General features: G+C 37.9%; 5 protein-coding genes and 2 long non-coding RNA genes across 16 annotated transcripts; all 7 read left to right on the forward strand.

The window, feature by feature from the left end:
- Window positions 1–4,752: 4,752 nt before the first annotated feature.
- Window positions 4,753–6,433, forward strand: LOC120293345. Its single transcript, XR_005551099.1, has 3 exons — window positions 4,753–4,990; window positions 5,078–5,959; window positions 6,047–6,433. It is a non-coding gene; the product is annotated as an uncharacterized LOC120293345 (long non-coding RNA).
- Window positions 6,434–12,716: 6,283 nt separating this feature from the next.
- LOC120293756 (disease resistance protein RUN1-like) lies at window positions 12,717–15,462 on the forward strand. The gene is made up of 2 exons (XM_039313490.1): window positions 12,717–13,353; window positions 14,495–15,462. The coding sequence occupies exons 1-2, from the start codon at window positions 12,717–12,719 to the stop codon at window positions 15,460–15,462; spliced, it is 1,605 nt and encodes a 534-aa protein (XP_039169424.1).
- Window positions 15,463–15,961: 499 nt separating this feature from the next.
- On the forward strand, window positions 15,962–17,649 carry LOC104444555. Its single transcript, XR_005550744.1, has 4 exons — window positions 15,962–16,204; window positions 16,618–16,732; window positions 16,854–16,959; window positions 17,158–17,649. It is a non-coding gene; the product is annotated as an uncharacterized LOC104444555 (long non-coding RNA).
- A 6,402-nt stretch (window positions 17,650–24,051) lies between these two features.
- LOC104444589 (pentatricopeptide repeat-containing protein At4g19890) lies at window positions 24,052–29,387 on the forward strand. Its single transcript, XM_039312314.1, is given in 5 exon segments — window positions 24,052–24,697; window positions 24,700–25,714; window positions 25,716–27,092; window positions 27,184–27,415; window positions 29,083–29,387. Coding segments are annotated over 3 exon segments (2,139 nt in total). The 5' UTR covers window positions 24,052–24,108; the 3' UTR covers window positions 26,251–27,092; window positions 27,184–27,415; window positions 29,083–29,387.
- A 4,306-nt stretch (window positions 29,388–33,693) lies between these two features.
- Window positions 33,694–47,863, forward strand: LOC120285967 (la-related protein 6B-like). Of its 10 annotated transcripts, XM_039311831.1 has the most exons (15): window positions 33,694–33,899; window positions 35,367–35,614; window positions 36,008–36,119; window positions 36,221–36,312; window positions 36,429–36,907; window positions 36,996–38,109; window positions 38,332–38,733; window positions 38,819–40,137; window positions 41,307–41,472; window positions 43,334–43,413; window positions 43,518–43,617; window positions 44,202–44,249; window positions 44,334–44,401; window positions 45,057–45,203; window positions 47,413–47,863. In XM_039311831.1, the coding sequence occupies exons 6-9, from the start codon at window positions 37,798–37,800 to the stop codon at window positions 41,341–41,343; spliced, it is 2,070 nt and encodes a 689-aa protein (XP_039167765.1). In that variant the 5' UTR covers window positions 33,694–33,899; window positions 35,367–35,614; window positions 36,008–36,119; window positions 36,221–36,312; window positions 36,429–36,907; window positions 36,996–37,797; the 3' UTR covers window positions 41,344–41,472; window positions 43,334–43,413; window positions 43,518–43,617; window positions 44,202–44,249; window positions 44,334–44,401; window positions 45,057–45,203; window positions 47,413–47,863. The 10 variants fall into 10 exon arrangements, with proteins under 10 accessions (XP_039167765.1, XP_039167766.1, XP_039167767.1 ...); XM_039311832.1 differs by having other exon boundaries at window positions 36,008–36,312; XM_039311833.1 differs by lacking the exons at window positions 36,008–36,119; window positions 36,221–36,312 and having other exon boundaries at window positions 45,021–45,203.
- LOC104444590 (disease resistance protein RUN1) lies at window positions 36,432–37,740 on the forward strand. Its single transcript, XM_039313491.1, has 2 exons — window positions 36,432–36,907; window positions 36,996–37,740. The coding sequence occupies exons 1-2, from the start codon at window positions 36,432–36,434 to the stop codon at window positions 37,738–37,740; spliced, it is 1,221 nt and encodes a 406-aa protein (XP_039169425.1).
- A 1,832-nt stretch (window positions 47,864–49,695) lies between the features above and the next one.
- Window positions 49,696–55,435, forward strand: LOC104444591 (disease resistance protein RPV1-like). The gene is made up of 5 exons (XM_039312150.1): window positions 49,696–49,777; window positions 51,523–52,034; window positions 52,123–53,209; window positions 53,443–53,817; window positions 53,906–55,435. The coding sequence occupies exons 2-5, from the start codon at window positions 51,559–51,561 to the stop codon at window positions 55,277–55,279; spliced, it is 3,312 nt and encodes a 1,103-aa protein (XP_039168084.1). The 5' UTR covers window positions 49,696–49,777; window positions 51,523–51,558; the 3' UTR covers window positions 55,280–55,435.
- Window positions 55,436–70,787: the final 15,352 nt, after the last annotated feature.

Below are 70,787 nucleotides of genomic sequence, written 5' to 3' on the forward strand. Positions count from 1 at the left end.
CTTTTTTTGGATTTTCTCTTATTTAATGAAGCTTAGTTTATGTGGAATGCAAAGCAATGACACACCAAAATACCTAACTAAAATGACATGTAACATGTAACTTAATATGCAAACTATATGCCACACATTATAATTATTTGACATGACCTAATGACAAGAAAATATTAAATGCAACTATCCTAATATGTCACGCATTCAAATGATCTTAAATGTCCAATGACTAAATGACGTGCAAGGAGTGACCTAATATATGTGTCACACACATGACATTTCTTATGTTTTCTTTTCCTTTTTATAAAATTCTAAATTAAAATTGCCCAACAATTAAACATGCATTTTAAATTAATGAAAAGAAAATCTTACATCCTAAATTAATATTTTTGGTATTTTTATTTCAAAAGTTTGAAATAAATAAATTTCCTAATCTAAACAAGCAAAAAATCCCAAAACAAGTAATATTCTAACGTGAACCTAATCCAACTAAAATATATTTATTATTTTTCGGTTTTCTTTTACGAAAGAAAAATCAATTCAAGTAAAGGCATAAAAAAAGGCAGCAAATCAGGTACGATATCATCTCTCTCTCCTACTAAATATGTCATTTTCTGGTTAATCATCTTGGCCTAGTCAAAACTGTGGTTCTTGAATGTTGCAATGAGCTGATTTGCTGCTTAAGATTTAGTCCTTTAAAGTGTTGACTAAGGTCATGCTACTTTAACTACTTGGTATTGGGAGTTCGTACTCTTTGCGTTGAGAGAGGTGAGAACAAGTCTGCAATGCGCTCCTTTGCTCATTTTCCTCTCCCCCTCCCAAAAAAAAAAAAAAAAATTGCGCAATATAATTATGATGAACATTTTTACATGTATTTATGATGATTTCAGAGTGATCATCCCTTTCTTTTCCAAATTAGGTTTCTCTTCCTTCCTGTGTTGTAGTATGAATATTATTTAGGGATAAGTGCATCAAAAGTCCTAAAACTTATCATGAAAATGCAATTGAGTCCTAAAACTTTCAAAAAAGTGCAATTAAGTCCTAAAACTTGTTACGAAAGTTCAATATGTCCTAAAACTTTCAAAATGTTCAATAAAGTCCTAAAACTTGTCTCAAAAGTACAATCGAGTCCTAAAACTTTTAGAAAATGCAATCAATGGAAGGACTTAGATTAAACCACTTTGATAAGTTTTATGACTTGATTGCACTTTTTGAAAGTTTTAGGACGTAATTGCACTTTTTGAAAGTTTTAGGACTTAATTGCACTTTTTAAAAGTTTTAGGACTTAATTGCATTTTCATGACAAATTTTAAGACTTCCAATGCACTTATCCCTATTATTTATATAAGACTTGGGACATTTATACTTTCTCATTGGGATACAATTCTTTTGTGCTTACATTGATCTTTTCCTTCTTTTTTTTTTATCAAATTTGAGTAAGAGCGCATTTGGTAACAATTTTGTTACCAGAAATAATTTTTTATCGAAATGATTTTTTCTGTTCTCGGAAACAATTTTTGAGCAAAAGAACGCGCTTAGTAACTATTCAAAATTTATATTCCTAGGATAGAAATGCGTTTGGTAGGATTCTTAAATTTTTTTTTATTTTTTAAATTTTTTTTTAATACTTTTATTATTTTTTTCTTGTTTTTCTTTTTTCTTTTTCTTTTTCTCTTATTCTTCCTCCTTCTTTGTAGCCGATCACTGGAGCCTCGCATCGCTAAGGCGAGCCTCAACCTCGCTAGATTTGGGCGAGGCCATGCGAGGTCGGCCTCGCCCTGGCCCTGCGAGGCCGAGCCTCGCGTCGGCGGTGAGACTAAGCCTCGCCATGGCTCGGCGTCACCGGGCCGGCGACCGGTCAAAAGGAAGAAGAAGAAAGGGAAAGAGAAAAAGAGAAAAGAGAAGAAAAGTTGAGAAAAGAAAAAAAGGAATAAGTGCAATAGAAGTCCTAAAACTTGTCACGAAAATGCAATTAAGTCTAAAACTTGCAAAAAGTGCAATCAAATCCTAAAACTTGTGAAATTGTTTCAATCGAGTCATAAAGTTAACACCGTCAACCTTTTAATGTAAAATGCTGACGTGGCACCGACGTGGCATTTAAAATAAATTTTTATTTTCCATATGGCTTTTTTAATTATTTTGTATTCAATTTAAAAAAATTGGATTTAAAAACTAAAAAAGAAAAGCTAAATTTTATTTATTTAAAAAAAAAGAGGCAAAACGCATGCTCCTCCCCCACCACCGCCGCCGCCCATTGCCGGAGGGCCCGCCATGGTTGCCGGCCCCTCCGGCAATGGGCAGCGGCGAAGGAAGTGTCGGCTATTTTTTTTTTTTTAACTGTTTTTTAAAATAAATTTAACTTTTCCTTTTTATTTTTTAAATTTAATTTAAATAAAAAAATTAAAAAGCCACATGGAAAATAAAAATTAATTTTAAATGCCACGTCAGCATTTTCCATTAAAAAAATTGACGGTGTTAACTTTAGGACTCAATTGAAACAATTTGACAAGTTTTAGGATTTGATTGCACTTTTGCAAGTTTTATGACTCAATTGCATTTTTGTGACAAGTTTTAAGACTTCTATTATACTTATCCCAAAACGAAAAAAGGAACTGATTCTAAGAATTATTCTCAAGAACAAGAAGTAACTTTTTTCTAATTCTTAATTATGTTCCAAATCTACTCAAAAACAAAAAAAAAAAAAAAATAATTGTTCTTGAGAACAAAAAAAAAAAACAGATTTTTGTTCTTGAGAACAAAAAAAAACAGATTTTGTTCTTGAGAACAAAAATTTTACCAAACGGATTTCTGTTCTTTTTTTGTTCCAAGAAACAAAATAATAGAAATAGTTGGACCCCCGAAAGTTATCAAACAGGGCCTAAATTGCTAGTGACTTGAATGATTTTCACCTCATTTCTTGGAAGAAATAGGGCATGAATGGTCATGGTCAGACCATTGTCACACTTTGTTAAACACTTTTGAATCCTCTGCTTCAGACGAACTTGTTCTGTTCTGAAAATAATTCACTGGACTTAAAATGATGTTATAGCTCTTATGAGCTATCTGCCACATCTAATGAGGAGAACATGCTATATATTCATTTTTTTTTTTTTTTGAAGTTGTGAATTATGTAATATATTCGTAATAGATTTTATCCGGGTAGTCCTTAGTACCGCAAAAGTATGTGATGTAATTGGCCTACTGCTAGGTGTGAGGACCTACTTCTTATTCGATCTGCTTCATGTGGATTGCAATAATATTTTGAGCAGTATCATAGTATTGTTTGGATACCTTCTCCTACCGGAAAATTTACTATTTATATGTGGGGGTAAAGTTCTATCTTCACCTGCCAAAGTGCCCAGGCATAAGCTGGTCCGGTTTACTTCAAACGTATGAAAACACAGTTTAGTATTTTGAGTGTGCTGCCAACTCAAGATAGATTGAAGAAGTGGAATCCTTCTTCGAATTATGTTTGCCTTCTCTAGACTTCTTGAGTTGGTACGCTGGAACAGCAAGCCCATAACTGTAGAATAGCCGCGACAGAGTACTTTTGCACGTGAGACAAGCATCTCTATGCGAAAGACAATTGACCTAATCATTAAATGGGAATTGAGAACTCTGCATAGATGTGATCAACCCTCATTATATCCCCCGAAAATTTCCACATGAATCTATCAAGGCAAAAACGCAGAAAAAGCAATTCATGAACTGCGACTTATACTTGAGCATTCTTTTCAATTTCCTTCCAATAGATTTTAGACGGATCTAACTTTCCCTACTACATAGTCTAAAAAGTGGCCATCAAAGAGAATGTGTTTGTGAACAGGCTAATTTCCATTAGTGAGTCACTTGAATCATATAAGATAAAAAGATAGCACCTATTCGAGGGAATAGCATTATGGATCTTTTGCTAAAACCAAGACATTTTTCTATGTCCAGGTGAGCCTTGCTTCAACTACAACTCAAGGCACTTCGTGAAGGGGGAAAAGACAAGATTTTTCCTTGTACCTGCTAAAACAATTTGAGGTTAAGGTTTCCGAGTAGATTTGGCGTAGTCCTCGAAGCTTTCTGAATTCTCCACGATCGATTTCCATAGGGGATGGGTTGCTTCTTCTCTTGCTTCCGCGTGTAGGAGGACGACGATCGCTCAGCTCCCTCGCTTCATTCCCTACCAGAAACCCCGTAAGCTCTAAGTGCATTCTATAGTCAATGTTCTGTTTTGAAGTGGATGAGTGGAAGTGAGAACTCCACCTCCTCCTCTACATGTTTAGTTTTCTTAAAATAAGTCGGGCGATTCAAGTTGCTCCTCATTTTACATTTCTTTGATGTTTATTGGTACTTTTTAATTAGAAGCTGGATGAAACTAGCTGTATCGTTAGACGATTTAACATATTTTTCCCGTGAGGTAAAAAATATTAGTTATCTATTCTATGCACGAAGGAGATAATCTACTTTCTGTCTGTTTGAAATTTGTTATATATATATAAAATATATATATATATATATATATATTTTTTTTTTTTTTGGTCTGAATTTAGCGCATTTCATTACGTAATATAAGATGAAGCGCCCATTAAAGGGGCGTCATTACACAAAATGTCCCATAAGGTTTGTGGAGGTGATAAAACCCAATTCAGAAATAAGTAGTTGTTCCTATGGGCTTTGGCTACCCAATCTGCAGCACAATTGGCCTCTCTAGAGCAATGGGCTATTTGAACATGTGAAAAGGCCTGCATTTTTTCCTTGCATTTGCTGATAATAGGTTGAACTTCCCAACTGAACTGCTCTGAACTGGTCATGGCTTGAACAAGTTGTGAACTGTCAGACTCAAAGTGAAGTGCTTCGTGTCTTTTAGGATAGGAAAAAGTAAGGGCTTCCAAAAGTGCTAGGGTTTCGGCCATCAAAGGGGAAGATGCTCTGATCTTCTTTGCCTCTCCGCCCACCATCCTCCCCTCCGAATCACGGCAGATGCAAGCTACAGAACTTTGCAGCGAACCAGGTAAGAAAGCTCCGTCTATGTTGATCTTCAAAACTCCTTCTGGCGGTGGAGTCCATGTCTGAGAGGGTTTTGTTGGGCGAGTTGCAGATCTGTCAATTTGAAGGGTTTTCTGGTGAGCTACGTGTGCTCTGCCCCCTGCACCAGCATTTCCCTCCAATTCCGGCGCTTGATGGGTGCGTTGCGTCTCATCATTTAGCCTAGTGCTCCGCTCTCCATCCATCGCACGTACGTTCCTTCCAGATCTGCTATTCCTCTCGACGTTCGCTGATCTGGTTCGGGTTTGCTGGCCTCCGTTTCTCCCACTGGTCAGTCCGTTATCTACCTCACTCTCTGCGTTACTGATTATTCTACAAAATTCATTGCTGAGTTGGGAGAGTTCTGTTTCTCGAGTTGCAGATCCACCCTCTCGTGGGTCCTCCAGCATGCTGCTCGCCAAGTCCCAGATCTGTGAAGGAACCGGTCGTGCTCTTCAGCTCCTCTGTGCTCGCCATTCTGCCTACTAATGCTTACTTCCTCTGTTTCACTCTCGGTTGCACTACTCAGTTGTGCATTAGAGGCACTTGGCCACGGTTGCTTCTCTTTTCCCCGTGTTCTACTATCTTCCCCTCCTGTACTCAACACCTCTCTCCTACATGAACTCATCTCTCCGCCCAATCTTGGTCTCATGTTATCTCTCAACTCATGTACCCTGATTCGCAGTCCAGCATTTACTTGCTGTTCCTGCATTTGAGTCTTCCCCTGTCTCATCGCTGCATTATTCTCTTTTATGGCTGTGCTTGGTCCTCCATGTGCAAATTCGGTTCCATCTCTATCTCGGGATTCACCTTTCCTTTGATTCCACCTTTGATAACTTTTGAGGAGCGCTTGTGCTGAGTCAATAATAGCCGACACTTCTGGTTTTCTACCTCGAAAAACTGCCTGATTTCTGGCCTTCCACATATTCCACAATGTTACAGCTACCATATTCAGGTTTGGAGGGTTCATTGTCTTCTGTTTGAGTTGACAAAACCATTCTTCTATCCTCGTCAAACCCTGACGTGAAATTTTAATGTGCAGCTCTTTGTGCCAAATCTGTGTTGTCCATGGACACAACAAAAATAGATGTTCAACCGTTTCCCTCTCAAGATTACATAATGGGTAGATGGGGTCAGGTAATATTTTCCTTCCAAACAGATTATCTTTTGTGGGGAGAGCATTGTTACATAAATTCCACATAAATATTTTTATCTTGGGCGGGGTGTGCAAATTCCATATGTCTTTCCAAAGTGAGGGGGGAGGTTGGAAAGAAGTTGTTGGCTGATTCTCCTGAACTTGTGCTTTAGCCTCCTTGATGTAGTTATATGCACTCTTCACTGTATATTTACCTGCCTGCGTGCCAGTCCATACAATTTGATTCGTTTCTGTTTGTGGCTTGATGGGGATAGTCAAAATTTCTTCAGCTAATTTTTCATCAAAGTGTGCTGCTATTTTTAGTTCATCCCATCTCCCTTGCGCTTTGTTTATAATTTCAGACACTAGAGACGGTTCATTAACATGCACTGGACCCTCAATAACACCTCTATGCAGCCATTTATCCTCCCTGATCTTAATTTTTGTTCCATCTCCCACTTTCCACATGATTTTGGGAGCTATAGAATCCCTCCCTAGGACCAGGCTTCTCCATCCCCATGAAGGCCTTATTCCCCTTGTTGCATGCCATAAATCCGTGTAGGGATAGTATAACCCCTTGAATAGACTGCCCCAAAGAGAAGATGGTTGTTGTGCCAATCTCCATGCCTGCTTTCCTAACATTGCTCTGTTAAAAGAGAGAAGATCTCTGAAACCCATACCACCTCGATCTTTCCTGATTTTCAATATATCCCATCTCATCCAATGCATACCTTCTTTCTTTTCATTAGTTTTCCACCAAAAAGAGGCAATTTTCTGTTCAATGGCCTTACAAATTGATACTGGGAGCTTAAATACTGACATAGCATATTGAGGAAGTGCTTGGATCACTGTTTTCAGCAACACTTCTTTCCCTGCTTTAGATAGCAGCTTCTCCTTCCAACTTTCTAATTTTTTACTAATTCTCCCGAGGATCCATGCAAACATCTGTTTTTTCGACTCTCCCCAGTCCGAGGGAATTCCCAGATATTTACCGGTTTTATCAATAATAGGAACCCTCAGTTCTCTGGCCATATTATCTTTCAATGATTGGGGACAGCCCTTGCTGAAAAATATACCCAATTTGTTCAAATTAATCTCTTGTCCAGCAGCTAGACAATACTGGTTTAGAATCATAGCCAGGTTCTGACATTCTAGTATGGTACCATGTAGAAAGAAGATTGAATCATCAGCAAACATTAAATGAGACAGTGTAGGACAATTTCGATTGAGCTTTATTCCTTTAATAGTACCATTCTCTTCAGCTTGCTTCATCAAGGAGGATAAAACATTTGCTACAATAATGAAAAGATATGGAGATAAGGGATCCCCTTGCCCGAGTCCTCTTGAAGGTTGAAAATATGGTAGTTGTTCGCCATTAAATTTGACACTATATGTGATCGTAGTAACACATTGCATCACCAATTTCACCCATTTCTCATCAAAGCCAGTTTTTAGAAGGCACGCCTCCAAAAAGTCCCACTCCACGCGATCATATGCCTTCTTCATGTCTAATTTCAGGACTGCTTGAAACTTCTTCTTTCTGTTTCTAATTCTGATTTGATGCAATACTTCCTGGACAATGAAGATATTATCTTGAATTTGCCTCCCACCCACAAAGGCACTCGTTCTGGTGCTATAAGTTCTGTTAGAAGGGGTTTGAGTCGATTTGTCAACACTTTGGAGATAATTTTATATCCAAAATTGCATAAACTAATTGGACGATATTGGTCCAATCTCTCCGGGTGCGGGACTTTCGGAATAAGGGAGATATTTGTTTTGTTTAGTGCTGGTGATAGAGATGCAGTGGCCAAAAAGTCCTCCACCTCCTTGAATATGTCCCATTTAATTTCTTCCCAATGATTATGATAAAATAGACCATTAAAACCATCTGGGCCGGGGGCTTTTGTGGCTCCCAGCTGAAATGCAGCTTCTGTGACCTCAACCATAGTAACTGCAGCAAGTAGTTGTCTGTTCATGGCTTCGGTTACTCTTGCTGGTATTTGGTCAATCACTGGCGCAAAAATTCCGGGGTCCGTTGGACTGATATAACTCCCTGAAGAATTGTACAGTATGTTCTCTCAACTGATCTTGCTCAACCAGCCATGTATTTTCTGTGGTTTGTAACATAGAAATTCTGTTTTTCTGTCTTCTTTGTATGGTTGTTGCATGAAAGTATTTAGTATTCTGGTCTCCCCATTTCAGCCAATTAATACGCGATCTTAACCCCCAATACATCTCCTCTTGCCTTCCAAGCTCGTCTATTTCACTCTGTAACTGTTTGAAGAGTGGTTTATTGAAAGCATCAGAAACATGATTCGTTAGGCCTTCTAGTTCCTGTTTTAATTGACTGATTTTCTTCTTGGCATTCCCAAATTTCTGTTTGCTCCACTTAGTTAGTGCTTTTTGTACCTCCTGAAGTTTACCTTCTAATTTTGACTGGTGTTGATTTGTACATTCCCATGACTTTAGCACCACTTCCTTGCATTCAGCATTATTAAGCCAAAAAGCCTCAAACCTGAATATTCTGTTTCTTCTAGGTTGAGGTGACTGGAGAGACAGGATAATAGGGCTGTGGTCTGATCCTACTGCTGGAAGAGCACAAGCTTCAGCTTCAGGGTACATCAATCTCCATTCAATGGTACTCACTACCCGATCTAGTCGCTCTTTCACATATTCTTCCCCTTCCCTGTTATTAGCCCAAGTAAAGGCACATCCCTTACAATCAATGTCCATTAGAGAGCATGCATCCAAGCAATCCCGAAACGCAGTCATTCTATAATTTTCAGCCAACCTCTTCCCCACTTTTTCCCAATAAAAACGAACTTCATTAAAGTCTCCCATGCACACCCATGGCAGCGTGTTAGTGTAGCTTATATATCGCAATCTGTCCCAAAGTTGTAACCTCTTGGAGTATGTATAGGGCGCATGAACGAAGGCGATTCTCATTTTTTTTCCCATGACCTCCTCTTCACATTTCAGGTTGATAAAATTTTCCGTCATCGAGTCAATCTCCACTAAGAGCCTATCATTCCACATAAGAGCTAAACCACCTGCCGTACCCACTGGATCAACTACTACACAGTTCTGAAATTAAAGTCTTCTTCTTACTCTTTGCACTACATCAGTCTTGTTTTTTGTTTCCATGAGAAAAACCATCGAGGGCCTAAATTGAGCCGTAATGGCTCTCAATTCTCGAACTGTCAAAGGTGTGCCCAACCCTTGACAGTTCCAACTTAATATAGTCATTTTTCATTTGGTGGCTTATTAGGGCTAGCCACCAAAGCCCATGATACCACTTCTTCAGTCATCTGAATAGGAGTTTCCATCATTTGAGTCTCATCCAGCACTCGTTGAACCAGAGTAGTTGTCATCTGCGTGCTACTTTTTCTTTGTTTCTTGAATGAGTGGGTTTTGTGTTGGGAGAGGTTTTTCTTTCTGTTGCTGTCAGTGGCTGTTACTGGCTGATTTTCTGTGTTATGTACATTCTCTGGACCGGTAAGCATAAGTATTATTTTCCCTGAGGTGTACGTAGTCACCTCGTTTGTGATGTTGTGATGAGATCCTCCCTGCTGCAGATTCTGATGTATAATTGGAGTAATAGGCTGACCAACTTCCATACCTTCTGCTTGTCTCTGTTGTTCAGGAGTTTCAGGAACAACCTCTTCTACATTTGATGCATAGGACACTTCATGGTAGAACACCTTCCAGAATGGGCTATGCTCAGACACTTCTGCTTTCAGCCAGCCTCCAAAACATCTTCCCAGCTCCGTAGTGAATTTTTCCTCCTCATAAGGTATGTCTGGACAATAGTTAGCATAATGTCCTATTTTGCCACACGAGAAACAGAAAAATGGCAATCGTTCATACTTAAAATCCAGCCAGATTTTCTTATCCCCATGACTCATCAATTGTCCCACCCTTAATTCAGCCTCAACATCCATCTCCACTCTTGCTTTCCCAATTCTCTGAAAGATAGGGCCTCTAGCATCTGTTTTTACCTCCAGCACTTTCCCCAATGAACTTGCAATTTTCTTAATCATACATTCCGAATTCCATTCCAAAGGTAGGCCGAAGATTCTAATCCAAAATACACAGGTTTTAAATTCATAGCAATGTAGCGGGGTATCCGGCTCCCAAGTTCTCAAAAGCAGTAAATGATTAGAGAAAGACCAAGGACCTCCCTCAAGAACTCGGTTTTTGTCCCCTTCATTTCGAAAGGTAAAGCTGATTTTCCCATTTTCTAACGGTTTAACTTCCACATTGTCAATTCTCCAGGCCTTTTTCATTGCTGTTGTAAATGCTTGGAAGTTTACATTAGGGTTCTTGTACAATTGCCCCACAAGTGAGAACCTGCATTCTTGTATTTTTCTTCTGAAATTTCCTCATCTAGGACTGTCATATCATTCTCATACATCAACTTACCCAATTTATTGCAGAGATTGGCCAGCCGTTCCACTGCTTCTTCTTTTCCTGCCATGTTGGGTACAGCTACAAGGGTTTGCTCTATCCTTTCGAGCGGGGAGAGATTCAGCAGGGATGCAAGATGTAGGGCGCTCAGTCGGAGATTCTTCAAGAAGGACACGTATCCACAAGCAGTCTGCGAGATGTAGGACTCACCATCGAAGATTTCTCTGGATGAACCCACTTCCGCACTCTCATACCCAAGCGATCAATGATGGGTTGCTGGGAAAGCAGAACCCCACTTCCGCACACTCATCCTTAAGCGATTACCGCTGCGTTTATGGGAAATAGAGGGAACAGTGGAGATTCGTTGAGGAGTATTCTGGGTTAAATGGCTGAATAATGGAGAGATCGTTGCTGGGTTTATGGAAAATGGATGGAACAGTGGATATTTGTTGAGAAGTGTGCTGGGTCAAATGACTGAGTAGTGGAGAGATCGTGGCTGGGTATATGGAAAATAGATGGAACAGTGAAGATTCATGGAGGAATATTCTGGGAATGAAGACTAAATTATGGTGGGTGGTTAGGGTTTGAAAAGGGGAGAAAGGGAGTTGCCATAGCTACACAGACGGTAGAGGAGAGCTCCAAACGGAGAGAGTATGTTCGATGTTTGAAATTTGTTATATTTACTTTCCGCATTTTGGCAGCAACAGAAGATTTTGTTTAACCATTAGGTAGTGATTGCATTAAGTAAATTATTCATTTTCTAGTAATTTCTATCAGTAAGTGTTGTTTATGAATTAATTACTAGCATCATTGTTAGTTCAACATGGAGATGCTGCATTATTGAAGGTGGGCTTGGCTGGACATGGAAAAATTTCTTGACTTGAGCAAAAGACCCAAAATACTATTTCCTTGATAGGTGCTTTATTTATTTTATTTTAGCAACAAGTTTTTGATGAAATTAGCCTCACAATATGTTGTTACAATGGCTTCAAACTTATCTCCATATTTAATTCTAGTAGAAGCTAGCCTCATCAACCTACACGTGGTCATTATTTTCGGGCAGCATCTCAAATCATTGTTGCACTGAGAATTTGCACCAACCTTTGTGGTTGAACTTCGCTTTGACAGCAATTGCCACTATTTTGTCTTTTGTAATAAGTGAAACCTTATAAGGCTAGAGTGTACGAAGAACAAATAAATATGTGGAACACATCTTCTGATAATCAGGAAATGGAGAAATAATTAGGATATGATTACGAAGTATTTTTGAGCTTTAGAGGACTAGATACTCATTTGGACTTGTTGATTACCTTTATGTCAGCATGATTGATGCTGGAATTCAGGCATATAGGGACGATGAAGAGCTTCGTACCAGGGAAGAGATCGATGGCCAGCTTCTCCAAGCTATTCAACACTCAAAGATCTCAATACCAATCTTTTCTAAAGGATATGCTAATAGTCCATGGTGCCTTAGGGAGTTGGTCAAGATGGTGGAGAGCAAGAACACAGGGGACAAAAGATCATGCCCATTTTCTATAATGTCATGCCATCCAAGGTCAAATACCAGAATGAGCACTACGGCAACACCATTATTTCTCATTTAAACAAGGAGCGATTCGATGATGAGACTATCAACACCTAGAAGGCTGCTCTTATAGAGGTTGGAGAACTAAAGGGATGGGATCTCCGTGAGCATGCTAAACAGGTATTTAATTATATAGAATACAAACTATTTGTTCCAGATGCATTATTTTGCTCAGCTAAACCTCATGTCTTGACGATGTTTCCTCCAATACTATCAGAGGCAAAGGTGAATTTGTCAAAGAAGTTATCAATGATGTTTTGACTGAGTTGAAAACTGCTTACTTGGAAGTATTTGATTGCTTTGTCGAAGTAGACAATCACGTGGATGAAATCATGAGGATGATAGGTGCACACAGCTGTGAAACAAAGATTGCTGGATTCCATGGTATGGGTGGCGTGGGAAAGACAACTCTTGCCAAAATAGTGTACAATCAACTTTCTAATGATTTTGTTAATTATTGCTTCATTTGTGACATTTGAAAAACAGAGATTACACGCTTGCAGAATTAGCTCTTATCAGACATCCTTAAAAAGAAATGGTCTATTATCAACAATGTCATGGAAGGGAAAAATGAGATAAAAAGAAATGTTACGTTCTAAGAAAGTGCTTCTTCTACTTGATGATACTGATGATGCAAGTCAACTTGATGCGCTCATGCAGAAGCATGAGTGGTTTGGCAAGGGAAGCAAGATTGTCATTACAACTAAAGATCGAGGAATTCTCAATGTTGATGAGACTTACAAACTTACTAGCATGGATTTCGATCATTCTCTTACACTTTTTAGCAAGCATGCATTTAGAAGAGATTATCCCTTAGGGCAATTCATATCTCACTCTGAAAGGGTAGTAGATATGTGTAACGGTCTTCCTTTAGCTCTTGAGGTAATAGGTTCTCTTTTATCTGGAAAAAGCGAAGAGGAGTGGGATGCCACATTAAAGGAGCTAGAAGAATCTCCTCAAGAGAATGTTAGAAAGAAGTTAATGATCAACATTGAGGCCTTAAATGAAAACCAAAGAAAAATATTTCTTGATGTTGCTTGTTTTTCCATTGGGTATGGTAAAAGAATTGTGATTCACTTGTGGGAAAGTTGTAAGTTTCTTCCTCATCAATCTCTTGGAATCCTCCAGCAAAGATCTTTGATAAAGATCAGAGACGATAACCAACTGTGGATGCATGATTGGTTAAGAGATATTGGAAGAACTTTTATAGAAGAAGGAAGTGGTAAGAAACCAGAGAACTAGCAATGGGTGTGGACTCATGAACAAGCATTGGATGTGTTAGAAAAAGTGCAGGTAAATCATATAGCTTCATTCCTTTAAAAGAAGATTGGTCATCAACATATTCTATTTGGTTTTTGTTCCTATAGCGTTGATTTATTATTCCATAACACTTACCAATGTGGTTTTTCAATCGTTTTCAATGTTAGGAGAAGATTTAATTGTTTTCCCTTGAATGATATCACCACAGTAAATCATGGTTTTTTCTAACTTCCGTTTTATGTTTTTATTTTGGCAGAGTGGAGGTGGTTTCCAAGGAATTGGAAGCATTGAAGCATTATGTCTTTGAGTTTTTTGAACTATCTAGATACTCCTTGATGAAAGAATTCTTAGAAAGTCTTTCGAATCTAAGGTTCCTTCGAATGGACTCTAAGTTCGGAGGTCCAATCTCACTATGGTCTACGGATGGTCGTATAAAAAATATTTGGAGGTCAAATTTTCTTGAAGACGTAGAATTTTATCGTAACCTAGGCCCACTTATCCTTCCATAGTTGAGATTTATCCTTCCGGAATTGAGATGGTTATCATGGAATAACATCCCTAATCTTATCAAATTGTCTCATATTTCCATGAGAAAGCTTGTAATCCTTGATTTCTCAAGAAGTATAATCGAGGCAACATGGCATGGCTGGAGCCACATCAAGGTACAATTTTTCACATAAAGTAAATGCGTGTTCTTTTGTGGTAGGTTGTCTTAATTTAATCTAAAGAGCAATATGTTCTCTTTTCAATTGGCAAAGAATTTGAAGGTCCTAAATCTGTCTAGATGCAATCTTATTGAAACTCTAGATTTCTCCTCATAAGAAATTAGAGCAATTCGATTCTCGAAGGATGTGAGGATTTGGTTGAAATTGATTCATCCATTGGTCACCTTAAGAACTTAGTCTTCATAAACTTGAAGGATTGTCGAAGTCTTCAAAAGCTACCAAACGAGATAGGGGCACCTTTGGAATCTTTGATGGAACTTCTTCTTGACTATACATCTATAAAAGAGATCCCTGAATGGAGAAGGATAAAGAATCTGAAAATTCTCAGCTTGGCCAAATGTAGATCATTGAATAAATTCAGTTTCTTTGGTTGCTTAGCATCAGCGGTGAAGCTCTCATTAGTGGATAACCATTTCAACTCACTGATTGAGTTAGATCTATCAAACACTGGTAATAGGGAGTTAGCAAATTCAATTGGGTATATGAAGAAATTGAAAATGCTAAAGCTATGCAATTGCCCCATAAGAATACTACCTGGCGACATTGGAATGTTGGAGAAGCTCGAACAGCTAGAGGTAGGGGAAGAATTGACAGAGATTCTCAGTGATATAGGGAAACTACCAATTTTGAGAAAATTGGTGTTAGCACACTGTGAAATTCCAACGATGCCTCAGCTTCCAGAAAGTCTGATCACTCTAACCATTGATTTATACTCAATGAAGAGAATGTCAGACCTCTCAAACCTATTAAATTTGAGAAATTTGAAGTTGCATGTAGGTTTCGAGCATCCTACAAAACTTGAAGTAGATCCAAGTTCTTGGGGGATTGGAAGATTACGCATGCTTGAGGTCTTGGACTTGTATTGTCGTGATATTGGCACCTTATCTTTTGATCTTGTTCTCCTTTTTAAGCTGAAGGAACTCCATATCCAATGCCCCAATTTGCAATGCCTGCCAAGGCTTCTGACAAATTTGTCATACTTAGATATCAAGAGTTGCAATAGAATAAAAGCGACAAATGGTTTTTCCAATCTAAAAGCGTTATCAGTTTTGGAAATTAGTTATTGTTGGAAGCTAACAGAGATTGAAGGCCTTGAAGGCTTGGAGAATCTGAGAACATTAAAGCTCCATTATTTATCATTGGCAAAGTTGCCTGATCTAACTAGCTTGAAGAAGCTTAAGGTAATTCATGTGTCGTGTTGTTTTGAGTTGGTAGAGGTTCTAGATTGTCCAGAATCATTGGAGACACTTGAGATTGAATGGTGTCCTAAAGTGCAAAAGTGGCCTGATCTATCAAGATTGAAGAATCTGAAAGTTCCACATCAAGGTAAAAGGGAACGGAGTTGATTGCAATTTACAAACAATCTTTTTTCTTCTTTTTTTTTCCAGTAATGTTCACGTTCATCTTTTGAATATTTCGGATTATATATATATATATATATATATATATATATATATATATATATATATATATTAAGGTCCTTAATAAGTGTGGTCTCCCTGGCTTTGTAATGTGAATTTCGCTACAGAAAAATAAATGTATCTTGCTTACTAACAAAATGAAGGAGAATTTATTAATATATGTTGACATTTAAATTTTGATTAAATATTTAGATATTTGTTGCATAGAAAATTAGGGATCAATTTGGCCTAACAAAAATGATTTTCGTATTACCTAAGCATTAATATTATTTGCTTCTACTAAGATTTATTTTTATTTTATTTTCCCTTTATTTTACCCTATTTTCAGGTAATTGTGTAGAAACATTTAAAATATGGGGGCCCGACGGGGTCTGGGCATGGTGCAACACGGACAGCGTGCTGCGGAAAAGAAAGAGCAGAGCAGGCGGAAGTAATGACTGATGGGGCGCCGATTCAAACCGGGGAGGACGGTCGGCGAGCCAAGGACCGGCGACCGAAGCCTCCGTCGGCCGGCCTCCTCCACCAAATAAATAGGCCTTCTGCGAGAGAAGATGGGGAGGAGCAAGCTCATCAGAGGACTCCTCCCGTTGCTTCTGTCGTCGCCTGCGCCCATGGACGTCGCCGTCCCGTCCCGTGACGATCCAGCCCCTCGCTGGTCGCAGCCAATGTACGTACATCTCTTTCTGTCATCTCTTTCTCACCTATCATTTCTAAACTTCAAGCGTTGTACCTCTGGTTCTTTTATTTTAAGGGAGTGTAATTACATTTTTAGGCTTTTAAAGGGTTGGGCCATGAGTTCCTTTGAAGCTAGAATAGAGAAGCTCATTCATCATAATATGATTTTAAAAGTTACAGTATTTTAGAAGTCATTGTTCTTGCCCCTCCCCCCCAATCCACACCCCAAAATATCTCACTTTGAAGGAGGAAGAAAACAGATAAAAGATTGCAGTTATCTTTTTAATCCAAATTTCGCATTTTCTTGTAAGCATCAAATGCACAAGCTAGACTTTGACGTTCACTTTGATGTGGCTTGCTGTACATATATTGGTTAATGTGTGGTGTATGTGATTTTGATGGCAGACCTTGTTACGTCAATCCATGAGAATTGGTTCTGCGCAAGATGCATCAGCGCATCAAATTCTGCTGGTGAAGGGGCTTTTGTCATGCAGACGACGGCTTTCATCTTGGTGGCACTGTGAGCATAGATGTTGATGGATAGAATTGGTTTAGGACTATAGTGAAAGCATAGTATGCAGTTTTAAGCAATCAGATATTGCAGATAATGCTTCAGCATGCATTTCCCTCATCTGTGACAGGTATGATGGTTCCATTGGAGCGGCATCGGGTGCTGTAATGGCTGCTGATCAATTTGCATGGCAGTTAAATCGAAGAAACCTTTGACCTTGCAGTGAAGTTGAAATTGTGAGCATCGAGATTTCTCTTGTTTTGCTGATTGGATAAGATAATCTTAAGGAGCTCAAAACTACATTCCTGTCCATGTTTGTTAAGTAAATCGTAAAGAGCTCAAAACTACATTTGCTTTAGCTGCTTTCACGGGATAAACATAAAATGGACTTTTTTACCCTCTCCTCTGACCATTCGGTTTTTTGTTGTGAAAAGGTATGGTTCGTCCGCAGACTTTTTCCCTACCTGTCTGAGCCAAATACTGGCAGATGGAGATCCTGATAGTCCAATGAATTCATTCCGCAAATCTGTCATTGATGGCAAGGAGATCATCTTTCTTGCTAACGTGCAAGTTCGTCACTGCTGTGCTCAGAATGTTTGAACAAGACAAACTCTAGGAGGGTCGGCAGTTTTTGGCAAAATTTTCAAGCAACTAGTATTCACAGGCGCTGGACTTTGATTAGGATGAATTAGGTAGAGGACTCTCTGAGTTGAAAATCATGTGAGATCGTTGGTCTGCTATTTGCTATTTGGCCGTGCTGGTATTGGGTGAAGGTCTTGCTGGTGTCTGCATTGTGATTTTCCTCTGTACAAAGATCGTTATATAAGTTTGTTCAGCCGGCTTATTAATGTCATCATTTTTATAACTGGATTCATGCCGATAATAGAAATTAGAAGAGGGATGAAACTGTGCTTGGATTAATTACATTTAGGTTCTATCGTCCTGATCCCATTTTTAGCATTGAATGAGCTCGTTCTTTTATTTTGAAGGAAGTCTCCTGTGTTTAAGATTGGACTACCACATCCGTCGGAGGAAAAACTAGGCATGTAGTCTGATGCAGAAATGAAGAAAACAGAAGTTGATCATGGCAGGAATTCACAAGCATGACAGAAGCAGGGTATTAATAAAAATAGAAGTTCATTAGTGTATCTTCGCTGTAGATTTCATCACCCCAAAGCAGCCGTAGAGCTCCTTATGAGGCGTGGCACAAGCAGAATCCCAGAACCGTTGGGTTGCATTTCTTATTCTCTCACGCCCTTATTGTACAGACAGAAGTATATCTTCCTTGGCTAAAGCGACTATTATCAATTGATCATCTCGGAAGGAGAAAGATCTTCTTGGTCCACAGGGAATCTATGTGGCAAAGTAAAATAAAGATGAATCGATCCAGAAGCACAAAGCCGGATTAGTATGACAAAAATATGTTGAACAAACTACGATAACTTATGTATAAAGGAAAAAAGCAGGATCAGAAGAAGAAATCCTTAGAGCATCTCCCAAGTTACTTGATTTGGAGTTTTTCCTATGTTTACCACCTATTTGAAAAAGAGCAGGCATCCTCTGTTCTCAGAATTCTATTGAAACGTCTGCTCTTAGATGTTAAAAGTGGGAGACAAGCTACCGGCTTGTTTAATAATGGTGCAAAGAAAACAAGAAGCAATTAAATTATTGAATAGCTAAGTCGACATCAGTATTTTCCTTCTAGCAAAAACTCAGGACTTCTCTCCCAAACTATACAAGGAAACACTAAAGTAAATATGCTGAAATGATATGCAAGTCTGAGCACAAGTACATAAATGAGTGAAGTAAATCAAATTATAGGAGTAAGGGATAGAGAATTTGCTCAATAGATTTATAGTGGTTTGGCCCAAACTCGGTGCCTACGTCCACTTCCCGAGACTTGCCGGGAGTTTAAATCCACTATTATCTCAAACAAATTTTACAGTTTGGTTGATGAGGAGGCAGATACTCCAGTACATCTTGAATTCATAACCCGTACAGGTAATTGTCTTTCAATAGACAATAGCAAGCCATTTTCACAGATGTTTCAGCAATCTCCAACGGAATACAAGTGTTCTGCCCACTTAAACATACTCAAGATAGACCTCACTATGTTCAGAAATAAACTAAACAAAAGCTTGCTATTGAAGCTTCAAAATCAGTTCACTTGAAAGAGGGTCAGTCAATTGGCCTGAGGGACATGCTCCGTTTGTTAGGTCCAGAGACAACTCCAAAATGACAAGCCTTCCAGTCATGACTTGATCTGATCTCCTTCATAAATCCATGATTTACTTCAGCTCAAGTTGTTTCACTTCTTCCTCAGTCCTTCACAACAGACTTACTATCTTGAACCACCTCTTGGCTGCTTGTGTAGCTGTCATATATTTTGAATGAGTCGGGCACCAGGTACCAGACCAGCTGTGTATGTGGTTTAGTGGCTTACTATGTCTTCAGGAATGGAAACACCTTGAAAAGCATCATACGTAGAAATAGATCAAGCTACCCCGACTTCTGGTAGAAGTCACACTATAATTTCGAATAACGCTTGTTTGATCCTATAAGCAGTCTGAAACAGCAATGTGCTTGCCCACATGATTTGACAACTACTGATCGGGAATCCCAACACCAGGGTTCACTCCAAACATTTATCTACATGCTGATGCGGGCAGCTTTGACAAATTATTTCATTTTTATGAGCAAGTCAACAAGTTCTGGTGCAATATGCAAGACGTAATAATGGTCCTCCATAAAGAAGAGGACGTAAAAGAAGATTCTACTTGCAGAGAGCACTGGACTTGATTCTGGGATATTTCACCAAGCAAGTCTTGACTCAAAAGGCACGAGGAGATGAAACACTTCTATGATTTATAACTGCCGATCTTCCTCCAGTAGTTACTGTTCTGGAATCGCTCCATTTGCACATATCCCAAGCCTAGTATGCTGAAATTTGGAGAAATCGATAATGAGCAAGGGAATCCAGCAGTTAAAATAAGTTCTCCCTCCGATCCAAAAAAGAAAAAGAAAAGAAAAGAATTCTCCTACGAGAGTACGAGAATTACTGAGAATGAGGCGTATCATTTGCTTACATCTGTGATGTCACGGAAGACAATTTTAACAGCATAGTCAGTGAATCCCAGCTGCAAGAACATAGAATAAGGCCCTTGATACAGTCATCAACAAAAACTGTTGACCACTTCCACAAACTTTCTGATTCTACCTACAGGAATCAGATGAACACGCAAAAACTGACTTGAGGCGAAAGGGGATGGAAATTTGAGAAGTTCAAGGAAAAGAAAAGTATCACAGTGTTCAAGAAAGTGGCATTGCCAAGATTCTCCCATGAAAGATCGTTTGAACAAAGTCTGAACTGAAAAGAAACGAACAAGAAATATTTTGTGAAAAATGTCATGTTCACAAAATATTTGACAGTTCATTTAAAAAGACTGAAAATACAATACTAAGGGAAAAAGATGATTACAGAAAGCATGGCCTTATCAATGATCTTGTGCTTGTTGCCAGATGACGATGATAAAAACGAATCGGAACTTGATTCTTTTGGCCCCAGTTATCAACAGCCATCCAAGAAAAAAAAAACTAATGAAGCGGTTGGTAGGGATTTCAACATTACTAGAGTCAAAGAGAATTAGGAGTAGAAGGTTAAGGCCTTGCAACTTTTTAACAGAATCATCAATGCTTGCCCAGCAGCAAGAACATTGGGGCCCTCTTGATATAGAACGTTGACCACTTTCAGAAACTTATCGATTCCGCCCATAAGAATCAGATCAACACGTGAAAACTTACTTGAGGCAAAAAATGATGAAAATTTAAGCAGATGAAGGAAAAGAAAAGCATCTCAATGTTTCCTCACCTAGCATCAAGAAAGTGCATTGCCAAGAATCTCTAATAAGAGATGTTCACTTGAACAATGTCTGGACCGAAAAGATACGAACAAGAAATATTCAGTAAAAAGTTCCATCTTCATACAATATCTCAGAGTTTAATGAGTAAGATTGAAAATACAATACAAAAGATACAGATGATTACATAAGCAAAATGCCATGTTCACACAATATCTCAGAGTTCATTGAACTAGATTGAAAATACACAAAAGGAAACAGATGATTACATGAAACATGGCCTTGTCATGATCTTGTGCTCATTGCTAGATGACGATGATGAACACATAGCGGAACTTGGTTCTTATGCCCCCAATTATCAACAGCCGTTGAATTGACGATTAATACCCATAAAAGAAAATTAAAAATTACAAAGCTATTGGTAGGGATTTCAAAATTATTGGAGTGGAAGAGAATTACGAAGAGAAAGGTTAAGGCCTTATGCATTTTTAATGGCATTGTCAATGCATGCCCAGCAGCAAGAACATACAATAAGGCTCTCTTGATGCAGTCATCAACAGGTAAATATACCATTCCACAAACTTTCCGATTTTTCCTATGAGAATCAGATTAACATGCAAAAATTTACTTGAGGCGAAAGGAGACGAAAATTTGAGCAGGTGAAGGAAAAAGACAAGCATCACGATGTTTCCTCACCAGAATCAAGAAAGTAGCATTGCCAAGAATCTCCATAAAGGATGTTCACTTGAACAAAGTCTGGATCGAGAAGATAACAACAAGAGATATTCAGTGAGTAATGCCATGTCCACACAATATTTCGGAGTTCACTGAACAAGACAGAAAATATGATACAAAAGGAAACGGCTGACTTCATAAAGCATGGCCACGTCATGATCTTGGCCTGGTTATCAGATGACGACAATAAACACGAACAGGAACTCGATTCTTTTGGCCCCGATCAACAACAGCCAAGGAATTGACGATGAATACCCAGAAAAAGAAAATCTTCATGAAGCACTCGGAAGGGATCAGAACGTTACCGGAGTCCGAGAGAATTACAAGGAGAAGGATAAAGCCACACCAATTCCAACACCAATCTGAAACGAGTGAGTCAAGACTTAGGGGGGGAGTCTTGCTTCGGGATGACGGCGAGAGAGGACCGAAAGAGCGAGACGAGCGCGTGAGAAAGTGTTGGGGGAGAAGAGAGCGATCGATTGAGATGGAGTGAGAGAGGGATGTGAATAAAGTCGGGCAAGGAGTGCTTTTATAGTGAGAAAATGGCGGTGGAATTTGAAAGACGGTTAAACGGCAGGTGGTCGACGGTTGGTACTCCAGATTTGCGATTTTCATTTTTATTGGAAAATAATTTAAGTGCTCTATTGATTTTTTGACTAATGTTTTTTTATGCAATTGGATCCAGTGGCGACACTCTATATATATATATATATATATGCATAATACTTTATGAAGAAAAGTTTTGATTTTAATTTGTGTTTATCAATGTCATTCAACGATATGTAGCATTTTTGAAGCGTTGATTATTGATTTACAAAAAATGTTAACGTATTGGAAGTTGAAATGTCTGTAGTAGATTGCCATGACGAAATCTAGATTTAAGGTCATAATATTATTCAAATCATTAACAAGGGATTCCTCCAAGCGTATTCACCATGTAATTTTAAGGTTTCTTTAATTAATCACTTGACTTCGGATAGATTTACCATGGCATGGAGGGATTTGAATTGGTAAATAGAGATGAATTAAAATTATTATTAGATAATAAATGGTTAATCTGACTTTGAATTTTCTGCTAAAACGTCTTTAGTATGTCATCTACTATAAAAAAAAAAAAAAAAGCATATTGATTTTATAAATTATTAGAATATATGAACAAGCCTTCAATCCAAAACTAAAATTGTTTTGAGTTGAGAACCTTTTACCCTCCCATCCTTCGCAATAAGCTTTGTCAATTACTGTATGTAATCAATTTAAAGTGATATGCGCTAGAGAATTCAGAAAAGAGAATTATTGAAAAAACTTGAATATTTTCACTTTATTAATTTAATGCAATTTTTTTTTAATGATTTATCAACATAGTCCTTCCGACCAAAATTGGTGAAAAGAACTACATTGACAAATTGACAAAATTGCTTTAAGATTAAATTGATCATCGTACAATAAATTTATAACTTTTTCCCAAGAATTTTCCTGAATTCAGAGTAACAAACTACCATAGTCCTTCTAAGTAGGGGTGTCAATGGTTCGGTACGGTTCGGTTTTTTCGAAAACCGAACCGAACCGAACCGTTTGAACTCTCCGAACGAACCGAACCGAATACAAACCGAATTGAAATTTCGGTTCGGTTCGGTTCGGTTCGGTTCGGTTTTTCGGTTTTTCGGTTTTTCTTTTCTTTTTTCTTTTTTTTTCGTCTTCGTTTGAGGGCAGCGGCAGCCAAAAAGCTTCCATTTTTCTCTGAGAGTTCGTCCGTCCATCTTCATCGATAAGTACTTGTCTTATTTTGCGCAGCTATTAGATTCGTGATCAGGCCCTTCTTTTCCATGTCGTTTTTTTTGGTGGGTCTCTCTGCAGTGCATCAAGACGATGGCGGCTACGGTGATTGAATTGACATAGAAAACATGAGAACGAGAGCAATCGATGAGAAAGATCTTTCAATGAACCCTCTGTAACTCTAAAACTAATGCTCTGTTTTTCCCCATCCTGTTATGGCCGATCTCGCGGTGTTCAATTATGGGATGCGACGATGAAAGTTGGTAGTCAGAGATGGTGATCAGTGGATTCTGGCGTTGATTGGTGGTGAAGAAACTTTTTGGAACTCGGCGGATGAAGAGAAGTGACCTTTGAGCGAGCGGTTCACTGACAGAGTCTTCCTTCTTTTTCCCTTCTGCTTTGCTGGACCCAGAAGCAATATTGCAAAGCAAATATTCTCTCTCCAACTCTTTGCTTTTTTCAAATAATTCAATCGCCAGATCACAGAGATCTACTTGCTCTACTTGCTCTCATTAGCTCTGGTCCCTAGCATCACATTCTCCCTCTTCGCGTTGCTCTGTTTCACGATCGAAAAACAGAGCAAACGAGTCTCTGCCGAAATGGACCGGCTCTCTGCAACTAGTCTCCTTCCCCACGTTCGGAGGAGCAAAAGACGACATCTCCATGCAACTTTCGCTGATTTGGGCTCAGAAAAAGAACCGAATTTTTAATAGTTTGATTTTTATCGGTTCGTGGTTCGGTTCGATTTCGGTTAACCGATAAAAACCGAACCAATAAAAAAATATTGGTTTTTAACGAGAACCGAACCGAAAACCGAACCGAACCGAAAAAACCGAATTTTTCAACATTAAGGTACTAGAACTTAAAAATAAAAAATAAAAAAATCGAGAGGCAAACAACATTAAGTTCATCATAACCTTTTTTCATTTAACTCGAACCGATTCTTTTCATCTCGCTCTTCTTCTGCAACTCAAGACCGCCATCGTCAAGTCCTCTGTCATCTGTCGTCAAATCTTTTTCATGGTTTCCCTTCGCTTTCTCCAACCCCGGCGACTCTCGCAGACACTCTCGGCGACTTCAAACGCCTGCTCTCTCTTTCACCCGCAATTCACTCTCCGAGCACTCTGTCACTCCGCCGGCGACTGCCCTTCGCCGCAACCCGGCTCTTCACCGTCCTGCCAGCCTCATTCCGTCGTCGCATCGATCTGCTCGATGGTGCGCGATGCTTACTACAAGCGTGCCCACGTGAGAGCATCGCCTCCGCGCCTCTGTTTGAACGTAAACTGTGAGACTTTGACTCATGAACAGGCCATTACCGTCGTCGCCTCCCTGGCCAATGAGGCTGGTTCGATGGTGGCGCTGAGTTTCTTCCACTGGGCTATTGGGTCCGATAATTTTCGGCACTTTATGCGGCTTTATATAGTTTGTGCCGCGTCGTTGATCGGGAATGGTAACTCGGAGAGGGCCAATGAGGTGATGCAGTGTCTGGTCAAAAGCTTTGCTGAGATTGGGAGGTTGAAGGAGGCTATTGATATGGCGCTTGAAATGCAGAATCAGGCTCTGGTGCCCACTACCCGGTTGATGAATTTCGTCACGGAGGTCGCCTTAGAAGGGGTTTTCTTGACTATGCACAGAACGTGTTTGATTATTTGTCTGAGAGAGGGGTTTGTCCTGATCCTAATAGTTACAAGCTGATGGTCGTTGCTTACTGTCGAATGGGGAGTATTCTGGAGGCAGACGCTTGGTTGAGAAAACTGATTGATAGAGATTTCGTTATTGATAATGCTACTCTTACCTTGATCACCAACTCGTTTTGTGAGAGGGGGTTTGTGACTCGAGCTATCTAGTATTTTCGGAAGATGGCTGATATGGGTTTGGCACCGAATGTGTTAAATTATACATCACTGATCAATGGGTTATGCAAGAAAGGTAGCATCAAGCAAGGATTTGAGCTTCTGGAGGAAATGGTTAGAAAAGGTTGGAAGCCAAATGTGTATACTCATACGGCATTAATTGATGGTCTCTGCAAGAAGGGTTGGAGTGATAAGGCATTTAGACTCTTCCTTAAGCTAGTCCGGAGTGAAAATTACAAACCAAATGTGCTTACATACACTGCCATGATTAGTGGCTATTGCAGAAAAAACAAATTGAACCGTGCAGAGATGTTATCTGGCAGAATGCAAGAACAAGGATTGATTCCTAACATCAACACATACACGACTCTCATCAATGGCCATTGTAAAGGTGGGAATTTTGGAAGAGCATATGAGTTGATGGGCATAATGACAGATGCGGGCTTCAGTCCTAACATCTGTACGTACAATGCGCTTATTGATGGTCTTTGTAAGAGGGGTAGGTTTGAAGAGGCTTGTAAAATGCTGAAAAATTGTTTCTGAAGTGGACTGGAAGCTGATCTGTTCACATATAGTATACTCATAAACGAGCAGTGCAAGAGGGCCAGCATTGAGGAAGCCCTAGCACTTCTGAGCAGGATGATTAAACTTGCTGTGCAACCTGATATACATACATACACCATAATGATTTCTGCCTTATGTAAGCAAAAGAGAATGAAGGAAAGCGAAAAGATTTTTGAAGAAGCAATCAGGCTTGGGTTAGTTCCTACCAAAAACCTACACATCCATGATTGGTGGATTCTGTCGGGATGGGAATGCCAACTTAGCAATAAAATTTTTCCACAGGATGAGTGACCATGGATGTCTTCCTGACAGTATCACTTACTGTGCTTTGATCAGCGGACTTTGCAAAGAGTCCAGGTTGAAGGAGGCTCGTCGACTATACGACTCAATGCTAGACAAGGGACTTACCCCATGTGAGGTTACTCGACTGACGTTGGCCTATGAATACTGCAAAAAAGATGAATCTGCTAATGCATTGCTAATTTTGGAGAGATTAGAAAATAAACTCTGGATCCGAACTGTGAAAACATTAGTGAGGAAGCTTTGCAGTGAGAAAAAAGTGGGAATGGCGGCACTGTTCTTCCATAAATTAACTGACAAGGAAACCAGAGTGGATCGTGTAACATTAGCTGCATTTATGACTGCTTGTTACGAAAGCAACAAATATGCTCTTCTTTCAGATCTGACCAAAAGGATTTGTGAAGGAAATGCTGCCACTCCCAACTTAGTTGATGGATCAACATAATTGCTAAAGTAGATCGACAGAAAGTGCAGAGATGGCCTAGTGAGAATTTTGAGATTTTTGTACATTCTATTATTTGATGTTGTATAGATTTGGTAATGACTTCGAATATGATCTAAGTCTGATTTTATTGAAAATAATTCAAAGAAAATTTGAAAATTAGACCTCTGGGAAGCTGGATTTTCTTATATGCCTATTATTTCAGTAACAGATCAGACCTCCGTGTTTAGGTCAGAAAAGAGGCAGTGTGACTATTCTAATCCAGTGATTACTGATCAATCTTTTTCGATATAGAAATTGTTTCATGATATGATAGCACTTTGGATAAGTTTCTTTGAGTTTGCCTTTCACTTGATGTGCTGTTTAAATTTAAGCATGAAATGGCACTTAGCATTACTTTCTTCCAGTTCACCTTTCACCATTAGAACGGCATGTTCATCAATTGACAGTGTCTCAGGATCTAGTTCTTTTCTTGCAGTACGTTCAGCATCTTTCAAATTGATTTCTCAAGATTTAGATTCTCCTTTCCCTGCTGAATCTGGAAGATATTATCTTTACGTGTCATTTGCTTGTCCATGGGCATGCATGTGTCTCGCACACATGAAGAGTAGAGGACTTGACAATATCCCTGGTCATACTGGTGCTTGCATAGTCAGTCTCTGAGTTCGCTCATGCTATTTTTATTTGATCAGTTTTGAGTTAAATTATCTTAGATACACACGTATCGGATGGATTCTCCCACAACTCCAAAGAACCTGAAGCAGAGCTTGATTCTATTTATGGAGCAAAAAGTATCAGAGAACTGTATGAGCTTGCAAGTACAAACTACTGTGGAAAATAATCCTGTACGTGTGAGTAACATTTCTTAAAGTGTTTGTTTCCTCTAATAACTTGTGTTTTAAGCTTGCAAGTTATAGTGCTACGTATGTTCTGCAGATTATGGCAGGTTTTAATGGATTGAAAAAGCTGCAATTGTTTGAAAATGAGAACTCCAAGACTTCTGCATGCTTAATTCTAAGCTCCTTAATTTGGCTGATAATGGAGACTTTGATCTTTATCCTCCTCACTGCAAGCCCAAAGCGAAGGAGCTAACTAATGGATAGACAACGGTATAAACATTGGTGCTTACAAGTGTGGGGTTGCGAAGCAGCAGGTGCCTTATGAAGCGGTACTTCTCCATCACTGTAAATTATCGGCCTCTATATTTGGAAAAGCAATTTGTATGCTTTTTAGTTATTCTGATCAGAGAGGTAGCACATCCCTCTTGTTTGCTGTGGACAACATTTTATTGTAGACTAGTAACTGACATGTTGAACCGAGTTCTCCTCCTCTCTTCTGCTCTTAACTTTTACAGGACTGTGATTTATGACTGAGTGATAATGTAGAAATCAATGAGATGAAAAGAAACTTGGTTAAATTTAATAGACAGCTATATTAGTAATGTTGAGAAGACTTTAATTTGTGAATGATTTTAAATTATGTAAGAGTTCTAAGGGACAACCTATTTTATCAACTTCTGCTAAGAAGCAAATGATCTTATGCACAAGTGACATTGAATTATTTCTGGACAGATTTATTTTTCTATTTTGACAGGCAGTTTTGGGGCTTGAGGGCAACCCTGTTAAAATAAATTTGACTCTCACAAGATTCCTTGGAAGATCAAACAGCTGTTAAAATTTTGGGTTGTAAACTTGGTTATTTTCCTATAGGAGTGATCACTAGAATGATTCATACTTTAAGTACTAAAATTATCTTGCCATAATATGATACTTGTTTATAAATGAACCTCTTCATCAAACGAAAGAAGGGAATTAGGGGTAACTCCTTTAGGAACAAAGAAAGCTATCTGTCACATGAAAGAGATGCAAAGGAAATTACTTTCTTGTGTTAACGATAACTAGGAAGGTAAAAAAATTCAAAGGAAGTTTAAAAAATAGACCTCTGGGAAGCTGGATTCTCTCAGTAACAGATTAGACCCCTGTTCCATTGTCAGAAAAGATTTGATGTTTCAGTGATGTGATTTCTTGATGATAGTATTTGTATGGAAGCATCATTTTCATATTGAATTAGCTTTATCTCCATGGCCAAATTTGGACCCTTCAGTTCATGGTTCTGGACTTATATGTGTGCTACTTGTGTAAGAAGTTTCAAATGACATAAGGGTGGATGTTTGAGAATTCGTGCTAGGTAGTATTATTTTATCCCTGAGACAGATCTTCCTTGCAAATGCAGCTCTCTCTTTTTGAATTATTGTTGAAAAAGGAACTCAATCATGTCATGGCTAGACAACAAAGTTTAGTATTTCAATCGGAGTACTGGTTTTTTTTTTCCCAGCTTTTTCTTCTAGAATTTGGAAGAGCCAAACATGCATTTATAGTTGCAGTGGCACTGTTCTAAATGTGAATTTTTTTGATAAATCTTCTTAGATATAGAAATTTTTGCAAAATAGGGTACCACTTGGGATAAGTTTCATCCAGTTCATCTTCCACGTGATTTGCTGTTTTAGTCTAAGCGTGAAAGGGCCCTTAGCTTCATTTCACCTTTCAGCATAAGAATGGCTTGGTCATCATATTACAGTGTCCCAGAATCTGGTTGTTTTGTTGCAATACCTTCAACTTATGATTTCTCAAGATTTAGATCTCTTTTCACTGCCAAACTTAAATATATCATCTTTATGCGTCATTTGCTTGTCCCTTGGCATGTAGATGTTTCATATGTATGATGATTAAAAGACTCGTAAAATCTATGGACATAGCAGAACTTGCATAGTCTGTTTTACAATTCACTCATGCTATTTTTTGTCTGATCAGTTTTCAGTTATTTATTTTATGTTAGGTGGTCCCGTTGAAGCGGGTAAGGACAAAAAGATGGTGACGCGCGTATTAGATGGGTTCTCCGTGCTTTCCAACTCTGAAGAAGCTGAGCAGGGGCTGATCCTCTTGATGGAGCAAGACCGGTCAGAGAACTGTATGAGCTTGCAAATACAAACTATTGTGAAAGATACTGGGTGCCTGTAAGTAACGTTTATTGCAATGTTTATTTCTGCTTGTACTTCATGTGTTTTAAGCTTTCAAATTGCTAAAGCTACGTATGTACTGGGCATTTTATTAGATTATATGAAGCTGAAATTTGTTGACAAATGAGAGCTGAGTCATCATTCGCATGCTTAAGAGATTATGGAGAAAATGTAGGTAAATTGTAAAGCTTCATTCCATTTTAAGGAGATTGGTCTCTAAAATGCACTTCCATATGTGGTATATCAATGGTTTTCAACATTAGGAGATAAGATACAATTGTTTTCCCTTTGAAGAAGACCAACTAGGTAAATCATGGTCTTTTCTAACTATCGTTTTCCTTTTTTGTCATTTTGTCAGATAGGAGGTGATGTTCGTGGAATTCATAGTATAGATGCAATATGTCTCAAGCTTGATGAACTATCTAAATACTCCTTGATTAAAGAAGGCCTTGCAGGGCTTTTAAATTTAAGGTTCCTTCAAGTGGATAGCAAAGACTTCAATGGAAAGGCAAAGTCTTGCCTTACTCAAGTGGGTTGTTTCCTATGTTACTAGTGCTCGAATTTTGTTCAAAACACATTTGGCCCACTTATCCTTCCATAGTTGACATGGCTTTTATGGAATTACTTTCCTATGGTTTTTAAGCTAACGGATATCTCCCTGAGGAAGCTAGTAATCCTTGATCTCTCAATGAGTAAAATCATAGAAAAATGGAATGGATGGAGCCACGTCAAGGTATGATTTTAGATAAAATCAATGTTAGTTCTTTTGTTGTAGGTTATCGATATTTTTTCTGAAGAGCAATGTGTTGTCTTCTTTTCAGTTGGCTAAGAATTTGAAGGTCCTAAATCTGATATCGAATGCCAAATATTACATAAAACTCTAGATTTTTGTTTTCATGAGAATTTAGAGTGACTAACTCTTGAAGGATGTGAGAGTTTGGTTCAAATTGATCCATCCATCATTGACCTTAAGAAGTTAGTCTTCTTAAACTTAAAGTATTGTCATGGTCTTCAAAAGCTACCAGAGGAGATGGGGGCACTAGAATCTTTAATAGAACTGCTTCTTGATAGTACATCAATAGAAGAGATTCCTGAATGGAGAAGAATGAAGAAATTGGAAATTCTTAGCTTGGACAAATGCACATCACTGAATAGATTCAGCTTGGTTGGTTGCACAGCATTAATAGCAAAGCTTTCATTAGTAGATATCTGTCCTACTCAATTGCCCAAGTCGATTGAAAGTTTCAATTCACTAATTGAGTTGGATCTATTGTGGTCCAGAATTGAGGAGTTACCTAATTCAATTGGGAACATGAAGAATTTGAAAGTACTCAAGATGAAAAACAACTCTAAACTACCTAGTGCCATCAAAATGTTAGAGAAGCTCGAAGAACTTGAGGTAGGGGTCCATGTTTTGGAGGAGAAATTCCTAGTAATATTGGGAAGTTGCGATTTCTAAGAATCTTGGTATTAAAAGGCACTAGAATTTCAGTAGTGCCTCAACTTTGAGAAAGTCTTATCACTCTACACTTTTATACATTCTCAATGGAGATGATGCCTGACCTCTCAAACCTATTAAATTTGAGAACTTTGTAGTTGCAAATTTTTTGTAGTGGTCCTTCTAAACTTGAAGAGTTTCCGAGTCAATGGTGGATTGGAAGATTACGCATGCCCAAGTTCTTGGATTTGTATACTTCTCGTATCACTAGCCTATCTTTTGATGTCATTCTCCTTTCTCAGCTAAAGCAACTCCAGCTTCGGTGCCGTAATTTGCAATGCCTACCAAGGTTCCCGACAAATTTGTCATACTTAGGTATCAAATTTTGCAAGAGAATAAAAACAATGAATGATCTTTTCAATTTGAAAGCATTTTCAGATTTGGAAATTCTTGATTGTGATGAGCTAATAGAGATTCAAGGCCTTGAAGGTTTGGAGAACCTGAGAACATTAAAGCTCTGGACACTTCCATCATTGCGGAGTTGGTTGATCTGACTAACTTGAAGAAGCTCAAGAAAATTGATCTAAATGATTGTACTAATCTGTCAGAGATTCAAGGGAGTCCAGAATCGTTGGAAATACTCAACATTACAAAGTGTTTCAAACTACAAAGGTTGCTAGATCGATCAAGCTTCAACAATCTAAGAGTTTGGCATATAAACGCATCCGAGGGATGGATTGGTTTTGACTAATGTTGCCATTTGGTGCGTGTTTTTGGGCATTTCTATCTGGAAGGGACTTTTTGGTTATGTTAAGTATTAGATTCTAATTATTATGGAGAAATTGCTTATAATTCATGTCGATATGCACCCTATGTTAGATACCCATTTTCAATTCATAATGTCGGGCCCATAATGAAAAGAACCATCTTTTCATCCCGTTCGACAAACACCACTAATCCTAATGAGCAAAGAAGAAGATAATGTCACAATACCTTCTTTTAATCTTGTTAAAACACGATTTTTTTTTCATACTGACTTATATCGATAGAAAGATTCCTATTCATTTTGTTCGTGGGCATCACAAATTCATTTTTTAGAAGCCAAAATCACATTACAAAGCCAGAGAGAACACCTAAACAGCGTCTCCCGCTAATCAATTCCAGTTGCAACAACATCACATTTCGTTACCCCACACGTAGTGTCCACCACTCTTTCATTCTTGAACAAGTCAGTGATTTGAAACCTGCAACAATTTCGGGGGAATGAAAGCGGAATGGCCGCTATATGTCAGTGATTTGAAATTACACAACATTTGAATTGCGCTTAATGGGATAAGAAGCTGTAGACAATCGTCAACAACGAGAGCTCGAAGATCATTCGCATGCTTAATTTCGAGTTCAATGGTTTAGCAGAGAATGCCGATCTTGACCTCTATCCTCCTCACTTGCAAGCCCCGATCTTTGCTCTAACTTTGGGATTCATGTTTCTCTGTCAAACTAAATTCCTATTTGACTTATCTAACACAAAGAATATAATTGAGTTCATTTCGTGAATCATTTTCAATTACATTGAGGAGCACGTACACTAAAAGATCACATGATTTTTGTGTACTTAGCTTTGCTAATTTATGTAGTTTTATCAGATGATTTATTTGTGATGAGACGGACGGAAATCCATATCAATAATGTATGCACAGAGGAGAAACTGTTTCCTAGTTCATCTCTCCAAAATAGGATGAATTTAAGGAAAGATCAATTCAACAATGGCGCCTAAAATTATAGAAATTATTTATTAACTTGGAAAAGGATAGATCCCATATATCCTCTAATGTGATGATTGCACATATCAACTTTGATCAGATACTTATAACCAAATGGGAATATGACAAAAATATCTAACTATGTTGCAAAAATATGATGAACATTTCCCTAAACTATCAACAACTCAATGTTCTTGTATATGAATCTCTTATCCACTAAAATGAAGCACCTTATGTTAAACGGTACAATTTTTTTTTTCTTCTCTTGCTAGAATGATGATAATTTCATACATAGCATATGACTTGAGCAAATAGAAACAAATAAAAAATTGTAGTTGGCTCAATGCATGTAAGCTCAATTTACATCCACTACTAGATGAAGTGAGCCTCACATGAGACTTGCATGATCTCAATGGATGTAAGCTAGGCTCACATGATTTGAGCCCACCCAATTCTTGCTTATAGAGTGTTTTAAAAGTGCTTTAAAATCCTGCAATTATTATTTTTTTCCTCTTATTTTTCATTGAATCACATGAAATTCGAGAAGAGAACCAAATCCTTTTGTCTCCTTCGGGGCATTGTCATGGTGTTCTAGTAAGAGACACTCAACGAACAAGATAAAAAAGAAAGAAAAAGAGAACTTGCGAATTGTGCAATGTGGTGTAGTTTAGTGTGTACCTATCTTTCACCACAAATATGCTGACAAGGCAAATAATAAAGGGACAATGCCACATTTCGAACTTTATGGTTCTAGAATTTTTAATTTATTGAATGCGATTTCGAACTTTACTTTAATATTCAATGATATCTAAATTTTTAATTTATTTAATATAATTCATAGATTTTTCGTACATATTCAATGTAGTTCCTGAATTATAGTAGTTCTTTCATTAATTCAAGATCAATGATAATATTGAAATTTTCATATAATCTAAAAATTAAATTGAATATATCAAAAGTTTAGGGATTATATTAATCAAATTAAAAAAATTAAAGATTACATTATATATTAAATTAAAATTTAAAAATAATAAATTAAAAATTCGGGAATTATTTGCATCGTCCAGCCTATAATTTGCAAAAAATAAAATCCAAAGCATACTTTTACCTTTTGCCCTTGTCGTGAGTGACACCTGTTTGAAAGACGAAAAATAATTGACGAGACCCCCAAGAGAGAAAACACCGTGTTCGGTTGTCATGTGGAGAAGTCTGAATAAGGTTTCAGTTCACATGTGAAAAAGGAAAAAGGACAAACAGAGCATTGACTTAGATTGACAATTTGGGAAACCCTATATCATCTCCTTCTCCTTCTCCTTAGCTCTCTTGTTCACTCATCATAGCGTCAAAGGAATGATCTTCGTGCAGTCTGCAGCTTTTGATCCACGTTGAGGCGACTGAGTCGAAGCTTCTTTGCTGATCTCTACTTGGATTCGCTAAGGTGAATGATCATACTACATTTCATCTTCCGTACATTTGATTCCTCCAATTTCACACAGCTCTACTTAGCCTAATCTGCATCTGTGTTGTGTTCGTACTCTCTCTCCAACTAGATATGTCATTCTCTGGCTAATCTATCTTGTCTTAGTTGATCCATGGTTCTTGGATGCTGTGATGGGATTCTGTGGTCGTTCCACAACCCGAGCTCCTTTGCTACTGAAGATTTAGTCCTTCAAATTGTTGACTATGGTCATACTAGTTATACTAAGTTGGGATTAGGAGTTCGTTTTCTTTGGGTTGAGAGGGGTGAGGACAAGTCTGCAATGAGCTTCTTTGCTCCTTTGCTCATTTTTCTTGTCCTTTCCCCTTGATTTGCACAGGATAATCATGATGAACATTTTTTAACTTGTATTTATGATGATTTCAGACTGACCCTTCCTTTCTATTCCAGATTGGTTTTCTCTTCCTTGCTGGACACGTAATATGAATATTATTTATATCAGACCGGTTACATTCCTGTTCTCTCATCTGGATACAAGATTTTGTGCTTACGTTGATCTGTTCTTATATTTTTATCCAAAGTCGAATAAATTGCTAGTGACTTGAGTGATTTTCACCTAATTTCTTGGAAGAAATAGGTCATAAATGGTCATGGACAGACCATTGTCTTAAACACTTTTGAATCCTCTGCTTCAGACAAACATGTTCTGTTTTTATATATTTCACTGGACTTAAAATGATTTGATAGCTACAAGCCACATCTGATGAAAAGAACATGCTAATATTCATTCATTTTTTTTTTCTTTTTTGTGAAGTGAATTACGTAATATATATGTAATAGATTTGTTCCGGTTAGTCTACTGTGCTGCAAAAGTATGTGATGCAATTGGCCTAATGCTAGGTATGACTGCCAACTCGAGAAAGATTGAAGAAGTGGAATCGTTCTTTGAATGATGTATGCCTTCTATACTTCTTGAGTAAAGGCTGACTCAGGATTGTAATTTCTAAGGCCACATGAGTTGGGAAAGCTAGAACAGCAAGCCAGTAACTATAAAATAGCCGCGAGAGTATATTTGCATGTGAGATAAGCATGTCTGCGAAAGACCGCTGACCTAATCATTAACCGGGACTTAAGAACTCTATATGGATATGATCGACCCCTATTATATCCCAAGAAAATTTCCACATGGATCTGTCAAGGCAAAAACACAGAAAAAGCGATTCATTAACGGCAACTTATAATTGAGCATCCTTTCCAGTTTCCTATCTACAGAGTTTAGACGAATCTAACTTTCGATGCTACAGGGTCTAAAAATTGGCCATCAAAGAGAATGTGTTTGTGAACAGGTTAATTTCCAATAGTGAGTCACTTGAATCGTATAGGATTGAGGGAAAAAAAGAAAAAACGTATTCGAGGTAATAGTATTATGGGTCTTTTGCTCAAATCAGGACATTTTGCTATGACCAGGTGAGCCCTGCTTCGACTACAACTCAAGGCACTTCGTGAAGGGGAAAGGACAAGATTTTTTCCTTGTACCGGCTAAAACAATTTTGTGGTTAAGGTTTCCGAGCAGATTTGGCGTGGTCCTCGAAGCTTTCTGAATTCTCCACGATCGATTTTCATAGGGGATGAGTTGCTTCTTCTCTTGCTTCCGCGTGTAGGAGGACGACGATCGCGCTCAGCTCCCTCGCTCCATTCCCTACCAGAAACCCCCCGTAAGCTCTAAGTGCATTCTATAGTCAATGTTCTGTTTTGAAGTGGATGAGTGGGAGTGAGAACTCCACCTTCTCCTCTACATGTTTAATTTTCTCAAAATAAGGTAGGCTATTCAAGTTGCTCTCTATTTTTCGTTTCTTTGATGTTTATTGTTACTTTTTAATTAGAAGCTGGATGAATCTAGCTTCATTGTTAGACGATTTAACTTATTTTTCCTGTGAGGTCAAAATATTGGTTATCTATTCTATGTGTTCGACATTTGTTATATTTACATTCCCCATTTTGCCAGCAACAGCAGATTCTGCTCAACTGTTGGGTAGTGATTATACTAAGTAAATTTTCATGTTCTAGTAATTTCTATCAATAAGTGTTGTTTATGTATTAATTGCCAGCATCATTGTTAGTTCAACATGGAGAGTGCTGTATTATTGGAGCTGGGCTTAGCTGGACATGGAAAAATTTCTTGACTTGAGCAAAAGACCTAAAATACTTTCTCCTTGATAGGTGCTTTATCTATTTTATTTTAGCATCAAGTTTTTGATAGATATTAGCATCGCCATATGTTGTTACAATGACTTCAAACTTATCTCCACATTTGCTTCTAGGAGAAGCTAGCCTCATCAACCTGCACGTGGTCATTATATTCGGGTAGCATCTCAAATCGTTGTTGCACAGAGAATTTGCACGAACCTTTGTGGTTGAACTTTGCTTTGAATTGCTACTATTTTATGTCTTTTGCAATAAATGGAGCCTAATAAGGCAAGCGTGTACAGAGAACAAATAAATATGTGGAGAGTCTCTTTTGATAATCAGGAAATGGAGGAGTCATCTAGACATGATTATGAAGTGTTTTTGAGCTTTAGAGGACTAGATACTCGTACGGGCATTGCTGATCACCTTTACGTCAACATGATTGGTGCTGGAATTCGGGCATATAGGGACAATGATGAGCTTTGCACCGGGGAAGAGATCGGTGGCCAGCTTCTCAAAGCAATCGAGCAGTCAAAGATCTCAATACCAATCTTTTCTAAAGGATATGCTGACAGTCCATGGTGCCTCAGGGAGTTGGTCAAGATGGTGGAGAGGAAGAACACAAGGGGACATAAGATCATGCCAATTTTCTATGATGTCGCACCATCCGAGGTAAAATACCAGACTGAGCACTATGACAATGCCATTGTTTCTCATGCAAAAAAGAAGCGGTTTGATGATGAGACTATCAACAAGTGGAAGGCTGCTCTCAATGAAGTTGGAGCACTAAAGGGATGGGACCTCCAAAGCATGCCAAATAGGTATTTAATTATATCATAGTTGTTCCAAATGCATTTTTTTGGTTAGCTTAACCTAATATCTTGATGCTTTTTCCTCCAATGCTATCAGAGGCGAAGGTGAATTTGTAAAAGAAGTTGTCACTAATGTTTTGACTGAGTTGAAAGCTGCCTACTTGGAAGTATGTGATTGCTTAGTCGAAGTAGACAATCATGAGGATGCAATTATGAGGATGATAGGTGCATGCGACCTAGAAACAAAGATTGTTGGAATCCATGGTATCGGTGGTATGGGAAAAACGACTCTTGCCAAAATAGTGTACAATCGACTTTCTAAAGATTTTTCTTATTGTTGCTTCCTTTCAAACATCCGAGAAACAGAGATTACGCGCTTGCAGAAGCAGCTCATATCTACCATCTGTGGAGGTCAATGTTCTGATATCAACAATATCATGGAAGGGAAAAAGGAGATCAAGCAAAGGTTACGTGATAAAAAAGTGCTTCTTTTACTTGATGATGCCGATGAAGAAAGTCAACTTGATGCGCTCGTCCAAAAGCGTGAGTGGTTTGCCAAGGGAAGCATGATCATCATAACCACTAGAGACCGGAAAATTCTCAAAGTGCCTACACCTAAAGATGAGACTTACAAAATTACGCTTGTTGATGAGGCTTACGAACTTACTGGCATGGATTTTGATCATTCTCTTAAACTATTTAGCAAACATGCCTTTAGAAGAGATTATCCCTTAGAGCAATATATCTCTCTCTCTAATAGAGCAGTAAATATTTGTTGCGGTCTTCCTTTAGCTCTTGAGTTAATAGGTTCTCTTTTATCTGGAGAAAGAAGAGAAAACTAGGATGCCCTATTAAAGGAGCTAGAAAAATCTCCTCTAGAGGGTGTTGAAAAGAGTTTGATGATTAGCATAAGGGCATTAAACGATAATGAACAAAGAATATTTCTTGATGTTGCTTGTATTTTCATTGGGTATGATAAAAGAATTGTGATTCACATGTGGGAAAGTTGTGACTACAATCCTCATCTATCCCTTGGAGTACTTCAGCAAAGATCTTTGATAAAGATTAGGGAAGATAATCGACTATGGATGCACGATTTGTTAAGAGATATTGGAAGAAATATTATCCAACAAGGAAGTGGTATGAAACCAGAGAAGCAGCAATGGGTGTGGACTCATGATCAAGCATTGGATATTTTAGAGAAAATGCAGGTAAATTGTACAGCTTCATTCCTTTAAAAGAAGATTGGTTATTAACATATTCCGTTTGGTTTTCGTTCCTATAGTGTTGATTTATTATTCCATATAACTTACGATGTGATTTATCAATCATTTTCAATCTTTGGAAAAGATTTAATTGTTTTCCCTTGAAGGATATCAACACGGTAAATCATGGTTTTTTCTAACTTCTGTTTTTTGTTTTTATTCTGGCAGAGTGGAGGTGGTGTTCATGGAATTGGGAGCATTGAAGCAATGTGTCTTGAGCTTACTGAACTATCTAGATACTCCTTGTTGAAAGAATTCTTAGAAAGTCTTTCGAATCTAAGGTTCCTTCAAATGGACTTTAAGTTAAGCCCTCAACCCTCATCATGGTTTATGTTTTATCTAGTGAGTGATTATATAAAAAATATTTCGAGGTCAAATCTTCTTGAATGCCTATCTGGCCTGCTTTTCCTTCCAGAGTCGGGACTCATCCTTCAGAAATTGAGATGGCTTTCATGGAACAATTTCCCTTACACTTTTGAATTGTCTTATATTTCCATGAGGAAGCTAGTAGTCCTTGATTTCTCAGGGAGTAAAATTTGGGAAACATGGTATGGATGGAGCCACATCAAGGTATGATTTTTCGGATAAAATAAATGTGTTCTTTTGTGGTAGGATATCTTAATTTAACCTGAAGAGCAATATGTTCTCTTTTCAGGTGGCAAAGAATTTGAAGGTCCTAAATCTGACCAGATGCAACTTTCGTAAAACTCCAGATTTGTCTTATCATAAGGAGTTACAGCAACTGATTCTCGAAGGATGTGAGTTGTTGGCTGAAATTGATTCGTCCATTGGTCACCTTAAGAAGCTTGTCTTCTTAAACTTGAAGGATTGTAAAAGTCTCCAAAAGCTACCGGACGAGATGGGGGCATTGGAATCTTTGACAGAACTTCTTCTTGACTACTCTACATCTATAAAAGAGATCCCTGAATGGAGAAGGATGAAGAATCTGAAAATTCTCAGCTTGGTCGGATGTACATCATTGAATAAATTCAGTTTCATTGGTTGCTCAACATCAGCAATAGAGCTCTCATTAGTGGATAACCATTTCAACTCATTGATTGAGCTAGATCTATCGAGCACTGCTATTGGGGTGTTACCAGATTCAATTGGGTATATGAAGAAATTGAAAGTGCTAAAGCTGTGCCAGTGCCCCCTAAGAAAAATACCCAGCGCCATTAAAATGTTGGAGAAGCTCGAACAGCTAGAGGCAGGAGGGGTAGGTCGACCAGAATTGGAAGAAATTCACAGTGATATTGGGAAGTTACCAAATTTGAAAAAATTGGTGTTTGTAGACAATGAAATTCCAGCGATCCCTCAGCTTCCAGAAAGTCTGATCACTCTAACCATTGAGTCATTCTTACTAAACAAAATGCCAGACGTCTCAAACCTATTAAATTTGAGAAATTTGAATTTGAACATAAGTTTCAAGCATCCTTTTAAACTTGATGCAGATCCAAGTTCTTGGGGGATTGAAAGATTACGCATGCTTGAGGTCTTGAACTTGAAGTGTTCTGATATCAGCACCTCATCTTTCGATCTTTTTCTCCTTTCTGAGCTGAAGGAACTCCAATTTCAATGCCGTAATTTGCAATGCCTACCAAGGCTTCCGATGAATTTGTCATCCTTACGTATAAGGTATTGCAACAGAATAAAAACAACGAATGATATTTCCCATTTGAAAGCATTGTCACGTTTGGAAATACGTGGTTGTAAGGAGCTAACAGAGATTGAAGGTCTTGAAGGTTTGGAGAACCTGAGAACATTAGATCTCTGTTTATTACCATCGGTGAAGTTGCCTGATCTAACTAGCTTGAAGAAGCTCAAGCTCAAGAAAATTTATCTGTGCTCTTTTCATTCGCTGATAGAGATTCCAGATTATCCAAATTTGTTGGAGACACCGGAGACTGGGTTCTGTCGCAGACTAGAAAAGCCCTTCCGATCCATCGAGCTTCAAGAATCTAGAAGTTTTTCCAGGTAAATGACCCTGCTTCTTATCCGGCAATCTAATCCTATTCAAATTTAATTGTTCCATCATCATCAATTCCATTCTGCCGTAATTTGAGGTTGTTGATATTTTGTATTCTTCGCTTACAATGTTTACGTTGGAGATCCAAGTAATTATCGGGTTATTGTTCTTTTAAGAAGAAAGAACTGAACACAATTTTCAAATGATCGGTGACTTTAATTGGCTATTGAAATATTATTTTTGATTTTTTTTTATAGGTGATGGCCTTTTCTTTTATGAGTATAAAAAGTGAGAGAGAGGCAACCTGCTATTAACATCATATAATGGGCATTACAATAAGAGTCTCATTCCTATTGATACAGAATGCTCAATTCAAATCATAACTATTTCGCAATATTAGCAACCTGGATGTTCAAAATTGATGAGCCCGTTGTCTTAATAAAAAATTCTCTCAACAAAAGATACGCCGCAACTAGGTTATAAAGCATGAACCTTTTAGAGATTTGCTCTCGAATAAATTGAACTCGTGATATCATGGACGATAATGCTCCCCTTATCACTAGAGGGGATAGAAGTAGTAGAGTTCTCTGAACAATTGCAGATTGTTCAACTTTGTTCTTGAATTTTTGTGGTTTGATTGGGTCCTTAAATTATATATATTCTTATTTGAGTTAATCATTTGGTTAAAGGGAAAATGGAAATATTGATGTGGACTCATGCATTAGCGCTAAGTCAGAGTAGATTGGACAAATTAGTGGTTACATGTATCTTTTTTGTGGTGATTGAATAAAATATTAGAAAATTGATTTAAAAAAAAAACTAGATGCAAGATAACGCTAATGTAATATTTACTATAATAAGTGCAGCTATATCTGAAGATTTATTTAAGGATGATAGTGACCCTTGAGAAGAAAAGGAATCATCTATTATTGTCCTGTTCGTGAATAGCACCGAATGACTAAAAGATCAGTTATTGATAATATTTGTATCATAGCTAGGAGTGAGCATGGTCCGAGTTGGGCTGGTCCATTCTCTAATCCTAGTACCAACCTGCACAGTGTTGGTTTTCAATTTTTGGGATTGAGGACCGACTTTATTGAGTTTGGGACCAAGGATCGAATTGATCTAGGACTGATCGATAACTTTTTTTGTTTAATTTTTTGCATTTCCTGAAAAGGCGACTGAGAACCGGATTGACCCAATGGGTTTGGTGATGAACAAAGTCAACGAAGAGAGGCGAGCGTCAAGTGGGCCGAGTGTCAAGCGGTGAACGGCGCAAGTGACCAGAAGCAGGGGAGGCGAGTGTCGTATGGCAAGCGGAGAAGTTGTTTCTTTCAATTTTGGTAAGTTGAAGACTAAGAGGACAAAGAAGACATAATAGAATGAGTACTGGAGGAGAATATCATGAGGAGCTATTTATGTCGTGAGGACACCGTGAAGACTCCTCATGGAGACATTTTTCTCATTTGTAAATATGATTGTTGATGCCATAAAAGACATTAAAAGTCTATGTTATTAAGGAACAGTGTAAAATTATGGCTCTTCACCTCACTAAGGAGCTATTTAATGCTATTGAAGTCAAAACACTATATAAAATTTTTTATAAATAATATATTAGATATATAATTATTTTAGATATTATATAAAGTTAGGGTTGGTCCGAGTTGGACCAATTCTAAACTCTCAGAATCAAGGATTAGCCTGCATAGTGCTGGCCCAGGGATCTCAGGATCAAGGACCGACCTAGTCTCCTGGGAACTGGGAATTGGACTAAGACCAACAGAGTTGGGCCGGTCCAGGGTTGGTTTAGGTTTGACCCTAAATCGATGCTCACCCCTAATCATAGCTGCGAGTGTCAAGTTATGAGAAAATATTGGGTAGGTTAAACACTCCACATAAGTGAAATGAAAAATCATATAAAAGTTGACACATGTAATTCGGGTCCCACATTCAGCAATTTAAAATTTTGCTCTTCCCCTTCAGCTACTCTCTCTCCATAGACATAGCCCACCTCTCTACACTGCACATGCTCTGATGCTCTCTCTCCTCTGCAGACCGTTTCTCTCTCACCTCTCTCTACCGTCTCTCTCTCCCCATTCTCCGTTTCGTTGTGGGGAGTACAAAATGGTTAGGAGAAAAAAAATGAAGGTTCAGCCCCTTCGCCTCCGCTGGTTGCTTCCATCGCCCCCCACCCTGACACTGACGCCGCTGACGCTCCTCCGCCTCCCTCTCGCAACAGCTGCTCTGCTCTCTCTCTCTCTCTCCCCCTGCCACAAAGTCATGCCTCTCTTCCAACGAATCGTGACGCTGACGGCCCTCCACCTCTGCCTTCGTCAGTTGCCTCCATGGCCCTCGACTCCAACGCCGACACAACCTCTCCTCCGCCTCCGCCTACACCTTTGATGTCGACACCAACGGCCCTTCGCCTCCCTCTCGCAACCTCCACTCCGCTCTCTCTCTTTCCTCTGCGGAGTGCCCCTGTTGGCCAACCTCAATGCTGACGACCCCTTGCTCGCGTTTTGGCCTCCCTCTCCGCGAGCAAAGGTCGCTCTGCTCGCTCTCTCTCTCTTTCCTCCGCAAAGTGCCCCCTGCTCTTGAATGTGGACATCGTCGACGCCGTTGCTTCCTGCCGTCGCCTCCCCAAGTCCCACCGATAGGCACCCCATTGGCGACTCCCATCCGTCCAAAGGATAGGTTTTTTTTTTTTTTTTTTTTCTACTTAGTAGAATTTTGTGCCATGTTAAAGTTTATATATACATTTGCAGCAGGTATTGCTTTATCTTACTCATTGCTGACTTGCTGTGTTATTTAGATAGTTAGTGAAAATAGGAAGAAAGTGAAACGTCGGTATCTTTTGACTGACTCAGACATGGAGGAGCTGCAAGTACGTTTACTTTTATGGTTCTGCCCAGCTTTACTCTTTTACTAATTGAGCATGGGCCATTACTTGGAGGTTTTGTTAATTTGCTCTCTGGTAGGGTAATGGACGGTGGAGTGGATTAAGTTTTTGTTCTGCCCAATTGGATTTACTAGATAATTGGTGTAAGGTCCCTTTTTTATTCTAATGTCTTGGTGTAAGGTCCCTTTTTTATTCTAATGTCCAGTTCCTGGTGTGGATGAAACCACCGTGTCTCTTGTTGTTCTCTTCCTTTCATGAAGTGATCCGATAGGCCATAATCTCATTTACTCCATTTGAAATTGCAGTCACGAGTCGTCATTGCAGAAAACCTACTAGAGGATCATTGCCACCAGAACCTTACGAAACTTTTCTCTGCAGTTGAGAGGTAGTAAAATCTTTTTGTAGGAAATCGAGGCTGCAAAAGTGACTTCTCTTTTAATAAGTGTCCGTCTTCCTTGCACTATAGTTTGATTGAGCCATATTTTTTAGTGTGAAGGCAATTTGTTGCCATCAGCCTCAAGCTTCCAATGGTGGAGCTTCTTCAGCGCCCAGATCAGGAAAGGTTGATGGCATGCACTATACTAACAAGGTATTCGCAGCTCTCTGACGAGATGGACTATTCAAACCTCTTATCATTGTTTTGTTTTTTTTTTTTTTTAATCTTTTTTACTATTAATCGCTGCAGTAGTAGGCCCTCTATTTTGGTTGCGTGAGACTCTATACTAACTTCATGCGCTATTTCGTATTGTGTTTCTATTCTATAGTTTAGAATCATGGATTGATGAAGTGTCTGGTGGCCTTTGTCTCTCTGTTCGTTTCTATTGGATATCAACAAAGATAATTATCTGCAGTCTATCTTATTGAATTTTGATTAAGTACCATCAATATTCTTTTATAGTCAACTGTGTTCATGAAAGTTTTGGGCGTGTTTGTTTGGACTTAAGTAAAAGCAAAAGGTACTTTTTTATTTTCTGCCAAAACTTAAAATATTTTTCAAATTTTAAACTATAATGAAAAATCTTATGTGAGTCTCTGTGTCATCATTTAAGGGCTGTGAAAATTTAAGGAGTTTCGGATTGAAAATGAATCAAAGTGCGTGAGTTTTAGATTAAGCAAAAAGTAAATGTCAATCCAGATAGGTCCTTAATATCTGACATTGTATATTTTATGCAGTTGCATGCTTTTGTGGAATATGAATCCATCAATGTAGCTGAGAAAATAGTGAGTGCTCCCTCTATCAATAAGGTGCATCACGATGTATAATGTTCTCATCATAATTAAAATGTTCATGTCCTATTATTGCAGGTTGAAGAGCTAAATGATGAGGGGAACTAGAGAAGTGGCCTAAGGGTTCGTTTAATGCGTAGACACGGGTATCTGTTTCTCGTTTTCTTCTTTAGTTGCATGAAAGCATTAGTTTCCAAATTTATGTAAATCTATAGTAAAAAAAATAGGTAGCCATCATTTTGAAAATCGTAAAAATGATCACATTCAAAAGCTGCCCATCCCATTTTTGGCGGAATAAATGGCACTTACAGGTTGACAATGTTTGTGATGTGAAAAGAAATGAAATCATGCATAGAAAGTCATTGACAAGAACTGACATTTTCCACTTAGGAATCTAGGGTCTGCTCATTCTGCTTTTGATGCGACTGAATTGATGCTATTTGCATGTTCACAGTATGTGGTGCAAAAAAAATTTGAACGAATGTGACTGTTAAAAGATTATCATTTTTCTGTAGAATCAATGTTAGCTTAGTGCAGGTGGGATGACAGATTTTTTATAGTTAAAATTTTTTCTAGTTCAAAGCCTCGAATGTATGCTCCACTTCACATCTCATTCTATGCATGGTAATTTCTACTGCGGTCTTGCTGAAAGCTGGGTGACAGACTGGGGATCTTCACTTCATTTTGTGTCGCGTGCATGCGTTTGAGCTTTTAATAAAATATTGATTGAAGGTTTGTTTGGGTTAAATGCACTCTGCTAAACAGGGATAATTCATCTTTGTTGGTTTTTCCCGCTTCTAGTCAAAACCCTCTCAAGCACGGGGGAAGAAGGGATATGATGGAGAAGAACCTTGGGAAGAAGAAGATGCTTCTATATTTGAGCAACGATTAGAGAAACAACTTGAAGAGTCTTTTGAGCAATCTGATGCTCACTTCCAGAGGAATATGGTGAGTGTTGTCTCAATCTTAAAACTAAAATGATGCCAAAATTAAATCGCAAATTTGGACCTTTGGTTGACTTCTATATGAGAGCACGACTGTCAAACTTGGATTGTTGAGGTTTCATGAATCATGTATAAGAAAAATTAACAAAAAAGATGCAACAGAAACAAAGATATATTTTATACATGATTCTCTTAAGGCGTTGTTCATGCGTTTTAATAAAAAATCTGAATATAAAAAGGGAGTTAAACAAATTACTTATTGAAGCACGCTTTAAAATGAATCAGTTCGGATGTTCTTCAATTCGAGTCCCCCAAACATCGGACCTCTAGTTCAGACACACCAACAATGAACATCAAATGGAAGAGAGAACTTTCGGATAATCACCACTTTGATCATGCTAGCAATCTCATGAAGTAATTCTCCATATCCTTTTAGTATTTAGTCACGGCCCGAATAAGAGAGAATTGCTTTTCTTTCTTGTGTCTCGAAGACACAAGAACACACCTGTTTTTCTCTATTTTTGCAGCCCGCTCTTATGTCTCTAAAAACACAAAACGTACGCCCCTTTTTTCTCTGTTTTTCAACCCCTTGTTGTGTCGCAAAAACAAACTTTTTAAAATAAAAATATAAACTGATCAGCAACGGTTGCTGATCGTTGGATGATCAGATGATTAGCAACCGTTGCTAATCGTCCCCGCTCACGCACGAACGATCGTGCATGATGGTCAGCAACTGTTGACCGTGCATTTCGTGGATGATGGTTAGCGGTTGCTGACCATCCAAGTTTCATGCATGTGCTTCGTGCACATGTAGGAAGCTTTATATATCATATCATTAGTTATTAAAATAATTAATTAATTAATTAATTAATTAATTAATTAATTAAATGAACAAATAATTAATTAATCAATCCATTTTAAAAATAAAAGGAACATAATTTTTATATGTACATTTAGGAATACATTAACATATATTTACATTGGGCATGTATGTGCATCATATGCAAATAGGCTCGTGACTATAATATAAATTAAATTAAATCTCATTTAATTTAATTTTAAATCGACACAATTCGATTGCAATAATTGCAAACACATTTGCAACAATATTTATCTCTTGTTCCACGTTATCGTAATTGTTTATGGCATGTGACATCCTTAGGTTCATTACTAAGCTGGTAGTAAGACTTGTACTAATACATTAGTACTCCCAAAAGAATTAATTGTCCTAACTAATTTTTTAGGTCTTATAAGCCATGATTGACATTTAACAATATGTCATGGCTACCTAGATAATGTAAATATTTTAATAACATAATGAACCTGTCAGCTTCAGCTATAGTGTAATTCAGTTCCTCTATCTTACTATGTCTTGATCAAATAAAGATCATGAAATATTTGTCAAGTTACCAATTTGATCATATGCACAAATCTAATTAACATGCATTTTATTCGAAACATAAACAATTTATTTTCAGTTACAATCTCGGCCGAGGATTTCAATGCAATGTCATAATTAGATCGCATATGACATCATTATTATACCTTGCATGTAACAATGTGACATATTCCATATTGCGCACACGTGCAACTTTGTATATGAACGAACTATGACAATTAGGTATAAAGATAGATCAACGACCTGGCATTATGTGCACCCGTAAACTATAGTTGTTCAATACACAAGTTAACACTGTGCCTCAGATCTAAAGATTCTTTACACAAGACTAAAGCATGAACAATTAGACATTGACTATGCTAAAAGCTTCAATGTCGCTAATCGTTTCATATGTGTCATGTTCAGTGAACTTGTCTAATACAAACACCTATGTTCTAACTCAGGCATCATAATACCTAATGACATGTGACTCATCATTCCTTTAAGTATCCAATACTTAATGGCGAAGTTAAGAACACGCCGGTCTCGACATGATTATTAATATCCACTCAATAATTTATCAACCGGGAACGATTTAAATATCCAGTCTAACTATGAACCCGTTACATATATTCTTGACGTCTCAAGAATAGATCTAATTACAACTGATCTTATGGAATCATTCATAAATATAAAATAATTGGACAAATGAATGAATATGTCATTGCCATTAATTAAATAATAATAATGAAAGTACAACTGAAATCCCTAAATATGTAATTATTACATAGTAGTTTTAAGGCATACATCCAACATGGATTCCATGACAATGCAGGGGGAGGAGAATGCCACCAATAAAGAATTCAGGCAGAGGACAGGGCAGAGTCGAGGCCGAGGTCGGGGAAGAGGACGTAGAGGAGGCCAATACCATCAAAATAATCAGGGAAATCATTTCGGGGCTTCTTCTTTGAAGAGTCTCACCAGTAATGAGACTGCAATTGTGGCGAAGCAGCCTTCGGGACCTCGCATGCCAAATGGAACAAGAGGATTCGCGATGGGTTGTGGGAAGCCAGTCTTAGTTAGTACCACATGACCTCGTCACGTGATAGAATTTTCAATTGTCACAGGGACTTAGGGATTAGTATTCACCATCTTGTGTGTGGTGTTGATGATACCCATGTGAGCTCATGCCAGGGTGGGTTAAAAAAAGATTTGTTCTATTACCAGCTTCTCTCATATTTTTGGAGACGATGGACCAATACAGAACTACTTTAGATTCCCTTTTCTTCGGCTTTTATCATGTAGAAAGGAAAATACAAAAATAAATAGAGCGAGAAGTAATATTGAAAAGCCGGGTTCCTCACCGCTCGGCTTGAGAACGTCATCCGGACGTGGCCGTCAGACGGGGTTCGTGCACGGCACGGTGGCCACTAGATCAATCATGTATCTCTTTTGAATGGGAAAGTATAAAAAAAAATTCTAACCATACTGTATTAGTACCAATTTAGTTATAAACCTTTCAATTGGATCTGTTTAGTCTCAAACATTTTGCATTTATATTAATTCAGTTTATCTTGTTAATTTTGGTGGTAAATTACTGACATGGACACTGGCCATCAATAGTCACTGTACATGGCACGACTGGAGTGGACATGGACAAATTTAATAATTTTTAAAATATTTTTATAAATTTCATTTTCTTTTAATTTTATTTTTTATTATGGCTAGTGAGAGTCGCAGCCCTCGCCCAGGTAAGCCCTCACCAGATCCAGCAAGAATAGCCTTGCCTAGCCGCGAGGGTTAAGCCCTCACCAGAGGCCACCATATATGCACTTGCATGAAGAATCAATCTTTGAGTTCGACCCATGCCCGTATTATCTGCATTGCAAGCATTGTCAAGGAAGGCCTCTCAGAGGCATTAGCTCTTCACAGCCCAGGTGAGGGCGTGATGGCTGGCCCTCAATCAAATAATAATAATAATAATAATAATAAAGAGAAAAAAAAAAAGAAAGAAAAAATCATAAAAGTTATTTAAAAAATCAAAATATTATAAAAAATGTCAACGCTAATGCAGGCTACGCTATGTAAGACGACCAACATCTACGTTAACAATTTTCAACTAAAATTGACCAAATAGACTCAATTGACACAAATGAAAAAAACTATAACTAAATTCATACAATTAAAATGTTTATAATGGTACCAATGCAATAGATTTAGAACTTTTTTTTTGGTACTTTTCCCCTCTTATAAATAAGAAGCACATATGTGTTCTCTAAATTGTACCTATTGAAAGAAATATCTATCCTCATTCCTAATTGATATGTACTAGAAAAATCCATACATGATTGAGAGGCTTTTATCCGTCTGAAGTGACGATAAATAGGACCCTGGATTCAGATCCGTTTTCATAGCCACCGAAAGAAGAAGGGTTAAAGGTGTTTGAGCCATCGCAGAATATTCAACCTGGTTTTTCATGTATTTCTTGTTCAACTTAGTCCTTAAGTACACTTTTTTATTCGAGTTGGTTTTATTGTCATGAATGAAATGGAAATTCCTATTGGACTCACACATCAGCGCCACGTTCGAGTTAATTGGACAAATTGGTGATTATACATATTTTGTTTTGATTACAGATGATACATTAAAAAAGCTAAGCAAAAACCAAACCCGGAGGGAGAAGGTGGAGGCACCGATGAGGGCCACCGACCCCTTGCCGATGTTTTGCCAGGACCGTACCTGGCTAATAGCCTAGCGGTTGCACGACTCTGGCCGAGCATTGCGTTCCTTTTCTCCGTCTGTTTTTCCCCCAAAATTCTTATTTTTAATATTTATTTTCTTTTAATATTTCCTTATTTCCGGGCCATGCTTGTTCTCTCCAGTTCAGAGTGACAAGCAGAAATGTTTCGCAATCTCTCCATCTCTTAATAAGGCCCCATCCTTCTATACCGTCTATTCAATTCCTTTTCATTTCCGGTACCGTTTCTCGCTTGAAGTCTGCGACCATCGTTTCAGCTCTTGGATGATCATGAGTATTTGTCATCTTTGAATTGATATAGAAGTTCATGCCCCTCTTCTATGCATTTCACAATCATGCATTTACGCTGCCCTTTTAGCAAGGTTCCCTTTCTTGTTGCCTTGCATTTCATTCATCCTCGCCACTGTCAAATTCGATCCTTCAATATCACCTTTACTTTCTGGTAATTTCGCTCCAACTTATTTTCACCATGCAAGCATCAGTTTATTGTTTATAAGATGTAAGATCAGAGATTTATTCTCATCGGTAATTGATTCTTGTTATCTGTGATGTAGTTTAACAATTTAAATCTTGATTTACTTCCAGTGGGATTAGTTGATTTCATATCGTTTAATTCTTGGTTTTGGTTAATGGTACACAGGTAATACATGAGGAAGGATTTATAAGGGCAAGAGTAAAGAGATGAGAGTAGAACGGTCTTAACTTTGATTTGGGTGCATATATTCTTCTGTACGCCAGTTATTTTTACATTCATCACATATCAAGGTTCGCAACTACTTAATAACTTTGACAGTGTTTTTTATTCTTGGGTTGGGTGCTTTAAAAGGAAGAGTTTATGGTAATCTCTGGGGAGAACAAAAAAAAACATAATGGATGGACTTATCCCATCTATTTTCACGCTTTCGCAAACTCCAATTCCTTCAATTTTATGCGCAGCTTCGACCACGCTTTCAAATCTTCTGTGCTATTTAATGAGCTAATTTGAACTACGTCCAAGCTGCTGAATCTGTATGCTTTTGCCTCATGAGTCTATGAAAGGCTAGTATTACTACTGAGGCAATTGGCGCAGCGACTTCAGTTCTCTGGAAAGGGTTATACGGGTCAAGGATTCAAATCTTGAAGTTCAGGTGCTGTTGATAAAAAGTGTTTCTTTGGGGACCAAAAGGGTTAATCTTTTAGTTAGCCAGAAAAAGGAAAGTCTAGCGAAATATGAAGATTGTAAATCTCACTAGTGGTTGATGAAATTCGCCACATTTTGCAATTAGTTAACTGAAAGTGATATTCGATTTCACTCGTTAATGCACCATGAATTTTTTTATTTTTAAATTGGCAATTGATATGCTTTAACCGAAATCCAATAAATTTTCCTAATGAGCACTCTATTGGCGGCCACGTTTCAGAGGCCATAGGGTGGATTTCGATCCACAAATAATGGCTAACAAGTTCATCCTATATAACATCTTTGATTGCGAAACTTTTGCATTATATTCTGCGGCAAGTTTCTCAAATTTGTGAAATATACACGGATGAAATTAAAGGAGGAGAGGCTGGGATAGCCACGAAAAATAGTTTTGCAAAAGACAATCTCACATGGTACAAAAAGCTAATGGTTCAAGCAACAAGTAAAGAATTAGAAGCATCTCTATGCAAAAGGATAGTTGACTAGAATTTAAGACAATTGTTAATCGATAACAGGAAAACTCTACATAGATAAGATTGACACAAGATCCCTACATATATCTACTAAAGCAACAACATAAAGAAAGTGATTTGTGAACCACAACTTATAATTGAGCTTTCTTTTTGGTTTCCTTCCAATAGATTTTAGATTGATCTAACTTTTGCTTTTACAGGACTTAAAATTTTACCGTGAAAGAGCATCTACATTTGTCGATAGGGTTTCGTTAGACTTACTTAAAGTAGATCTCTACATCTGCTTCTGATAGATATTAGACTCACTAGACCTTGTTAAAATGACTTAAAAGTTATCTATGCATTTGATTCCGGTAGAAATTAGCCTCATCGTCCTACACGTGTTTATCCTTTTTGGGTAGCATTTCAAATCGTTGTTGCGCAGAGAAGTTGTATCGACCTTTGTGGTTGAATTTCGCATTGATAGTAGTTGCTACTATTTTCTGTCTTTTGTACTAAATGGAGCCTGACAAGGAGAGCATGAACACATAACAGATAAAAATTTTGAACGCTGCTCCTGATAACCAGGAAATGGAGAAGTCATCAGGATATGAATACGAAGTATTTTTAAGCTTTAGAGGACCAGATACCCGCAGCGACTTTACTGATTACCTTTACATCAGCATGATTGACGCTGGAATTCGGGCATATAAAGATGATGAAGAGCTCCGCATCGGGGAAGAGATCGGCAGTCAGCTTCTCCACGCAATTGAGCAGTCAAAGATCTCCATACCAATCTTCTCTAAAGGATATGCTGATAGTACATGGTGCCTTGGGGAGTTGCTCAAGATGGTGGAGAGCAAGAACACAAGGAGACATAAGATCATGCCCATTTTCTATGATGTTGCACCATCCGAGGTAAAATACCAAACTAACCACTATGGCAATGCCATTGTTTCTCATGCAAACAAGAAGCGATTCAATGATGAGACTATCAATAAGTGGAAGGCTGCTCTCAATGAGGTAGGAGCACTAAAGGGATGGAACCTCCAAAGCATGCCAAACAGGTATTTAATTATATAATAGTTGTTCCAAATGCATTATTTTGGTCAGCTTAACCTAATATCTTGATGTTTTTTCCTCCAATACTATCAGAGGCAAAGGTGAATTTGCAAAAGAAGTTGTCAATAATGTTTTGACTGAATTGAAAGCCGCCTACTTGGAAGTATCTGATTGCTTAGTCGAAGTAGACAATCATGCTGATGAAATCATGAGGATGATAGGTACACACAATGATGAAACAAATATTGTTGGAATTTATGGTATAGGTGGTGTGGGAAAGACAACTCTTGCCACAATAGTGTACAATAAACTTTCCAATGATTTTGTCAATTATTGCTTCATTTCCAACATCCGAGAAACAGAGATTAAGCATTTGCAAAATCAGCTCATATCTAACATCCTTAAGAAGAAATGGCCACACATCAATGATATCATGGAGGGGAAAAAGGTGATAGAGGAAAGGTTATGCTCTAAAAAAGTTCTTCTTCTACTTGATGATGTTGATAAAGCATTTCAACTTGATGCGCTTGTGCAAAAGGGCGAGTGGTTTGGTAAGGGAAGCAAGATTATCATTACCACTAGATATGAGGGAATTCTTAATGTGCCTACACTTGTTGATGGGACTTACAAACTTACTTGCATGGATTTTGACCATTCTCTTCAACTTTTTAGCAAGCATGCCTTTAGAAGAGATTATCCTCTAGAGCAATACATCTCTCACTCTGAAAGAGCAATAAATATTTGTGGTGGCCTTCCTTTAGCTCTTGAGATCGTAGGTTCTCTTTTATCTGGAAAAGAAGTAAAGGAGTGGGATGCCATATTAAAGGAGCTAGAAAAATTTCCTCAGGAAGATGTTCAGAAGAAGTTGATGATAAGCATCGAGGCATTAAATGAAGACCAAAAGAAAATATTTCTTGATATTGCTTGTTTTTTCATTGGGTTTGATAAAAGAATTGTGATCCACATGTGGGAAAGTTGTGAATTTCTTCCTCATCAATCCCTTGGAATCCTCCAGCAACGATCTTTAATCAAGATTAGAGAAGATAATCAACTATGGATGCATGATTGGTTAAGAGATATTGGAAGACATTTTATACAACAGGCAAGTGATAAGAAACCAGAAAAGCAACAATGGGTGTGGACTCATACACAAGCATCAGAGATTATGGAGAAAATGCAGGTGAATCGTAAAGCTTCATTCCATTTTAAGGAGATTGGTCTTAACATATTCATTTTGGTTTTCATTCTCTATGAGAATTGATTTACTTCCTAGGCACTTCCATATGTGGTTTATCGATGGTTTTCAACATTAGGAGAAAAAGATACGATTGTTTTCCCCTTGAAGAACATCAACTAGGTAAATCATGTTTTTTCTTTTCTAATTGTCATTTTCTTTTTATGTTATTTTGCTAGATAGGAGGTAATGTTTGTGGAATTGATAGTATAGAAGCAATATGTCTCAAGCTTGATGAAGTATCTGAATACTCCTTGATTAAAGAATGCCTTGCAAGGCTTTTCAATCTAAGGTTCCTTCAAGTGGATAGCAAAGACCTCGACGGAAAGACAAAGTCTTGCCTTACCCAAGTGGGTCATTTCCTATGTTATCGATGCTTGAATTTTTTTCATACCACATTTGGCCCACTTATCCTTCCAGAGTTGAGATGGCTTTCATGGAATTACTTTCCTATGATTTTTAAGCTACCCAATTTCTCTCCGAGGAAGCTAGTAATCCTTGATCTCTCAATGAGTAAAATCACAGAAAAATGGAATGGATGGAGCCACATCAAGGTACAATTTCAAATATAATCAATGTGAGTTCTTTCGTTGTATGATATCTATCTTTTATATAAAGAGCAATGTGTTGTCTTCTTTTCAGTTGGCTAAGAATTTGAAGGTCCTAAATCTGACTGAATGCCAGAAATTACAGAAAACTCCAGATTTTTCTTTTCATGAGAATTTAGAACGACTAATTCTCGAAAGATGCGAGAGTTTGGTTCAAATTGATCCATCCATCAGTCACCTTAAGAAGTTAGTCTTCTTAAACTTGAAGTATTGTCATAATCTTCAAAAGCTACCAGATGAGATGGGGGCACTAGAATCTTTAATGGAACTTCTTCTAGACTATACATCAATAGAAGAGATTCCTGAATGGAGAAGAATGAAGAAATTGGAAATTCTTAGCTTGGACACATGCACATCACTGAGTAGATTCAGTTTGGTTGGTTGCACAGCATCAGCAACAAAGCTTTCATTAGTGGATATCCATCTTACTCAACTGCCAAAGTCAATTGAAAATTTCAATTCACTAATTGAGTTACATCTATCGGGATCCAGAATTGAGGAGTTACCTAATTCAATTGGTAACATGAAGAATTTGAAAGTACTCAAGATGGGCAACAGCTTTGTTAAAAAACTACCTAGTGCCATTGGAATGTTAGAGAAGCTTGAAGAGCTAGAGGTGGGAGGTCCATATTTTGGAGGAGAAATTCCTGGAAATATTGGGAAGTTACAATTTCTAAGAATCTTGGTATTGAGAAGCACAAGAATTTCAGTAGTGCCTCAACTTCCGGAAAGTCTTATCACTCTACACTTTTATACATTCTCAATGGAGATGATGCCCGACCTCTCGAACCTATTAAATTTGAGAACTTTGCAGTTGCGAGTTTTTTATGCGGGTCCTTCTAAACTTGAAGAATCTCCAAGTCCTTGGTGGATTGGAAGATTACGCATGCTCAATTTCTTGGATTTGTATACTTCTCGTATCACCAGCCTACCTTCTGATGTTGTTTTCCTTTCTAAGCTAAAGCAACTTCTTCTCCGGTGCCGTAATTTGCAATGCCTACCTAGGTTGCCGACAAATTTGTCATATTTAGGCATTAAGTTTTGCAAGAGAATAAAAACAACCAATGATCTTTCGAATTTGAAAGCATTATTGAATCTGGAAATTCTTGATTGTGAAGAGCTCATAGAGATTCAAGGCATTGAAGGTTTGGAGAACTTGAGAACATTAAAGCTCTCGACACTTCCATCATTGGCGAAGTTGCTTGATCTGACTAACTTGAAGAAGCTCAAGAAAATTGATCTAAATGATTGTACTAATCTGTTAGAGATTCAAGGGAGTCCAGAATCGTTGGAGATACTTGACATTACAAAGTGTTTCAAACTACAAAGGTTGCCAGATCGATCAAGCTTCAAGAATATAAGAGTTTGGTATATAAACGCACCCGAGAGAGAGATTGGTTTTGACTAATGTTGCCATCTGGTGTGTGTTTTTAGGCATTTACATCTGTAAGGGACTTTTTGTTTATGTTAAGTATTAGAGATTCTGGAGAAATGGCTTATAATTCATGTTGGTATGCACCCTATGTTAGATACCCATTTTCAATTCATAATGTCTAGGGCCCATAATGAGAAGAACAATCTTTTCATCCCGTTCGACAAACATCAAAGAAGAAGATAATGTCACAATACCTTCTTTTAATCTCGTTAAAACACGATTTTTTTCCATATTGATTTATATCGATAAAATGATTCTTATTCATTTTGTTTGTGGGATCACAAATTCATTTTTCAGGAACCAAAATCGCATTACAATGCCGGAGAGAACACCTCCTAAACAGCGTCTCCTACTAATCAATTCCAGTTGCAACAACATCATTTTTCGTTGCCCCACACGTTGTGTCCACCACTCTTTCACTCTTGAACAAGTCCGTGACTCAAAACTTGCAACAATTTCAAGGTAGATCAGTAGAATGAAAGCATATGGCCGCTATATATCAGTGATTTGAAATTACACAACATTTGAATTGCGCATAGTATGATAGGTTCTATGGGACAAGAAGCTATAGACAATCGTAAACAACAAGAGCTCAAAGATCATTCACATGCTTAATTTCGAGTTCAATGGTTTAACAAAAAATGCCGATCTTTGTTGGAGAAAACTCCTTTAATGTTTTGAAGTTGACAAAACTTATCCAAAGTCTATTCTGAAGACTTCCAGACTTTAGTGTCAAAGTCTGAAGACTGCCGGACTTTAGTGTCAAAGTCTGCCCATACTAACAAATTCCAAACTGAACTCTACTGAAGAATGAAGACTTTTCCAGACGCGAGATTATCTTTATTTCTTCAAGGGTTCGATTCGTATGGCTTATGGATGGCATTTGGTTAGATATAACACCTACATGATTGACTATCTTTATTTAAATTAATTTTGATAATTCAATCTTTTGGAAAGTATCTACTTATGGAAACCAAAATCTTGATTGTATGGGCGAACATGATTGACGGGCTTTCATCACAATCATCAAACGACTCGAGATCTCCTTGATTGATTTTGTTCAATGGGTTGATTGGAAGAATTCATTTAGAAAGTGCCAACTGTCGAGAAGGCATGAAGGAGTATTTAAAGGAGACACCTCTAGTCATTCGAGTAGGACGTGAAAGAGAAATTTCAAAGTCTGAAGCTTTCCATTTCATTGTTACTCCAAATACTGAGCTCAAAGTTGTATACAAAAGAGAGAAACTCATAGTCAGACTTCGTGAGAGAACAGTAGAGACTCTTCACTGTGAAATCAAGATCACAAGGTTGTAAATTCTCTTTTGATTCTTAGTGAAATCCAGCTTGTAGGCTGTCAGCATGGGAGAGTGAACGTAAGCTTAATCTAAGCCGAATCACTATAAATCTTGTGTTCTTATTCTCTTCCCTAAACTCCTTTATTTTGTTTAAAGTTTAATCTAACTGTTAAAGTCATAACTTAGTCATAGTCTGTCATTTTCTAAAAGCAAATTACTTCTACTGAGCCTTGCGAAAATTTTTGTTCACACCTATCCACCCCCTCTAGGTGTTGTTACTAACCCTGTCAATCTTGACCTCTATCCTCCTCACTTGCAAGCCCGATCTTTGCTCTAACTTTGGGATTCATGTTTCTTTGTCAAACTAAATTCCTATTTGGCTTATTTGATAGAAACAATCTAATTAAGTTCTTTTCGTGAATCATTCTCAATTACATTGAAAAGCACATACACTAAAAAATTACATGATTTTGTGTACTTTGCTAATTTACGAAGTTTTATTAGATGATTTATTTGTAATGAGACAGACGCAAATCCATATCAATAATGCATGCACAGAGGAGAAACCGTTTCCTAGTTCATTTCTCCAAAATAGGATGAATTTAAGGAAAGATCACTTCAACAATGGCGCCTAAAATTATAGAAATTATTTCTTAACTTGGAAAAGGATAGATACCATATATCCTCAAACGTGAAGATTGCACTTATCAACTTTGATCAGATACTTATAACCAAATGGGAATATGACAAAAATATCTAACGATATATATATATATATGCACACACATTATCAAAACAGCACTATGTTGCAAAAATATGATGAATTTTTCCCTAAACTATCAACATCTCAATGTTCTCCGCATATGAATCTCTTATCCATCCAAATGAAGCACCTTATGTTAAACAGTACATTTTTTTTTCCTTCTCTTGCTAGAATGATGATAATTTCATACATAGCATATGACTTGAGTGAATAAAAACAAATAAAAATTGTAGTTGGCTCAATGCATGTGTGCTCAATTTACATCCACTACTAGATGAAGTGGGCCTCACATGAGATTTGCATGATCTCAGTAGATGTGAGTTGGGCTCACATGATCCGAGCCCACCCAATTCTTGCTTATAGAGTGTTTCAAAAGTACTAAAAAATCCTTCTATGATTTTTTTTTTCTTTTTCATTGAATTGCATGAAATTCAAGAAGAGAACCAAATCTTATTGTCTCCTTTGGGGCATTGTCATGGTGCTTTAGGAGGGGACACTCCAATGGATAAGATAAAAAAAGAAAGAAAATGAGAACTTGTGAATTGTGCAATGTGGTGTAGTTTAGTGTGTATCTTTGACCACAAAATTGCTACAACAAGGCAAATAATAAAGGATCAATCTGAACTTTATGGTTTGTAAATTTTCAATTTGTTTAATATGGTTCCTAAACTTTACCCCAATATTCAATATAATCCATGTATTTTTAATTTGTTCAACGTAGTCCATGGACTTTTAGTACATGTTCAATATAGCCCCTGAACTATATAAAAATGTTTAAAGTAGTCCTTTCATCAATTCAAGATCAAGGATAACATTGAAATTTTCATATAATCCAAAAACTAAATTGAACATATACCAAAAGTCTATGGACTGCATTAAGCAAATTAAAAAGTTTAAAGATTACATTGCATATTAAATTAAAGTTGAGGGATAACAAATTAAAAATTAGGAAACTATTTGTGTCATCTACCCAATAATAAAAGTCCCAAAGCATGCATTTCCTTTTCCCCTTCTCTTGAGCACACACCCACAAGAGAGGCGAAAGTAATTAGAGAGAGAGAGAGAGAGAGAGAGAGAGAGTACGTCATGTTCAGTTGTCATGTGGGGAAGTCTGAATAAGGTTTCGGTTTACATGTGAAAAAGGAAAAAAGACAAACAGAGCATTGACTTTGACGTGACCTAACCTCACACACCAAGAAAGGGGAAGATCGAGTTTAGGAGTACTTGACCATGAGAACTCATTCGCAATTCGCATCCACAAAGGCATCATCATCTTGTCTTTCAAGATGAACCATTTGTGAGTTCACTTCTCCTAAGCTCGTACCTCACGTCACAATGGAAAATGTCACAATTCGTACTCACACGGGCAGCACACCTCAAAAGAGGAGATCGGGTGTGAGTATCGAATTTAAGGGTACATCTACCATAGTAGTCCTCCCACTAGTACTCTCTTCCCTAGGATAGCATCACTTCATCAATTAGGAGCTTTCTATAGTGGGTATGCTAAACTATGGTGAGCCTTGATGAGACCCATACCATTTGCGATAGGTTGATTTTATTATCTAGTTGTTTAAAAACAACATAATAAAGACGAGAGTCATCATGAGCCTCGATTTTGGGGTCAGCTAGAAAATGCAATTGAGGGTCGAATTTAAGGGTACATCTACCATAGTAGTCCTCCCACTAGTACTCTCTTCCCTAGGATAGCATCACTTCATCAATTAGGAGCTTTCTATAGTGGGTATGCTAAACTATGGTGAGCCTTGACGAGACCCATACCATTTGCGACAGGTTGATTTTATTATCTAGTTGTTTAAAAACAACATAATAAAGACGAGAGTCGTCACGAGCCTCGATTTTGGGGTCAGCTAGAAAATGCAATTGAGGGTCGAAATTTGTCCCTCGATTTTTGCGCAACTAGAGATTCTAGGTTCAGGGACTTAGGTTACGCTAATATTTCAAGTATCGAACACTTGGAGTGCCGAAACTTGGCATGGATGTACATTTAAGTGACAAAAGTTAGGAAAGTGACACTTAAGTGTCAAAATCGGAGCAAAATGGATCATTTAAGTGCCAATGGCGAAAAAATCCAGCCAAAATGCTCACAAGACAATTTTCTGGTGAGGCAAGTGCAAAACGACGTCATTTTGCACGCCGATGTGGCTAGGCAAGTGCAAAATGACGTCGTTTTGCACACTGGTTAAACGGGGTTGTCGGGCCCTGGCTAAGGGCCGTCGGCTAGGGTCACCAGGCCCTAGCTAGGGGCCAGCGACCCTAGTCGATTGGAGGCGAGAGCCCGCAAGCCTTGGCCTGGATCTGGGGTGAGGGTCCTAATGAATAGCAACCCTTAGCTAAGCTAGGTGAAGGCTACCAACCCTCGCCGGATCTGTGGAAGGGCCACAATCCTTGCCTAAACGACCCCGGCAAGGAGGTAATGGCGGCTAGGGCTCAGTCCTCAGCCGCGTGCTTTCTTCTCTTTTTTTTTTTTCTAAATTTAATATTTTATCATATAATTTAGTTAATTTTTGTATTAAAATTCAAATCCGCGCTAAAACGACATTGCTTTTGTGTTTCTTTGCTGAGTCAACTCTCCTGCGAGCCACGTAGGCGAGCAAAATTAATCAAAAATTACCATATAGAATTTCTAGCGAGGTTCACCAGAGTAGCACTTAAGTGTTTCATTTTTCAAAAAAAATAAAAAGTGGCACTTGTGCCACTTTCCTAACTTTTGGCACTTAAGTATCTCCTTGTGCCAAATTTTAACACTTGGGGTGTACTTTTGCTCTAATATTTCTATTAGCACCATTTTAGTACTTAACGGTTTATTGTATTCCCTAAGGTGTCAATGCATTTCTTTTTTTCTTTTTTGGATCGTTAAAACTACCTAAGTGATCATGTGTGGATGGTTCATGCCTAAAACATGATCGGAGGAAGTAGACAAAACTGAGCTTAAGCGGTGAAACCAAGTTCTAACTTCTCTTTTACCATGTAAAGAGCTCGAAGTTAAGGATGTTACAGCTTCCATCCACTCTTCAGGCTAATAGCCTTAAAATGGTCTGAATTCCACTAACAATTTGTTTGGAAAGCTATAACCGGTTAGCATTAATCTCTTACATGATAGATCACACTATCTAGATCCAGTTGCTACTCTTACACTTGTATACTTAATCCGTAACACAATTGCTAAATAGCGCGACAATCAAAATAGTAAAACAAAAAGCTTTCAATTGCGAACAACTAGTTCGTAAGCTATTTGATCTTTTATGTCGCTCACTCCTTTGGTTCCTCAAGGCCTTCTTTTTTGTACTCTTCCTCAATCTATCCATTGAGATTGGTTTAGAGAGGTGGGTGAACGTTCGAGAGTTTTCCATTGAGCTACTATCCAGGAAGGTACCGCCCATATAGCTTCTTTTTTTAGACTTCTATAGACTAACGAAAAATAGCTATTGTTACTGTCTTCTCAATGTAGTCTATGACTGACTTATCAGACACTCTAGCTACTTTGCCACATATTTTATTCTAATTTTGCTGCTATACGAATCTAGATCTTTTAATGTCTTTTTAGCTAACCCAACTTGGTTGTTACATCACCATCAAGTTGATCTTTACTACTTCAACATAGACATCATCAATACCTTATCTTTTTCGTTGACTAGTGTTGTTTGCTATAACAAGACATTTATAAACTTATTTCCAATGGATTAACACCATGAATATTATTTAGTCCTTTGGTCCAAATATCAGCACATAACATAATACGTAATATACTAAGGATAGTTTGGGCATCATCAAAATGACTTGAAGATATTTTTTTCAATAGGACAATCCTTGTGGGCTCAAAATTTATGCAATTTGGTCTCTAAATAGAATACTTGTCCAATTTGAGGATAATTCCAATTTTAATCAAATTAATCAAATTAAATCGACACACAAACACTAGGAGTGTCATAACTTGGCACAAAAAGACACTTAAGTGCCAAAACTTACGAAAGTGACACTTAAGTGCCAAAATCGGAGCAAAATGGATCAGTTAAGTGCCAATAGCGAGAAAATTCGGCTAAAACGCTGACGTGGCAATTTTCCGGCAAGCTTAGTGCAAAACGATGACATTTTGCACGCTAATGTAGCTAAATAATGCCAAAACAACATCGTTTTGGTGCTAATGTTGTAAATAATTAATTTAATTTAATTTAAAACAAATTAATTTATTATTTAAAAAAAAAAAAAAGCAGGGGGAGGAGGAGGAGGAGAGAGGCAGCCGGCGGCTGAGGGCTCAGCCCTCTCCACCGCCGCATCCCTGCCGTCGCTAGAAAGGTGGGGGAGGGTCGGTCGGGGCCGCCAAGCCCTAGCCGGGGGCCGACGACCCCCGCCGACCAACGGCAAGGGCCTGCGTGCCCTCGCCTAAATTTGGGGCTAGGGTCGCAGCCCTCCCCTAGATCCGACGCTATCTCGGCAAGCAGGCAGGTCGGGGACAGGGTGGAAGTCGACACCGAGGACTTGATCTCCGGGGACGGCTGTGCCGTCGTGGCTTTTGCGTGGCAGATCTCCTCCACCTTCCTTAGCATGTCTGACATCCTGGGTTATTGCTCCGGCATCCTCGCAATGCAAGCCATCCTTGAAAGTGCAAGTAATAACACCTAGAGTGGGGGTGAATAGGTGTGAAAACAAATTTTGCGAAATGCAATGAAATTACTTTACTTTTAAACTGAGTCTAATGAAAAACAAACTTTGTGGAAAGATTCAAACTTTAACAACTATTTCAAAACATAGAAATATATCACAGCAAATAAAATAAAGGAGTTTAGGGAAGAGAAAATGAACACAAGATTTATAGTGATTCGACTTAGTTTAAGGCTACGTCCACTCTCCCACATTGACAGCCTTCTGGCTAGTTTTCACTATAAATTGAAAAAGAGTGTTACAGCCTTAGAACATTGACTTCTTAGTGAAAAGTCTCTACTGCTCTCACAAAGTCATTCTTTAGAGTTTCTCTCTTTCGAATAAAAGTTTGAGCACAATATGATGAAGAACAAGTGATTCGGAAGGTTCAGACTTTAGAATTCTGCTTTCATGCTCTCTATCGAATGACTTCAAAAACCTCCTTAAATACGCATCTATGCCTTTTCCATCGTTGACACTTTCCAAAGGAATTCTTCCAATCAACCCTTAGGACAGAATCAATCAAGGAGATCTTGAGCCGTTTGAAGATTGAGATGAAAGTCCGATGATCCTGGTCGTCCATACAATCAGAATCTTGGTTTCCATAAGTAGATTCTTTCCAAATAAACTTGCCTTCCAAAAAATGTTTGTTTCGTTCCGTGATTGATTCCAATAAAGAAAACCAATATGGTAAGTGATATTTCCAACCAGAAAGCCCGATATATCCTGTTCGTACTGAAGCCCTGAAGGAAGAAAAATAATCTTGAGTCTGATTATATCTTTGTTCTTCACTTGCGTTCAGTCTGAGTCTTCATCAGAATAGGGCAGACTTCTGATGTAAGACAGACTTTGAAGAAATTACACAGAAGTCTCGTATTCCTGAAAATGAGAATAGAACTTGAAAAGTTTTGTCAGCTTCAAAATATAATAGAAGTTTTCTCCAACAATCTCCCCTTTTTTTTTATAGTGAGAAAACTTTCATGCAAATTTAAAGTTTATATCCTGCAAAACACACTTTAGCAACACATTATGACTTATAATAACAACAGATTATTATAGAACTGAATGGCATTGATTCTGCGTCCACAAAAAACATATTAGTCATGACAATTTAGAGTTCAAGGATTCAAAAACTACAAAAGTTCAATCCAAATTCAATACAAATACACAACCACAAAAGTTAACTGCAGAACACAAACATTCACAAAAGTTAATACTGCCAACTTCAAACAAACCAGGAACTTTTAAATCTACTCTCATTCTCCCCCTTTTTGTCAATAGCAAAAAGAAAGAGAAAGTAAAAAAGATGTGATTAAAAGTGAGATAAAAAGATGGAGTCATTCAGGATTGTCTTGGAACGTGAACAAGTCAAAAATCCTCCAACGATTGCACTACCTCCTCGAGCTTCTCTTGGCACTAATGATAGACATTCTCGACTTTGGCTACAATCTATGAAACCTGTTGATTCAGAGTTTAAACTTGAGTATCGAGAGACTGTACATTGCCAGTTAGAAAATCTAAGGTAGACCTTAAGGCAGTATGTAGCTTCTGAATTTCAACCACCATGGCATATTGCTAAGCTTTAACCTCCAAAAGGAGTTCTACTATCCTTGGATAGTTTGCATCAGGTTCTGTTTGAGCACTAGCTTCAGTGAAGTTAATTTGTGGAGTGTCCAGAAATGGAGGAACATCAACTTGAGCACGTGCAGTTTGTTCCTTATCCTGACTTGGAGTTGTCTCTTCAACATCAATTTAGGGTAATGAGATGCAAAGACATCTTCAGCATCTGCAGGAGATCTACTAATGCCGTCACTAGCAGTAGGTGCTGTCAAAGGAGTTTTCTCATGATCTCCCCCTAATTTGGTGCCTTTAGGTTGAGATGAGACTTCACCTTCTTGATCCTTTTTCCTTTCCATCACTTGATATCCTTTCTTGTTCAGTCTCCTTTCTTCCAGATGTAGCATTTTCCCTGTTTTCTTCAGTTTCATCTGATAATGGTATTGCACCACTATCTCCTTCAGAATCTTCATCTTCATTGTCCTTTTCTACTGATTTCTCAACATTACCCTCTTCTTCTTCTTCTTCATGTTCACTCTCTTCAAAATCAGGATAACCTTGAAGATTTCGCAAGGTGAGCGCAGAAATGGTCAAATCATCTTCTTCTTCTTCGTCCACCAGAAGAATAGACTTCTTTTTCTTTGAAGTCTTTTGGAAAATTTCTTTTCCTTTTTGCTTCCTTGCAGCAGTAGGTTCTTCCTTGAGTTTGCTTGATGAGCCCTTCTTCAAAAGATCAATGGCCTTAGACAAATCCTTCAGCCTCATTTTGGAGATCATCTTCATGCCTATCTCCATAGAAGGGAGAGTTCTTGCTTGAAGTTGTGAGGGCAGTTGGATCTGAAAATATCTGAATACTCTTGTTATCAAGGCAGAGTAGGGCAGCTATCCTTTTTCTTTCATAACAGTCCTGTACATATGTAAGAAGATAGTGTGTGGCAGAGAAAAAGGAATTCCATTACAAATAGCCCACATAATCTTTGTCTCAAATCTTGAGACATCAATCTTTGAGGTAGCCTTTGGTCTGATGCAGTTGATGACAATCTTGTGCAGCAAAATGTTTGAATCTGACATGCAAGAGTAAATGATACTCCCACTTGGCATTCTGTCATTCACTAGAAAACAAGTGGCTTGACTGATAGAGACATTAATCGGTAGAAAACCACTTCGTTCAACTCCCAGAATATCAGCTAGAGTATTCACATCCACAACAAACTCTTTTTCACAAATAGTGAACTGAATGTGAGTTGGATCTAGGAAAGACAGATTGGAGTAAAAATACGCTATCAACTCAGGATAAGCTTCTATTGTCTCAACACAAAATTTTTCAATTTGTAGAGTTTCTAACCTTTCCCTCAAGTTAACCTTTATGGAGTCTAAAAAGTCAAAATCCACTATGCGAGGGTTTATCACCCCTCTGATGAGCATTTGAGCATAAACCCTCTTATGTTGTCTTGAACGAAAAAGCTTCGTTCTTTCTCCTGGAATTTCAGCAACCACATCCATCTAGGGTTGGAAATTCGTGAAAATTCTCTCATCAGCATCCTTGTTCTCAGTCTGACTCTCTGACCCAAAATGAGGATCAAAAGGAAAATTTACAAATGCCTTTTCTGCCGATCCTTTTGGTGCTACTCCTAGTCTTTCCATTGTTCTCAAAAACAGAGTTTCATTGCCATACCCATTATCTTTCAGAAAATCAGTGATAAACGTCATTGGACTTCCACCGTGTTTCAAAAAGGTGTAATGCTTGAAGAGTACCTTAGGCCTCATTACTCTTATAGGAACCGCTTCTTGTTCAACTTCCTCATCTATAGATTGACGAGGAGAACTCTGCGGAGAATCTTCACCAGTAAGATCGAAGTGTGTTGGTCCTTCAGGCATGTTTCGAGGACCCTGGCTTGCAATGCGAGAGGATTTCCGCCGGTATGCCATAGATGCAGACTTGGAGGATTTCGTCGACATTTTCAATTCAAAGAAAGAAAGAAACTTGCAAAGAGATTTTGAGAGTAAAAATCGAGAGAGAGAGAGAGAGAGAGAGAGAGAGAGAGAGAGAGAGAGAGAGAAATTCTGAGTTAGGGTTTGGAAGAGTTGTGCTCGAAGAAACTTTTACGAGGCATTTAAAGAAAACAAAAAGAGGTAAATGAAACGTCACAAAGAAAAAAATGCCTTTTCAGAACAATTTTAAAAGGTAATTGCTAAAAATTTGAAATCTGAAATTTAGCAATAAAATAGTAATTTCTAAAAATAAAATAGGCAAGCGACGATTCAAATATAATCATACCTATTCAGAATTTTCATTCTAAAAATAAAATACCTGGATTGAAGAAAATTTACATATTGAAGTAGCTTCCTCAAATTGAAGTTCTAAGTCTAATCAACTTTAGACTTTAATCGAGAGGAGAGATGATATTCAACTTGCTGCAAATCGACTCAAATAAATTCTTCTCCAGAGGTTTTGTGAATATGTCTGCCAGTTAATTCTTTGAATTAATAAATTGAACCATAATCTCACCATTTGGACATGATCCCTTATAAAATGATGACAAATCTCTATGTGCTTTGCTCTTGAATGAAGGATTGGGTTTCTGGTAAGATTTATAGCGCTTGTGTTGTCGCATTTGATCTTAGTGCAGGAATCTTCTATTCCAAAGTCTCTCACTTGTTGCCTTATCCATAGAATTTGAAAACAACAACTCCCAAGAGTAACATACTCTGCTTCTGCTGTAGATAATGGCACAGTACTTTATTTCCTTGAGAACCAAGATACCGGCATTTGTCCCAACAGTTGACAAGTGCCAGATGTGCTCTTTCTGTCCACTCTACAATCGGCTAAATCAACGTCAGAATAACCAAGTAGAATAAAGTCTCATTCGTTTGGATACCATAGACCCATCTTTGGAAAAGTCGCAACATATTTGATTATGCGTTTAATAGCACTTAGATGAGATTCTTTTGGATCATATTGAAATCTAGCACAGATGCACACACTGAATAAAATGTCAAGTCTAGAAGCAGTGAAATAAAGAAGAGAACCGATCACGCTTCTGTATAGTTTCTAATCTACTTTCTTTCCTCCTTCATCATTGTCCAGTTTTGATGAACTTGACATGGGAGTTTTTGTCCTCTTGCAGTTTTCCAATCCAAATTTCTTGATAAGATCTTTGGCATATTTCTCCTGGTGAATGAATATACCTTTCTTTGATTGTCTAACTTGCAATCCCAGAAAGAAAGTCAATTCACCCATCATGCTCATTTCAAATTCATCCTGCATAGATCTTGAAAATTTCTTGTAGAATTTTTCGTTAGGAGAACCAAAGATTATATCATCTCCATAAATCTGTACAAGTAGAAAATCTTTTCCTTCTCTTTCTATAAACAAAGTAGTATCAACTTTTATTTTCTCAAAGCCATTCTCAGTTAGAAACTTACTCAACCTTTCATACCAAGCTCGTGGTGCCTGCTTCAGACCATATAATGCATTTTTCAATCTGTAGATAGAGTCTGATTTTTTTGGATCTTCAAATCTTGGCGGTCGTTCCACATAGACTTATTCTTGAATGAATCCATTAAGGAAAGCACTTTTGACATCCATTTGGAATAACTTGAAATTTTGATAACAGGCAAAAGCAAGGAATAATCTAATCGCTTCTAACCTTGCTACTGGTACATAGGTTTCGTCATAGTCTATCCATTCTTCATGTGTGTATCCTTTTGCCACAAGCCTTGCTTTGTTTCTAATTACTTTACCTTTCTCATCAATCTTGTTTCTAAAAACCCATTTTGTTCCAATCACATATTTGCATTTGGGTTTTGGAATCAGCTCCCATACATCATTGATGTTGAATTGTCTGAGTTCTTTCTACATAGCTTCTATCCAGCTTTCATCAAACAATGCTTCTTCTACTCCTTGTGGTTCTATCTCAAAAATAAGTGCTAATGCACTGGAGTCTTCTTTTCCTTTGGATCTGGTGCGAATTCCTTCATCAATTTTGCCAATGATGAGTTCTTTGGGATGACTTAACTTGTGCTTCCAGTTGCTATTTGTTTTGGGAATTTGTTGATCCTCTATTCCTTTTGAATATTCTTGATCTTCTTGTTGCTATACTTTAGAAGTCTGAACCTCTTCGGGGGATATAGACTTTATTAAGTCTGGAACTAGTTCAAACTCTTCGATTTGAATCTGATCTGGTTGATTTTGCCCATAATCCTGAAACCTGACGTTCACAGATTCTTCTACAAATTGAGTCTTCTTGTTAAAGACTCTATAAGCCTTACTTGACATAGAATAGCCAAGAAAAAATCCTTCATCTAATTTTTCCTCGAATTTTCCAGATCGATCATTCGCATTCTTCAAAATAAAGCACTTACAACCAAAAACATGAAAGTAGGAAACATTTTGCTTCTTTCCTTTATATACCTCATAGGGAGTCTTCTCTAGGATAGACCTTAAAAACACCATGTTGATAATATAACAGACAATAGAAACTACTTCTGCCCAAAATCGAGAGGATATCTTGCTTTCTATCAATAGAGTTCTAGCCATCTCCCGTAAAGATCTATTTTTCCTTTCCACAACCCTATTTTGTTCTGGAGTATATGGAGAAGAGAAAACATGTTGAAAATCATATTCATCACGAGAGTTTGTAAAATCCTAATTTTCAAACTCACCTCCATGATATGTTCTTATGCTTAAAATAACATGACATTTCCCATTCTAAACTTTCTTAACAAACTTTGACAAATATGAAAAAGTTTCAGACTTGTTTGCCAAAAAGAATACCCAAGTGAAACGTGAATAATCATCCATGATTACTAGACAATATTTCTTTCCGCCAAGACTCTGAGTTCTTATTGGCCCAAAAAGATCCATATGGAGAAGCTGCAAGACTTGACTGGTAGAAACCTGATTTACTGGTTTAAAAGAATTTCTGACCTATTTTCCCAAGACAAAAGGAATGCATAACTCATACTTCTGATAAGCCAAATTAGGAAGTCCTCGAACTAGCTTCTTAGAAGAAATTTTGGCAATTTGCTACATATTTACATAACCAAGCTTTCGATACCAGAGACTTGCTTCATCTTGAATAGAAATAAGGCATTATGAATTTTCTGGATTTACGTCTAGAAGGTATATGTTGCCATGCCTTCGCCCAGTAAAGGATTGAGAGAAATCTTGACTAATACCGGAACAAATGCCTTCTTGAAAGTTTATTCTGAACCCTGTATCACAAAGCTAACTTATACTCAAAAGGTTGTAATTTAAACCTTTCACCAGGGAAACATTGTTGATAGTCAGACTTCCAATCTTCACTATTCTAAATCCTATAATCTTCCATTTGTTGTTTCCACCAAAAGAAACTTTTTCTCCTTTTAGTCTATCAAGCTTTATGAAGCAACTTGAGTCTCTTGTCATATGCCTAGAACAGCCACTATCCAAGTACCATTTGACTTTCTTTTAATAGTGACCTACAATCAAAAGTAAAACTCAAATTTTCTTTGATACCCAGATTTTCTTGGGTCCAGGGGTGTTAGTGTTAAAAACTGTTTTTGCCCAATCTTTCTTAACTGGTCTCCAAACTTTGGGACAATTATTCTCAAAATGTTCTGAGTTTTTGCACTTAGAACATCTTAGAGCACTTCGGCCAACGGGTTTTACAAACACTTTTTGAAAATGATTTTTATAAAATGTCTTTGCAGGTTTTTTTTAAGTCTCTCTTTTACTTTAGGAAAATCAATTAAATGAACAGTCTCATTATTCATACCCAAACCAAATTTATTAAAATAGGGTATTTGAGCTGTAAGAATTTTCTCTAATTTTTCTGATCCCTTTGAACCCCTTTTTAAAATATCTGAAATTTCCCTTTTTAAAACAACATTTTCTTTTGAAAGAGAATCAGAATTTTCTTTCAAATCGTCAAAACTTCTTTTTAGACTTTCAAACTTTTCCTTCCAAAAAACTTATTGTTGCCTGAGCTTAGAATTCTCCATTTTTAGTTCGGAGATCCTTTTAAGAGAAGATTTAAGATTGAGGCAAAGTTCATCTATATACATAGAGACTTTAACATGAATTTCTGAATTACTAACCTCGATTTCTTTGTTAGAGTCTGAATTAGTGTCTATCTCTAATTCTGAGTTTGACTCTAAGTGAGCCATCAGATATGTGATTGCGAATTCTTCTTCACTTTCTTCACATTCGGTGTCACTCCAGGTTTCTGCTTTAAGAGTTTTATTGTACTTCTCAGATTTTCCTTTCTTCTTTTTCAACAAAGGACAGTTTGGTCTGATATGCCTCTTTTTCTTAGGGATAAGTATACTATCAGTGCCAAAAGTTGTATACGGTGCTCACTTTGGTGTCAAAAGTTTCCATCGGATCACTTAAGTGCCAAATCGGAGAAAAAACTTTCACTTTGGTGCCACCGAGGAAAGATTCTAGCCAGATTAATTATGTGGCTTTTATATTTTTTTTTAAAAAGTTGTTCGGCTTTTGAACGACGTTGTTTTCCATCCTCTTCAAGAAACGACGTCATTTTGCCATTATACGTGGACATCCTCGCAAAAACGACACCGTATAGCTCATATGTGGATTGAAATTAGCGTTAGGGTTTCTTCTTCGCCACTCAGCCACTGTTGTTTGCCTGCCAACGCTCGGCCACCGTCGCTCGGCCACCATTATAGATGCTCGACCAGGTGAGTAAGGAGAGAATGAGATTGTTGCTCAAGCAAGAAGTGGTAGGAAGAATAGGAGGTGAGGGCAGAAGAGGAGGAGGAGAAGAGGGATTGAAGGTGCCACTACTAGTGTGCCGCCGCTGGTGCCGTTGCTAGTGCTACTATTGGTGCGCTACTGGTGCTGCTGCTAGTGTTGTTCTTCGTGGAAGAAGACAACATGCCTCCTCTCCTCTCTCTCTCTCTCTCTCTCTCTCTCTCTCTCTCTCTCTCTCAATTTGGGGATTTAGGGTTTTGATTTGGGGGAAAGAAGCAAAACGACTTCATTTTGTGGTTTAGATGTTGACTATATACTTTAGCAAGCCACGTCAGCTTCAAAAATTAATAAAAAAAAGTGTCACGTCGAATTTCCGGTCAATCTGATCGGAGTTGGCACTAAAATGATCGTTTTTCAAATTTTTTGGCACTTAAGTGATCCGACGGAAACTTTTGGCACCAAAGTGAGCGCCGTACACAACTTTTGGCATTGATAGTGTACTTATCCCCT

This window comes from Eucalyptus grandis, chromosome 5 (genome assembly GCF_016545825.1).
Source record: "Eucalyptus grandis isolate ANBG69807.140 chromosome 5, ASM1654582v1, whole genome shotgun sequence".
In the NCBI taxonomy this organism is placed as follows: Eukaryota; Viridiplantae; Streptophyta; class Magnoliopsida; order Myrtales; family Myrtaceae; genus Eucalyptus; species Eucalyptus grandis.

Excerpts from the sequence above, each read along its gene's own strand:
- LOC120293756 (XM_039313490.1), top strand. The coding sequence starts at position 12,717 with ATGTTACGTTCTAAGAAAGTGCTTCTTCTACTTGATGATACTGATGAT. Across the intron at positions 13,354-14,494 it reads TTTTATAGAAGAAGGAAGTG|CATCAGCGGTGAAGCTCTCA; the intron begins GTAAGAAACCAG and ends TTGGTTGCTTAG.
- LOC104444590 (XM_039313491.1), top strand. The coding sequence starts at position 36,432 with ATGGAGGAGTCATCTAGACATGATTATGAAGTGTTTTTGAGCTTTAGA. Across the intron at positions 36,908-36,995 it reads CTCCAAAGCATGCCAAATAG|AGGCGAAGGTGAATTTGTAA; the intron begins GTATTTAATTAT and ends CAATGCTATCAG.
- LOC120285967 (XM_039311832.1), top strand. The coding sequence starts at position 37,798 with ATGATTAGCATAAGGGCATTAAACGATAATGAACAAAGAATATTTCTT. Across the intron at positions 38,110-38,331 it reads ATATTTTAGAGAAAATGCAG|AGTGGAGGTGGTGTTCATGG; the intron begins GTAAATTGTACA and ends TTATTCTGGCAG. Across the intron at positions 40,138-41,306 it reads GAATCTAGAAGTTTTTCCAG|GCGACTGAGAACCGGATTGA; the intron begins GTAAATGACCCT and ends TTTCCTGAAAAG.
- LOC104444591 (XM_039312150.1), top strand. The coding sequence starts at position 51,559 with ATGGAGAAGTCATCAGGATATGAATACGAAGTATTTTTAAGCTTTAGA. Across the intron at positions 52,035-52,122 it reads CTCCAAAGCATGCCAAACAG|AGGCAAAGGTGAATTTGCAA; the intron begins GTATTTAATTAT and ends CAATACTATCAG. Across the intron at positions 53,818-53,905 it reads ATGGATGGAGCCACATCAAG|TTGGCTAAGAATTTGAAGGT; the intron begins GTACAATTTCAA and ends TCTTCTTTTCAG.